The sequence below is a fragment of the Falco cherrug genome, chromosome 7, assembly GCF_023634085.1.
Source record: "Falco cherrug isolate bFalChe1 chromosome 7, bFalChe1.pri, whole genome shotgun sequence".
NCBI classification, from domain to species: domain Eukaryota; kingdom Metazoa; phylum Chordata; class Aves; order Falconiformes; family Falconidae; genus Falco; species Falco cherrug.
Genome location: NC_073703.1, coordinates 73581712 through 73653800, shown reverse-complemented (window position 1 = coordinate 73653800; position 72089 = coordinate 73581712).

The window sequence follows — 72089 nt, the reverse complement described above, 5'->3', positions numbered from 1 at the left end:
AAAGTTGTTCTACCTGCTTTCTGGGCTGAGATGGGGAACCGCTGAATTTTGGAGTCGGCCGGTGACAAAATGTTCCGAACACACCCCATGCACAACTCCACTAGCGAAGGTGCCAGGGACGAGATCTGTTGGTAGTTTATACATTGCTCCGGTAGGCATCAAAAGGACACCACAAAAGTTGTTCTACCTGCTTTCTGGGCTGAGATGGGGAATCGCTGAATTTTGGACTCGGCCGGTGACAAAATGTTCCAAAGACACCCCATGCACAACTCCACCGGGGAAGGTGCCAGGCAGGAGTTCTCTTGGTAGTTTTTACACTACCTTGGTAGGCATTTGAAAGGCACCACAAAAGTTGTTCTACCTGCTTTCTGGGCTGAGATGGGGAATCGCTGAATTTTGGAGTCGGCTGGTGACAAAATGTTCCAAACACACCCCATGCACAACTCCACCGGGGAAGGTGCCAGACAGGAGTTCTCCTGGTAGTTTTTACATTGCTCCGGTAGGCATCTGAAAGACACCACAAAAGTTGTTCTACCTGCTTTCTGGGCTGAGATGGGGAACCGCTGAATTTTGGACTCGGCCAGTGACAAAATGTTCCAAAGACACCCCATGCACAACTCCACTAGCGAAGGTGCCAGACAGGAGTTCTCCTGGTAGTTTTTACACTACCTTGGTAGGCACCTGAAAGGCACCACAAAAGTTGTTCTACCTGCTTTCTGGGCTGAGATGGGGAACCGCTGAATTTTGGAGTCGGGCGGTGACAAAATGTTCCAAACACACCCCATGCACAACTCCACCGGGGAAGGTGCCAGACAGGAGTTCTCTTGGTAGTTTTTACACTACCTTGGTAGGCAGCTGAAAGGCACCACAAAAGTTGTTCTACCTGCTTTCTGGGCTGAGATGGGGAACCGCTGAATTTTGGAGTCGGCCGGTGACAAAATGTTCCAAACACACCCCATGCACAACTCCACCGGGGAAGGTGCCAGGCAGGAGTTCTCTTGGTAGTTTTTACACTACCTTGGTAGGCATCTGAAAGGCACCACAAAAGTTGTTCTACCTGCTTTCTGGGCTGAGATGGGGAATCGCTGAATTTTGGACTCGGCCGGTGACAAAATGTTCCAAACACACCCCCTGCACAACTCCACCGGGGAAGGTGCCAGACAGGAGTTCTCCTGGTAGTTTTTACATTGCTCCGGTAGGCATCTGAAAGACACCACAAAAGTTGTTCTACCTGCTTTCTGGGCTGAGATGGGGAACCGCTGAATTTTGGACTCGGCCGGTGACAAAATGTTCCAAACACACCCCATGCACAACTCCACCGGGGAAGGTGCCAGACAGGAGTTCTCCTGTAGTTTTTACATTGCTCCGGTAGGCAGCTGAAAGACACCACAAAAGTTGTTCTACCTGCTTTCTGGGCTGAGATGGGGAAACGCTGAATTTTGGACTCGGCTGGTGACAAAATGTTCCAAACACACACCCTGCACAACTCCACCGGGGAAGGTGCCAGACAGGAGTTCTCCTGGTAGATTTTACACTACCTTGGTAGGGAGCTGAAAGGCAGCACAAAAGTTGTTCTACCTGCTTTCTGGGCTGAGATGGGGAATCGCTGAATTTTGGACTCGGCCGGTGACAAAATGTTCCAAACACACCCCCTGCACAACTCCACCGGGGAAGGTGCCAGACAGGAGTTCTCCTGGTAGTTTTTACACTACCTTGGTAGGCACCTGAAAGGCACCACAAAAGTTGTTCTACCTGCTTTCTGGGCTGAGATGGGGAACCGCTGAATTTTGGAGTCGGCCGGTGACAAAATGTTCCGAACACACCCCATGCACAACTCCACTAGCGAAGGTGCCAGGGACGAGATCTGTTGGTAGTTTTTACATTGCTCCGGTAGGCATCAAAAGGACACCACAAAAGTTGTTCTACCTGCTTTCTGGGCTGAGATGGGGAATCGCTGAATTTTGGACTCGGCCGGTGACAAAATGTTCCAAAGACACCCCATGCACAACTCCACCGGGGAAGGTGCCAGGCAGGAGTTCTCTTGGTAGTTTTTACACTACCTTGGTAGGCATTTGAAAGGCACCACAAAAGTTGTTCTACCTGCTTTCTGGGCTGAGATGGGGAACCGCTGAATTTTGGAGTCGGCTGGTGACAAAATGTTCCAAACACACCCCATGCACAACTCCACCGGGGAAGGTGCCAGACAGGAGTTCTCCTGGTAGTTTTTACATTGCTCCGGTAGGCATCTGAAAGACACCACAAAAGTTGTTCTACCTGCTTTCTGGGCTGAGATGGGGAACCGCTGAATTTTGGACTCGGCCAGTGACAAAATGTTCCAAAGACACCCCATGCACAACTCCACTAGCGAAGGTGCCAGACAGGAGTTCTCCTGGTAGTTTTTACACTACCTTGGTAGGCACCTGAAAGGCACCACAAAAGTTGTTCTACCTGCTTTCTGGGCTGAGATGGGGAACCGCTGAATTTTGGAGTCGGGCGGTGACAAAATGTTCCAAACACACCCCATGCACAACTCCACCGGGGAAGGTGCCAGACAGGAGTTCTCTTGGTAGTTTTTACACTACCTTGGTAGGCAGCTGAAAGGCACCACAAAAGTTGTTCTACCTGCTTTCTGGGCTGAGATGGGGAACCGCTGAATTTTGGAGTCGGCCGGTGACAAAATGTTCCAAACACACCCCATGCACAACTCCACCGGGGAAGGTGCCAGGCAGGAGTTCTCTTGGTAGTTTTTACACTACCTTGGTAGGCATCTGAAAGGCACCACAAAAGTTGTTCTACCTGCTTTCTGGGCTGAGATGGGGAATCGCTGAATTTTGGACTCGGCCGGTGACAAAATGTTCCAAACACACCCCCTGCACAACTCCACCGGGGAAGGTGCCAGACAGGAGTTCTCCTGGTAGTTTTTACATTGCTCCGGTAGGCATCTGAAAGACACCACAAAAGTTGTTCTACCTGCTTTCTGGGCTGAGATGGGGAAACGCTGAATTTTGGACTCGGCCGGTGACAAAATGTTCCAAACACACCCCATGCACAACTCCACCGGGGAAGGTGCCAGACAGGAGTTCTCCTGTAGTTTTTACATTGCTCCGGTAGGCATCTGAAAGACACCACAAAAGTTGTTCTACCTGCTTTCTGGGCTGAGATGGGGAAACGCTGAATTTTGGACTCGGCTGGTGACAAAATGTTCCAAACACACCCCCTGCACAACTCCACCGGGGAAGGTGCCAGACAGGAGTTCTCCTGGTAGATTTTACACTACCTTGGTAGGGAGCTGAAAGGCAGCACAAAAGTTGTTCTACCTGCTTTCTGGGCTGAGATGGGGAATCGCTGAATTTTGGACTCGGCCGGTGACAAAATGTTCCAAACACACCCCCTGCACAACTCCACCGGGGAAGGTGCCAGACAGGAGTTCTCCTGGTAGTTTTTACACTACCTTGGTAGGCACCTGAAAGGCACCACAAAAGTTGTTCTACCTGCTTTCTGGGCTGAGATGGGGAATCGCTGAATTTTGGACTCGGCCGGTGACAAAATGTTCCAAACACACCCCATGCACAACTCCACCGGGGAAGGTGCCAGACAGGAGTTCTCCTGGTAGTTTTTACATTGCTCCGGTAGGCATCTGAAAGACACCACAAAAGTTGTTCTACCTGCTTTCTGGGCTGAGATGGGGAACCGCTGAATTTTGGACTCGGCCGGTGACAAAATGTTCCAAACACACCCCATGCACAACTCCACCGGGGAAGGTGCCAGACAGGAGTTCTCTTAGTAGTTTTTACACTACCTTGGTAGGCAGCTGAAAGGCACCACAAAAGTTGTTCTACCTGCTTTCCGGGCTGAGATGGGGAACCGCTGAATTTTGGAGTCGGCCGGTGACAAAATGTTCCAAAGACACCCCATGCACAACTCCACCGGGGAAGGTGCCAGGCAGGAGTTCTCTTTGTAGTTTTTACACTACCTTGGTAGGCATTTGAAAGGCACCACAAAAGTTGTTCTACCTGCTTTCTGGGCTGAGATGGGGAACCGCTGAATTTTGGAGTCGGCTGGTGACAAAATGTTCCAAACACACCCCCTGCACAACTCCACCGGGGAAGGTGCCAGACAGGAGTTCTCTTGGTAGTTTTTACATTGCTCCGGTAGGCAGCTGAAAGACACCACAAAAGTTGTTCTACCTGCTTTCTGGGCTGAGATGAGGAACCGCTGAATTTTGGAGTCGGCCGGTGACAAAATGTTCCAAACACACCCCCTGCACAACTCCACCGGGGAAGGTGCCAGACAGGAGTTCTCTTAGTAGTTTTTACACTACCTTGGTAGGCAGCTGAAAGGCACCACAAAAGTAGTTCTACCTGCTTTCTGGGCTGAGATGGGGAACCGCTGAATTTTGGAGTCGGCCGGTGACAAAATGTTCCAAACACACCCAATGCACAACTCCACTAGCGAAGGTGCCAGACAGGAGTTCTCCTGGTAGTTTTTACACTACCTTGGTAGGCACCTGAAAGGCACCACAAAAGTTGTTCTACCTGCTTTCTGGGCTGAGATGGGGAACCGCTGAATTTTGGAGTCGGCCGGTGACAAAATGTTCCAAACACACCCCATGCACAACTCCACCGGGGAAGGTGCCAGACAGGAGTTCTCTTGGTAGTTTTTACACTACCTTGGTAGGCATTTGAAAGACACCACAAAAGTTGTTCTACCTGCTTTCTGGGCTGAGATGGGGAACCGCTGAATTTTGGAGTCGGCTGGTGACAAAATATTCCGAACACACCCCATGCACAACTCCACCGGGGAAGGTGCCAGACAGGAGTTCTCCTGTAGTTTTTACATTGCTCCGGTAGGCATCTGAAAGACACCACAAAAGTTGTTCTACCTGCTTTCTGGGCTGAGATGGGGAACCGCTGAATTTTGGAGTCGGCCGGTGACAAAATGTTCCAAACACACCCCCTGCACAACTCCACCGGGGAAGGTGCCAGACAGGAGTTCTCTTGGTAGATTTTACACTACCTTGGTAGGCAGCTGAAAGGCACCACAAAAGTTGTTCTACCTGCTTTCTGGGCTGAGATGGGGAACCGCTGAATTTTGGAGTCGGCCGGTGACAAAATGTTCCGAACACACCCCATGCACAACTCCACTAGCGAAGGTGCCAGGGACGAGCTCTGTTGGTAGTTTTTACATTGCTCCGGTAGGCATCAAAAGGACACCACAAAAGTTGTTCTACCTGCTTTCTGGGCTGAGATGGGGAATCGCTGAATTTTGGAGTCGGCCGGTGACAAAATGTTCCAAAGACATCCCATGCACAACTCCACCGGGGAAGGTGCCAGGCAGGAGTTCTCTTGGTAGTTTTTACACTACCTTGGTAGGCAGCTGAAAGGCACCACAAAAGTTGTTCTACCTGCTTTCTGGGCTGAGATGGGGAATCGCTGAATTTTGGAGTCGGCTGGTGACAAAATGTTCCAAAGACACCCCATGCACAACTACACCGGGGAAGGTGCCAGACAGGAGTTCTCCTGGTAGTTTTTACATTGCTCCGGTAGGCATCTGAAAGACACCACAAAAGTTGTTCTACCTGCTTTCTGGGCTGAGATGGGGAACCGCTGAATTTTGGACTCGGCCAGTGACAAAATGTTCCAAAGACACCCCATGCACAACTCCACTAGCGAAGGTGCCAGACAGGAGTTCTCCTGGTAGTTTTTACACTACCTTGGTAGGCACCTGAAAGGCACCACAAAAGTTGTTCTACCTGCTTTCTGGGCTGAGATGGGGAACCGCTGAATTTTGGAGTCGGCCGGTGACAAAATGTTCCAAACACACCCCCTGCACAACTCCACCGGGGAAGGTGCCAGGCAGGAGTTCTCTTGGTAGTTTTTACACTACCTTGGTAGGCAGCTGAAAGGCACCACAAAAGTTGTTCTACCTGCTTTCTGGGCTGAGATGGGGAACCGCTGAATTTTGGAGTCGGCTGGTGACAAAATGTTCCGAACACACCCCATGCACAACTCCACCGGGGAAGGTGCCAGACAGGAGTTCTCCTGGTAGTTTTTACATTGCTCCGGTAGGCATCTGAAAGACACCACAAAAGTTGTTCTACCTGCTTTCTGGGCTGAGATGGGGAACCGCTGAATTTTGGAGTCGGCCGGTGACAAAATGTTCCAAACACACCCCCTGCACAACTCCACCGGGGAAGGTGCCAGACAGGAGTTCTCTTGGTAGTTTTTACACTACCTTGGTAGGCAGCTGAAAGGCACCACAAAAGTTGTTCTACCTGCTTTCTGGGCTGAGATGGGGAACCGCTGAATTTTGGAGTCGGCCGGTGACAAAATGTTCCAAACACACCCCATGCACAACTCCACCGGGGAAGGTGCCAGGCAGGAGTTCTCTTGGTAGTTTTTACACTACCTTGGTAGGCATCTGAAAGGCACCACAAAAGTTGTTCTACCTGCTTTCTGGGCTGAGATGGGGAATCGCTGAATTTTGGACTCGGCCGGTGACAAAATGTTCCAAAGACACCCCATGCACAACTCCACCGGGGAAGGTGCCAGACAGGAGTTCTCCTGGTAGTTTTTACATTGCTCCGGTAGGCATCTGAAAGACACCACAAAAGTTGTTCTACCTGCTTTCTGGGCTGAGATGGGGAAACGCTGAATTTTGGACTCGGCCGGTGACAAAATGTTCCAAACACACCCCATGCACAACTCCACCGGGGAAGGTGCCAGACAGGAGTTCTCCTGTAGTTTTTACATTGCTCCGGTAGGCATCTGAAAGACACCACAAAAGTTGTTCTACCTGCTTTCTGGGCTGAGATGGGGAACCGCTGAATTTTGGAGTCGGCCGGTGACAAAATGTTCCAAACACACCCCCTGCACAACTCCACCGGGGAAGGTGCCAGACAGGAGTTCTCCTGGTAGATTTTACACTACCTTGGTAGGGAGCTGCAAGGCAGCACAAAAGTTGTTCTACCTGCTTTCTGGGCTGAGATGGGGAATCGCTGAATTTTGGACTCGGCCGGTGACAAAATGTTCCAAAGACACCCCATGCACAACTCCACCGGGGAAGGTGCCAGACAGGAGTTCTCCTGGTAGTTTTTACACTACCTTGGTAGGCATTTGAAAGGCACCACAAAAGTTGTTCTACCTGCTTTCTGGGCTGAGATGGGGAATCGCTGAATTTTGGACTCGGCCGGTGACAAAATGTTCCAAACACACCCCATGCACAACTCCACCGGGGAAGGTGCCAGACAGGAGTTCTCCTGTAGTTTTTACATTGCTCCGGTAGGCATCTGAAAGACACCACAAAAGTTGTTCTACCTGCTTTCTGGGCTGAGATGGGGAACCGCTGAATTTTGGAGTCGGCCGGTGACAAAATGTTCCAAACACACCCCCTGCACAACTCCACCGGGGAAGGTGCCAGACAGGAGTTCTCTTGGTAGATTTTACACTACCTTGGTAGGGAGCTGCAAGGCAGCACAAAAGTTGTTCTACCTGCTTTCTGGGCTGAGATGGGGAATCGCTGAATTTTGGACTCGGCCGGTGACAAAATGTTCCAAAGACACCCCATGCACAACTCCACCGGGGAAGGTGCCAGACAGGAGTTCTCCTGGTAGTTTTTACACTACCTTGGTAGGCATTTGAAAGGCACCACAAAAGTTGTTCTACCTGCTTTCTGGGCTGAGATGGGGAATCGCTGAATTTTGGACTCGGCCGGTGACAAAATGTTCCAAACACACCCCATGCACAACTCCACCGGGGAAGGTGCCAGACAGGAGTTCTCCTGGTAGTTTTTACATTGCTCCGGTAGGCATCTGAAAGACACCACAAAAGTTGTTCTACCTGCTTTCTGGGCTGAGATGGGGAACCGCTGAATTTTGGACTCGGCCGGTGACAAAATGTTCCAAACACACCCCCTGCACAACTCCACCGGGGAAGGTGCCAGACAGGAGTTCTCTTGGTAGTTTTTACACTACCTTGGTAGGCAGCTGAAAGGCACCACAAAAGTTGTTCTACCTGCTTTCTGGGCTGAGATGGGGAACCGCTGAATTTTGGAGTCGGCCGGTGACAAAATGTTCCAAACACACCCCATGCACAACTCCACCGGGGAAGGTGCCAGGCAGGAGTTCTCTTGGTAGTTTTTACACTACCTTGGTAGGCATCTGAAAGGCAGCACAAAAGTTGTTCTACCTGCTTTCTGGGCTGAGATGGGGAATCGCTGAATTTTGGACTCGGCCGGTGACAAAATGTTCCAAACACACCCCCTGCACAACTCCACCGGGGAAGGTGCCAGACAGGAGTTCTCCTGGTAGTTTTTACATTGCTCCGGTAGGCAGCTGAAAGGCACCACAAAAGTTGTTCTACCTGCTTTCTGGGCTGAGATGGGGAACCGCTGAATTTTGGAGTCGGGCGGTGACAAAATGTTCCAAACACACCCCATGCACAACTCCACCGGGGAAGGTGCCAGACAGGAGTTCTCCTGGTAGATTTTACACTACCTTGGTAGGCAGCTGAAAGGCACCACAAAAGTTGTTCTACCTGCTTTCGGGGCTGAGATGGGGAATCGCTGAATTTTGGACTCGGCCGGTGACAAAATGTTCCAAAGACACCCCATGCACAACTCCACCGGGGAAGGTGCCAGACAGGAGTTCTCTTGGTAGTTTTTACATTGCTCCGGTAGGCATCTGAAAGACACCACAAAAGTTGTTCTACCTGCTTTCTGGGCTGAGATGGGGAACCGCTGAATATTTATGTCGGCTGGTGACAAAATGTTCCAAACACACCCCATGCACAACTCCACCGGGGAAGGTGCCAGACAGGAGTTCTCCTGGTAGTTTTTACATTGCTCCGGTAGGCAGCTGAAAGACACCACAAAAGTTGTTCTACCTGCTTTCTGGGCTGAGATGAGGAACCGCTGAATTTTGGACTCGGCTGGTGACAAAATGTTCCAAACACACCCCATGCACAACTCCACCGGGGAAGGTGCCAGACAGGAGTTCTCTTAGTAGTTTTTACACTACCTTGGTAGGCAGCTGAAAGGCACCACAAAAGTTGTTCTACCTGCTTTCTGGGCTGAGATGGGGAACCGCTGAATTTTGGAGTCGGCCGGTGACAAAATGTTCCAAACACACCCCATGCACAACTCCACTAGCGAAGGTGCCAGACAGGAGTTCTCCTGGTAGTTTTTACACTACCTTGGTAGGCATTTGAAAGACACCACAAAAGTTGTTCTACCTGCTTTCTGGGCTGAGATGGGGAACCGCTGAATTTTTGGACTCGGCTGGTGACAAAATATTCCGAACACACCCCATGCACAACTCCACCGGGGAAGGTGCCAGACAGGAGTTCTCCTGGTAGTTTTTACACTACATTGGTAGGCACCTGAAAGGCACCACAAAAGTTGTTCTACCTGCTTTCTGGGCTGAGATGGGGAACCGCTGAATTTTGGACTCGGCCGGTGACAAAATGTTCCAAACACACCCCATGCACAACTCCACCGGGGAAGGTGCCAGGCAGGAGTTCTCTTGGTAGTTTTTACACTACCTTGGTAGGCAGCTGAAAGGCACCACAAAAGTTGTTCTACCTGCTTTCTGGGCTGAGATGGGGAACCGCTGAATTTTGGACTCGGCTGGTGACAAAATGTTCCGAACACACCCCATGCACAACTCCACCGGGGAAGGTGCCAGACAGGAGTTCTCCTGGTAGTTTTTACATTGCTCCGGTAGGCAGCTGAAAGACACCACAAAAGTTGTTCTACCTGCTTTCTGGGCTGAGATGGGGAACCGCTGAATTTTGGACTCGGCCGGTGACAAAATGTTCCAAAGACACCCCCTGCACAACTCCACCGGGGAATGTGCCAGACAAGCGTTCTCTTGATAGTTTTTACACTACCTTGGTAGGCATCTGAAAGACACCACAAAAGTTGTTCTACCTGCTTTCTGGGCTGAGATGGGGAACCGCTGAATTTTGGAGTCGGGCGGTGACAAAATGTTCCAAACACACCCCATGCACAACTCCACTAGCGAAGGTGCCAGGGACGAGCTCTGTTGGTAGTTTTTACATTGCTCCGGTAGGCATCAAAAGGACACCACAAAAGTTGTTCTACCTGCTTTCTGGGCTGAGATGGGGAATCGCTGAATTTTGGACTCGGCCGGTGACAAAATGTTCCAAAGACACCCCATGCACAACTCCACCGGGGAAGGTGCCAGGCAGGAGTTCTCTTGGTAGTTTTTACACTACCTTGGTAGGCATTTGAAAGGCACCACAAAAGTTGTTCTACCTGCTTTCTGGGCTGAGATGGGGAACCGCTGAATTTTGGACTCGGCTGGTGACAAAATGTTCCAAACACACCCCATGCACAACTCCACCGGGGAAGGTGCCAGACAGGAGTTCTCCTGGTAGTTTTTACATTGCTCCGGTAGGCATCTGAAAGACACCACAAAAGTTGTTCTACCTGCTTTCTGGGCTGAGATGGGGAACCGCTGAATTTTGGACTCGGCCAGTGACAAAATGTTCCAAAGACACCCCATGCACAACTCCACCGGGGAAGGTGCCAGACAGGAGTTCTCCTGGTAGATTTTACACTACCTTGGTAGGGAGCTGCAAGGCAGCACAAAAGTTGTTCTACCTGCTTTCTGGGCTGAGATGGGGAATCGCTGAATTTTGGACTCGGCCGGTGACAAAATGTTCCAAACACACCCCCTGCACAACTCCACCGGGGAAGGTGCCAGACAGGAGTTCTCCTGGTAGTTTTTACACTACCTTGGTAGGCACCTGAAAGGCACCACAAAAGTTGTTCTACCTGCTTTCTGGGCTGAGATGGGGAATCGCTGAATTTTGGACTCGGCCGGTGACAAAATGTTCCAAAGACACCCCATGCACAACTCCACCGGGGAAGGTGCCAGACAGGAGTTCTCTTGGTAGATTTTACACTACCTTGGTAGGCATCTGAAAGGCAGCACAAAAGTTTTTCTACCTGCTTTCTGGGCTGAGATGGGGAAACGCTGAATTTTGGACTCGGCCGGTGACAAAATGTTCCAAACACACCCCCTGCACAACTCCACCGGGGAAGGTGCCAGGCAGGAGTTCTCTTGGTAGTTTTTACACTACCTTGGTAGGCACCTGAAAGGCACCACAAAAGTTGTTCTACCTGCTTTCTGGGCTGAGATGGGGAATCGCTGAATTTTGGAGTCGGCTGGTGACAAAATGTTCCAAAGACACCCCATGCACAACTACACCGGGGAAGGTGCCAGACAGGAGTTCTCCTGGTAGTTTTTACATTGCTCCGGTAGGCATCTGAAAGACACCACAAAAGTTGTTCTACCTGCTTTCTGGGCTGAGATGGGGAACCGCTGAATTTTGGAGTCGGCCGGTGACAAAATGTTCCAAAGACACCCCATGCACAACTCCACCGGGGAAGGTGCCAGACAGGAGTTCTCTTGGTAGTTTTTACACTACCTTGGTAGGCAGCTGAAAGGCACCACAAAAGTTGTTCTACCTGCTTTCTGGGCTGAGATGGGGAACCGCTGAATTTTGGAGTCGGCCGGTGACAAAATGTTCCAAACACACCCCATGCACAACTCCACCGGGGAAGGTGCCAGGCAGGAGTTCTCTTGGTAGTTTTTACACTACCTTGGTAGGCATCTGAAAGGCACCACAAAAGTTGTTCTACCTGCTTTGTGGGCTGAGATGGGGAATCGCTGAATTTTGGACTCGGCCGGTGACAAAATGTTCCAAACACACCCCCTGCACAACTCCACCACGGAAGGTGCCAGACAGGAGTTCTCCTGGTAGTTTTTACATTGCTCCGGTAGGCATCTGAAAGACAGCACAAAAGTTGTTCTACCTGCTTTCTGGGCTGAGATGGGGAAACGCTGAATTTTGGACTCGGCCGGTGACAAAATGTTCCAAACACACCCCATGCACAACTCCACCGGGGAAGGTGCCAGACAGGAGTTCTCCTGTAGTTTTTACATTGCTCCGGTAGGCATCTGAAAGACACCACAAAAGTTGTTCTACCTGCTTTCTGGGCTGAGATGGGGAACCGCTGAATTTTGGAGTCGGCCGGTGACAAAATGTTCCAAACACACCCCCTGCACAACTCCACCGGGGAAGGTGCCAGACAGGAGTTCTCTTGGTAGATTTTACACTACCTTGGTAGGCAGCTGAAAGGCACCACAAAAGTTGTTCTACCTGCTTTCTGGGCTGAGATGGGGAATCGCTGAATTTTGGACTCGGCCGGTGACAAAATGTTCCAAACACACCCCCTGCACAACTCCACCGGGGAAGGTGCCAGACAGGAGTTCTCCTGGTAGTTTTTACACTACCTTGGTAGGCACCTGAAAGGCACCACAAAAGTTGTTCTACCTGCTTTCTGGGCTGAGATGGGGAACCGCTGAATTTTGGAGTCGCCCGGTGACAAAATGTTCCAAAGACACCCCATGCACAACTCCACCGGGGAAGGTGCCAGGCAGGAGTTCTCTTGGTAGTTTTTACATTGCTCCGGTAGGCATCAAAAGGACACCACAAAAGTTGTTCTACCTGCTTTCTGGGCTGAGATGGGGAATCGCTGAATTTTGGACTCGGCCGGTGACAAAATGTTCCAAAGACACCCCATGCACAACTCCACCGGGGAAGGTGCCAGGCAGGAGTTCTCTTGGTAGTTTTTACACTACCTTGGTAGGCATTTGAAAGGCACCACAAAAGTTGTTCTACCTGCTTTCTGGGCTGAGATGGGGAACCGCTGAATTTTGGAGTCGGCTGGTGACAAAATGTTCCAAACACACCCCATGCACAACTCCACCGGGGAAGGTGCCAGACAGGAGTTCTCCTGGTAGTTTTTACATTGCTCCGGTAGGCATCTGAAAGACACCACAAAAGTTGTTCTACCTGCTTTCTGGGCTGAGATGGGGAACCGCTGAATTTTGGACTCGGCCAGTGACAAAATGTTCCAAAGACACCCCATGCACAACTCCACTAGCGAAGGTGCCAGACAGGAGTTCTCCTGGTAGTTTTTACACTACCTTGGTAGGCACCTGAAAGGCACCACAAAAGTTGTTCTACCTGCTTTCTGGGCTGAGATGGGGAACCGCTGAATTTTGGACTCGGCTGGTGACAAAATGTTCCAAACACACCCCATGCACAACTCCACCGGGGAAGGTGCCAGACAGGAGTTCTCTTGGTAGTTTTTACACTACCTTGGTAGGCAGCTGAAAGGCACCACAAAAGTTGTTCTACCTGCTTTCTGGGCTGAGATGGGGAACCGCTGAATTTTGGAGTCGGCCGCTGACAAAATGTTCCAAACACACCCCATGCACAACTCCACCGGGGAAGGTGCCAGGCAGGAGTTCTCTTGGTAGTTTTTACACTACCTTGGTAGGCATCTGAAAGGCACCACAAAAGTTGTTCTACCTGCTTTCTGGGCTGAGATGGGGAAACGCTGAATTTTGGACTCGGCCGGTGACAAAATGTTCCAAACACACCCCCTGCACAACTCCACCGGGGAAGGTGCCAGACAGGAGTTCTCCTGGTAGTTTTTACATTGCTCCGGTAGGCATCTGAAAGACACCACAAAAGTTGTTCTACCTGCTTTCTGGGCTGAGATGGGGAAACGCTGAATTTTGGACTCGGCCGGTGACAAAATGTTCCAAACACACCCCATGCACAACTCCACCGGGGAAGGTGCCAGACAGGAGTTCTCCTGGTAGTTTTTACATTGCTCCGGTAGGCATCTGAAAGACACCACAAAAGTTGTTCTACCTGCTTTCTGGGCTGAGATGGGGAACCGCTGAATTTTGGACTCGGCCGGTGACAAAATGTTCCAAACACACCCCATGCACAACTCCACCGGGGAAGGTGCCAGACAGGAGTTCTCTTGGTAGTTTTTACACTACCTTGGTAGGCAGCTGAAAGGCACCACAAAAGTTGTTCTACCTGCTTTCTGGGCTGAGATGGGGAACCGCTGAATTTTGGAGTCGGCCGGTGACAAAATGTTCCAAAGACACCCCATGCACAACTCCACCGGGGAAGGTGCCAGGCAGGAGTTCTCTTGGTAGTTTTTACACTACCTTGGTAGGCAGCTGAAAGGCACCACAAAAGTTGTTCTACCTGCTTTCTGGGCTGAGATGGGGAACCGCTGAATTTTGGAGTCGGCTGGTGACAAAATGTTCCAAACACACCCCATGCACAACTCCACCGGGGAAGGTGCCAGACAGGAGTTCTCCTGGTAGTTTTTACATTGCTCCGGTAGGCAGCTGAAAGACACCACAAAAGTTGTTCTACCTGCTTTCTGGGCTGAGATGAGGAACCGCTGAATTTTGGACTCGGCCGGTGACAAAATGTTCCAAACACACCCCCTGCACAACTCCACTAGCGAAGGTGCCAGACAGGAGTTCTCCTGGTAGTTTTTACACTACCTTGGTAGGCACCTGAAAGGCACCACAAAAGTTGTTCTACCTGCTTTCTGGGCTGAGATGGGGAACCGCTGAATTTTGGAGTCGGCCGGTGACAAAATGTTCCAAAGACACCCCCTGCACAACTCCACCGGGGAAGGTGCCAGACAGGAGTTCTCTTGGTAGTTTTTACACTACCTTGGTAGGCATTTGAAAGGCACCACAAAAGTTGTTCTACCTGCTTTCTGGGCTGAGATGGGGAAACGCTGAATTTTTGGACTCGGCTGGTGACAAAATATTCCGAACACACCCCATGCACAACTCCACCGGGGAAGGTGCCAGACAGGAGTTCTCCTGTAGTTTTTACATTGCTCCGGTAGGCATCTGAAAGACACCACAAAAGTTGTTCTACCTGCTTTCTGGGCTGAGATGGGGAAACGCTGAATTTTGGACTCGGCCGGTGACAAAATGTTCCAAACACACCCCATGCACAACTCCACCGGGGAAGGTGCCAGGCAGGAGTTCTCTTGGTAGATTTTACACTACCTTGGTAGGCAGCTGAAAGGCACCACAAAAGTTGTTCTACCTGCTTTCTGGGCTGAGATGGGGAACCGCTGAATTTTGGAGTCGGCCGGTGACAAAATGTTCCGAACACACCCCATGCACAACTCCACTAGCGAAGGTGCCAGGGACGAGCTCTGTTGGTAGTTTTTATATTGCTCCGGTAGGCATCAAAAGGACACCACAAAAGTTGTTCTACCTGCTTTCTGGGCTGAGATGGGGAATCGCTGAATTTTGGAGTCGGCCGGTGACAAAATGTTCCAAAGACATCCCATGCACAACTCCACCGGGGAAGGTGCCAGGCAGGAGTTCTCTTGGTAGTTTTTACACTACCTTGGTAGGCATTTGAAAGGCACCACAAAAGTTGTTCTACCTGCTTTCTGGGCTGAGATGGGGAATCGCTGAATTTTGGAGTCGGCTGGTGACAAAATGTTCCAAAGACACCCCATGCACAACTACACCGGGGAAGGTGCCAGACAGGAGTTCTCCTGGTAGTTTTTACATTGCTCCGGTAGGCATCTGAAAGACACCACAAAAGTTGTTCTACCTGCTTTCTGGGCTGAGATGGGGAACCGCTGAATTTTGGACTCGGCCAGTGACAAAATGTTCCAAAGACACCCCATGCACAACTCCACTAGCGAAGGTGCCAGACAGGAGTTCTCCTGGTAGTTTTTACACTACCTTGGTAGGCACCTGAAAGGCACCACAAAAGTTGTTCTACCTGCTTTCTGGGCTGAGATGGGGAACCGCTGAATTTTGGACTCGGCCGGTGACAAAATGTTCCAAAGACACCCCATGCACAACTCCACCGGGGAAGGTGCCAGGCAGGAGTTCTCTTGGTAGTTTTTACACTACCTTGGTAGGCAGCTGAAAGGCACCACAAAAGTTGTTCTACCTGCTTTCTGGGCTGAGATGGGGAAACGCTGAATTTTGGACTCGGCTGGTGGCAAAATGTTCCGAACACACCCCATGCACAACTCCACCGGGGAAGGTGCCAGACAGGAGTTCTCCTGGTAGTTTTTACACTACCTTGGTAGGCACCTGAAAGGCACCACAAAAGTTGTTCTACCTGCTTTCTGGGCTGAGATGGGGAATCGCTGAATTTTGGACTCGGCCGGTGACAAAATGTTCCAAACACACCCCCTGCACAACTCCACCGGGGAAGGTGCCAGACAGGAGTTCTCCTGGTAGTTTTTACATTGCTCCGGTAGGCATCAAAAGGACACCACAAAAGTTGTTCTACCTGCTTTCTGGGCTGAGATGGGGAACCGCTGAATTTTGGAGTCGGCCGGTGACAAAATGTTCCAAACACACCCCATGCACAACTCCACTAGCGAAGGTGCCAGGGACGAGCTCTGTTGGTAGTTTTTACATTGCTCCGGTAGGCATCAAAAGGACACCACAAAAGTTGTTCTACCTGCTTTCTGGGCTGAGATGGGGAATCGCTGAATTTTGGACTCGGCCGGTGACAAAATGTTCCAAAGACACCCCATGCACAACTCCACCGGGGAAGGTGCCAGGCAGGAGTTCTCTTGGTAGTTTTTACACTACCTTGGTAGGCATTTGAAAGGCACCACAAAAGTTGTTCTACCTGCTTTCTGGGCTGAGATGGGGAATCGCTGAATTTTGGAGTCGGCTGGTGACAAAATGTTCCAAAGACACCCCATGCACAACTACACCGGGGAAGGTGCCAGACAGGAGTTCTCCTGGTAGTTTTTACATTGCTCCGGTAGGCATCTGAAAGACACCACAAAAGTTGTTCTACCTGCTTTCTGGGCTGAGATGGGGAACCGCTGAATTTTGGACTCGGCCAGTGACAAAATGTTCCAAACACACCCCATGCACAACTCCACCGGGGAAGGTGCCAGACAGGAGTTCTCTTGGTAGTTTTTACACTACCTTGGTAGGCAGCTGAAAGGCACCACAAAAGTTGTTCTACCTGCTTTCTGGGCTGAGATGGGGAACCGCTGAATTTTGGACTCGGCTGGTGACAAAATGTTCCGAACACACCCCATGCACAACTCCACCGGGGAAGGTGCCAGACAGGAGTTCTCCTGGTAGTTTTTACACTACCTTGGTAGGCACCTGAAAGGCACCACAAAAGTTGTTCTACCTGCTTTCTGGGCTGAGATGGGGAATCGCTGAATTTTGGACTCGGCCGGTGACAAAATGTTCCAAACACACCCCCTGCACAACTCCACCGGGGAAGGTGCCAGACAGGAGTTCTCCTGGTAGTTTTTACATTGCTCCGGTAGGCATCTGAAAGACACCACAAAAGTTGTTCTACCTGCTTTCTGGGCTGAGATGGGGAACCGCTGAATTTTGGAGTCGGGCGGTGACAAAATGTTCCAAACACACCCCATGCACAACTCCACTAGCGAAGGTGCCAGGGACGAGCTCTGTTGGTAGTTTTTACATTGCTCCGGTAGGCATCAAAAGGACACCACAAAAGTTGTTCTACCTGCTTTCTGGGCTGAGATGGGGAATCGCTGAATTTTGGACTCGGCCGGTGACAAAATGTTCCAAAGACACCCCATGCACAACTCCACCGGGGAAGGTGCCAGGCAGGAGTTCTCTTGGTAGTTTTTACACTACCTTGGTAGGCATTTGAAAGGCACCACAAAAGTTGTTCTACCTGCTTTCTGGGCTGAGATGGGGAACCGCTGAATTTTGGACTCGGCCGGTGACAAAATGTTCCAAACACACCCCCTGCACAACTCCACCGGGGAAGGTGCCAGGCAGGAGTTCTCTTGGTAGTTTTTACACTACCTTGGTAGGCAGCTGAAAGGCACCACAAAAGTTGTTCTACCTGCTTTCTGGGCTGAGATGGGGAACCGCTGAATTTTGGAGTCGCCCGGTGACAAAATGTTCCAAAGACACCCCATGCACAACTCCACCGGGGAAGGTGCCAGACAGGAGTTCTCTTGGTAGTTTTTACACTACCTTGGTAGGCAGCTGAAAGGCACCACAAAAGTTGTTCTACCTGCTTTCTGGGCTGAGATGGGGAACCGCTGAATTTTGGAGTCGGCTGGTGACAAAATGTTCCAAACACACCCCATGCACAACTCCACCGGGGAAGGTGCCAGACAGGAGTTCTCCTGGTAGTTTTTACATTGCTCCGGTAGGCATCTGAAAGACACCACAAAAGTTGTTCTACCTGCTTTCTGGTCTGAGATGAGGAACCGCTGAATTTTGGACTCGGCCGGTGACAAAATGTTCCAAACACACCCCCATGCACAACTCCACTAGCGAAGGTGCCAGACAGGAGTTCTCCTGGTAGTTTTTACACTACCTTGGTAGGCACCTGAAAGGCACCACAAAAGTTGTTCTACCTGCTTTCTGGGCTGAGATGGGCAACCGCTGAATTTTGGACTCGGCCGGTGACAAAATGTTCCAAACACAAAGGTGCCAGACAGGAGTTCTCTTGGTAGTTTTTACACTACCTTGGTAGGCATTTGAAAGACACCACAAAAGTTGTTCTACCTGCTTTCTGGGCTGAGATGGGGAACCGCTGAATTTTTGGACTCGGCTGGTGACAAAATATTCCGAACACACCCCATGCACAACTCCACCGGGGAAGGTGCCAGACAGGAGTTCTCCTGTAGTTTTTACATTGCTCCGGTAGGCAGCTGAAAGACACCACAAAAGTTGTTCTACCTGCTTTCTGGGCTGAGATGGGGAACCGCTGAATTTTGGAGTCGGCCGGTGACAAAATGTTCCAAAGACACCCCATGCACAACTCCACTGGGGAAGGTGCCAGACAGGAGTTCTCCTGGTAGATTTTACACTACCTTGGTAGGCAGCTGAAAGGCACCACAAAAGTTGTTCTACCTGCTTTCTGGGCTGAGATGGGGAACCGCTGAATTTTGGAGTCGGCCGGTGACAAAATGTTCCGAACACACCCCACGCACAACTCCACTAGCGAAGGTGCCAGGGACGAGCTCTGTTGGTAGTTTTTACATTGCTCCGGTAGGCATCAAAAGGACACCACAAAAGTTGTTCTACCTGCTTTCTGGGCTGAGATGGGGAATCGCTGAATTTTGGAGTCGGCCGGTGACAAAATGTTCCAAAGACATCCCATGCACAACTCCACCACGGAAGGTGCCAGGCAGGAGTTCTCTTGGTAGTTTTTACACTACCTTGGTAGGCATTTGAAAGGCACCACAAAAGTTGTTCTACCTGCTTTCTGGGCTGAGATGGGGAATCGCTGAATTTTGGAGTCGGCTGGTGACAAAATGTTCCAAAGACACCCCATGCACAACTACACCGGGGAAGGTGCCAGACAGGAGTTCTCCTGGTAGTTTTTACACTACCTTGGTAGGCATCTGAAAGACACGACAAAAGTTGTTCTACCTGCTTTCTGGGCTGAGATGGGGAACCGCTGAATTTTGGACTCGGCCAGTGACAAAATGTTCCAAAGACACCCCATGCACAACTCCACTAGCGAAGGTGCCAGACAGGAGTTCTCTTGGTAGTTTTTACACTACCTTGGTAGGCACCTGAAAGGCACCACAAAAGTTGTTCTACCTGCTTTCTGGGCTGAGATGGGGAACCGCTGAATTTTGGACTCGGCCGGTGACAAAATGTTCCAAACACACCCCATGCACAACTCCACCGGGGAAGGTGCCAGGCAGGAGTTCTCTTGGTAGTTTTTACACTACCTTGGTAGGCATCTGAAAGACACCACAAAAGTTGTTCTACCTGCTTTCTGGGCTGAGATGGGGAACCGCTGAATTTTGGACTCGGCCGGTGACAAAATGTTCCAAAGACACCCCATGCACAACTCCACCGGGGAATGTGCCAGACAAGCGTTCTCTTGATAGTTTTTACACTACCTTGGTAGGCATCTGAAAGACACCACAAAAGTTGTTCTACCTGCTTTCTGGGCTGAGATGGGGAACCGCTGAATTTTGGAGTCGGGCGGTGACAAAATGTTCCAAACACACCCCATGCACAACTCCACTAGCGAAGGTGCCAGGGACGAGCTCTGTTGGTAGTTTTTACATTGCTCCGGTAGGCATCAAAAGGACACCAAAAAAGTTGTTCTACCTGCTTTCTGGGCTGAGAAGGGGAATCGCTGAATTTTGGACTCGGCCGGTGACAAAATGTTCCAAAGACACCCCATGCACAACTCCACCGGGGAAGGTGCCAGGCAGGAGTTCTCTTGGTAGTTTTTACACTACCTTGGTAGGCATTTGAAAGGCACCACAAAAGTTGTTCTACCTGCTTTCTGGGCTGAGATGGGGAACCGCTGAATTTTGGACTCGGCCGGTGACAAAATGTTCCAAACACACCCCATGCACAACTCCACCGGGGAAGGTGCCAGACAGGAGTTCTCCTGGTAGTTTTTACATTGCTCCGGTAGGCATCTGAAAGACACCACAAAAGTTGTTCTACCTGCTTTCTGGGCTGAGATGGGGAACCGCTGAATTTTGGACTCGGCCAGTGACAAAATGTTCCAAAGACACCCCATGCACAACTCCACCGGGGAAGGTGCCAGACAGGAGTTCTCTTAGTAGTTTTTACACTACCTTGGTAGGCACCTGAAAGGCACCACAAAAGTTGTTCTACCTGCTTTCTGGGCTGAGATGGGGAACCGCTGAATTTTGGACTCGGCCGGTGACAAAATGTTCCAAACACACCCCATGCACAACTCCACCGGGGAAGGTGCCAGGCAGGAGTTCTCTTGGTAGTTTTTACACTACCTTGGTAGGCACCTGAAAGGCACCACAAAAGTTGTTCTACCTGCTTTCTGGGCTGAGATGGGGAACCGCTGAATTTTGGACTCGGCTGGTGACAAAATGTTCCGAACACACCCCATGCACAACTCCACCGGGGAAGGTGCCAGACAGGAGTTCTCCTGGTAGTTTTTACATTGCTCCGGTAGGCATCTGAAAGACACCACAAAAGTTGTTCTACCTGCTTTCTGGGCTGAGATGGGGAATCGCTGAATTTTGGACTCGGCCGGTGACAAAATGTTCCAAAGACACCCCATGCACAACTCCACCGGGGAATGTGCCAGACAAGCGTTCTCTTGATAGTTTTTACACTACCTTGGTAGGCATCTGAAAGACACCACAAAAGTTGTTCTACCTGCTTTCTGGGCTGAGATGGGGAACCGCTGAATTTTGGAGTCGGGCGGTGACAAAATGTTCCAAACACACCCCATGCACAACTCCACCGGGGAAGGTGCCAGACAGGAGTTCTCCTGGTAGTTTTTACATTGCTCCGGTAGGCATCTGAAAGACACCACAAAAGTTATTCTACCTGCTTTCTGGGCTGAGATGGGGAACCGCTGAATTTTGGACTCGGCCAGTGACAAAATGTTCCAAAGACACCCCAGTCACAACTCCACCGGGGAAGGTGCCAGACAGGAGTTCTCTTAGTAGTTTTTACACTACCTTGGTAGGCAGCTGAAAGGCACCACAAAAGTTGTTCTACCTGCTTTCTGGGCTGAGATGGGGAACCGCTGAATTTTGGACTCGGCCGGTGACAAAATGTTCCAAAGACACCCCAGTCACAACTCCACCGGGGAAGGTGCCAGACAGGAGTTCTCTTAGTAGTTTTTACACTACCTTGGTAGGCAGCTGAAAGGCACCACAAAAGTTGTTCTACCTGCTTTCTGGGCTGAGATGGGGAACCGCTGAATTTTGGACTCGGCCGGTGACAAAATGTTCCAAACACACCCCATGCACAACTCCACCGGGGAAGGTGCCAGGCAGGAGTTCTCTTGGTAGTTTTTACACTACCTTGGTAGGCAGCTGAAAGGCACCACAAAAGTTGTTCTACCTGCTTTCTGGGCTGAGATGGGGAACCGCTGAATTTTGGACTCGGCTGGTGACAAAATGTTCCAAACACACCCCCTGCACAACTCCACCGGGGAAGGTGCCAGACAGGAGTTCTCCTGGTAGTTTTTACATTGCTCTGGTAGGCATCTGAAAGACACCACAAAAGTTGTTCTACCTGCTTTCTGGGCTGAGATGGGGAACCGCTGAATTTTGGAGTCGGCCGGTGACAAAATGTTCCAAACACACCCCCTGCACAACTCCACCGGGGAAGGTGCCAGGCAGGAGTTCTCTTGGTAGATTTTACACTACCTTGGTAGGCATCTGAAAGGCACCACAAAAGTTGTTCTACCTGCTTTCTGGGCTGAGATGGGGAACCGCTGAATTTTGGAGTCGGCCGGTGACAAAATGTTCCGAACACACCCCATGCACAACTCCACTAGCGAAGGTGCCAGGGACGAGCTCTGTTGGTAGTTTTTACATTGCTCCGGTAGGCATCAAAAGGACACCACAAAAGTTGTTCTACCTGCTTTCTGGGCTGAGATGGGGAATCGCTGAATTTTGGAGTCGGCCGGTGACAAAATGTTCCAAAGACATCCCATGCACAACTCCACCGGGGAAGGTGCCAGGCAGGAGTTCTCTTGGTAGTTTTTACACTACCTTGGTAGGCATTTGAAAGGCACCACAAAAGTTGTTCTACCTGCTTTCTGGGCTGAGATGGGGAATCGCTGAATTTTGGAGTCGGCTGGTGACAAAATGTTCCAAAGACACCCCATGCACAACTACACCGGGGAAGGTGCCAGACAGGAGTTCTCCTGGTAGTTTTTACATTGCTCCGGTAGGCATCTGAAAGACACCACAAAAGTTGTTCTACCTGCTTTCTGGGCTGAGATGGGGAACCGCTGAATTTTGGACTCGGCCAGTGACAAAATGTTCCAAAGACACCCCATGCACAACTCCACCGGGGAAGGTGCCAGACAGGAGTTCTCCTGGTAGTTTTTACACTACCTTGGTAGGCACCTGAAAGGCACCACAAAAGTTGTTCTACCTGCTTTCTGGGCTGAGATGGGGAACCGCTGAATTTTGGACTCGGCCGGTGACAAAATGTTCCAAACACACCCCATGCACAACTCCACCGGGGAAGGTGCCAGGCAGGAGTTCTCTTGGTAGTTTTTACACTACCTTGGTAGGCAGCTGAAAGGCACCACAAAAGTTGTTCTACCTGCTTTCTGGGCTGAGATGGGGAACCGCTGAATTTTGGACTCGGCTGGTGACAAAATGTTCCGAACACACCCCATGCACAACTCCACCGGGGAAGGTGCCAGACAGGAGTTCTCCTGGTAGTTTTTACATTGCTCCGGTAGGCATCTGAAAGACACCACAAAAGTTGTTCTACCTGCTTTCTGGGCTGAGATGGGGAACCGCTGAATTTTGGACTCGGCCGGTGACAAAATGTTCCAAACACACCCCCTGCACAACTCCACCGGGGAAGGTGCCAGACAGGAGTTCTCTTAGTAGTTTTTACACTACCTTGGTAGGCATCTGAAAGGCACCACAAAAGTTGTTCTACCTGCTTTCTGGGCTGAGATGGGGAACCGCTGAATTTTGGAGTCGGCTGGTGACAAAATGTTCCAAACACACCCCCTGCACAACTCCACCGGGGAAGGTGCCAGACAGGAGTTCTCCTGGTAGTTTTTACATTGCTCTGGTAGGCATCTGAAAGACACCACAAAAGTTGTTCTACCTGCTTTCTGGGCTGAGATGGGGAACCGCTGAATTTTGGAGTCGGCTGGTGACAAAATGTTCCAAAGACACCCCCATGCACAACTCCACCGGGGAAGGTGCCAGACAAGAGTTCTCTTGAGAGTTTTTACACTACCTTGGTAGGCATCTGAAAGACACCACAAAAGTTGTTCTACCTGCTTTCTGGGCTGAGATGGGGAACCGCTGAATTTTGGACTCGGCCGGTGACAAAATGTTCCAAACACACCCCCTGCACAACTCCATCGGGGAAGGTGCCAGACAGGAGTTCTCTTAGTAGTTTTTACACTACCTTGGTAGGCAGCTGAAAGACACCACAAAAGTTGTTCTACCTGCTTTCTGGGCTGAGATGGGGAAACGCTGAATTTTGGACTCGGCTGGTGACAAAATGTTCCAAACACACCCCCTGCACAACTCCACCGGGGAAGGTGCCAGACAGGAGTTCTCTTGATAGTTTATACACTACCTTGGTAGGCATCTGAAAGACACCACAAAAGTTGTTCTACCTGCTTTCTGGGCTGAGATGGGGAAACGCTGAATTTTGGAGTCGGCTGGTGACAAAATGTTCCAAACACACCCCCTGCACAACTCCACCGGGGAAGGTGCCAGACGGAAGTTCTCCTGGTAGTTTTTACATTGCTCCGGTAGGCATCTGAAAGACACCACAAAAGTTGTTCTACCTGCTTTCTGGGCTGAGATGGGGAATCGCTGAATTTTGGACTCGGCCGGTGACAAAATGTTCCAAAGACACCCCATGCACAACTCCACCGGGGAATGTGCCAGACAAGTGTTCTCTTGATAGTTTTTACACTACCTTGGTAGGCATCTGAAAGACACCACAAAAGTTGTTCTACCTGCTTTCTGGGCTGAGATGGGGAACCGCTGAATTTTGGAGTCGGGCGGTGACAAAATGTTCCAAACACACCCCATGCACAACTCCACTAGCGAAGGTGCCAGGGACGAGCTCTGTTGGTAGTTTTTACATTGCTCCAGTAGGCATCAAAAGGACACCACAAAAGTTGTTCTACCTGCTTTCTGGGCTGAGATGGGGAATCGCTGAATTTTGGACTCGGCCGGTGACAAAATGTTCCAAAGACACCCCATGCACAACTCCACCGGGGAAGGTGCCAGGCAGGAGTTCTCTTGGTAGTTTTTACACTACCTTGGTAGGCATTTGAAAGGCACCACAAAAGTTGTTCTACCTGCTTTCTGGGCTGAGATGGGGAACAGCTGAATTTTGGACTCGGCTGGTGACAAAATGTTCCAAACACACCCCATGCACAACTCCACCGGGGAAGGTGCCAGACAGGAGTTCTCCTGGTAGTTTTTACATTGCTCCGGTAGGCATCTGAAAGACACCACAAAAGTTGTTCTACCTGCTTTCTGGGCTGAGATGGGGAACCGCTGAATTTTGGACTCGGCCGGTGACAAAATGTTCCAAACACACCCCCTGCACAACTCCATCGGGGAAGGTGCCAGACAGGAGTTCTCTTAGTAGTTTTTACACTACCTTGGTAGGCAGCTGAAAGACACCACAAAAGTTGTTCTACCTGCTTTCTGGGCTGAGATGGGGAAACGCTGAATTTTGGACTCGGCTGGTGACAAAATGTTCCAAACACACCCCCTGCACAACTCCACCGGGGAAGGTGCCAGACAGGAGTTCTCTTGATAGTTTATACACTACCTTGGTAGGCATCTGAAAGACACCACAAAAGTTGTTCTACCTGCTTTCTGGGCTGAGATGGGGAAACGCTGAATTTTGGAGTCGGCTGGTGACAAAATGTTCCAAACACACCCCCTGCACAACTCCACCGGGGAAGGTGCCAGACGGAAGTTCTCCTGGTAGTTTTTACATTGCTCCGGTAGGCATCTGAAAGACACCACAAAAGTTGTTCTACCTGCTTTCTGGGCTGAGATGGGGAATCGCTGAATTTTGGACTCGGCCGGTGACAAAATGTTCCAAAGACACCCCATGCACAACTCCACCGGGGAATGTGCCAGACAAGTGTTCTCTTGATAGTTTTTACACTACCTTGGTAGGCATCTGAAAGACACCACAAAAGTTGTTCTACCTGCTTTCTGGGCTGAGATGGGGAACCGCTGAATTTTGGAGTCGGGCGGTGACAAAATGTTCCAAACACACCCCATGCACAACTCCACTAGCGAAGGTGCCAGGGACGAGCTCTGTTGGTAGTTTTTACATTGCTCCAGTAGGCATCAAAAGGACACCACAAAAGTTGTTCTACCTGCTTTCTGGGCTGAGATGGGGAATCGCTGAATTTTGGACTCGGCCGGTGACAAAATGTTCCAAAGACACCCCATGCACAACTCCACCGGGGAAGGTGCCAGGCAGGAGTTCTCTTGGTAGTTTTTACACTACCTTGGTAGGCATTTGAAAGGCACCACAAAAGTTGTTCTACCTGCTTTCTGGGCTGAGATGGGGAACAGCTGAATTTTGGACTCGGCTGGTGACAAAATGTTCCAAACACACCCCATGCACAACTCCACCGGGGAAGGTGCCAGACAGGAGTTCTCCTGGTAGTTTTTACATTGCTCCGGTAGGCATCTGAAAGACACCACAAAAGTTGTTCTACCTGCTTTCTGGGCTGAGATGGGGAACCGCTGAATTTTGGACTCGGCCAGTGACAAAATGTTCCAAAGACACCCCATGCACAACTCCACCGGGGAAGGTGCCAGACAGGAGTTCTCTTAGTAGTTTTTACACTACCTTGGTAGGCACCTGAAAGGCACCACAAAAGTTGTTCTACCTGCTTTCTGGGCTGAGATGGGGAACCGCTGAATTTTGGACTCGGCCGGTGAAAAAATGTTCCAAACACACCCCATGCACAACTCCACCGGGGAAGGTGCCAGGCAGGAGTTCTCTTGGTAGTTTTTACACTACCTTGATAGGCAGCTGAAAGGCACCACAAAAGTTGTTCTACCTGCTTTCTGGGTTGAGATGGGGAACCGCTGAATTTTGGAGTCGGCTGGTGACAAAATGTTCCAAACACACCCCCTGCACAACTCCACCGGGGAAGGTGCCAGACAGGAGTTCTCCTGGTAGTTTTTACATTGCTCTGGTAGGCATCTGAAAGACACCACAAAAGTTGTTCTACCTGCTTTCTGGGCTGAGATGGGGAACCGCTGAATTTTGGAGTCGGCTGGTGACAAAATGTTCCAAAGACACCCCATGCACAACTCCACCGGGGAAGGTGCCAGACAAGAGTTCTCTTGGTAGTTTTTACACTACCTTGGTAGGCATCTGAAAGACACCACAAAAGTTGTTCTACCTGCTTTCTGGGCTGAGATGGGGAACCGCTGAATTTTGGACTCGGCCGGTGACAAAATGTTCCAAACACACCCCCTGCACAACTCCACCGGGGAAGGTGCCAGACAGGAGTTCTCTTGGTAGTTTTTACACTACCTTGGTAGGCATCTGAAAGACACCACAAAAGTTGTTCTACCTGCTTTCTGGGCTGAGATGGGGAACCGCTGAATTTTGGAGTCGGCTGGTGACAAAATGTTCCAAAGACACCCCATGCACAACTCCACCGGGGAAGGTGCCAGACAAGAGTTCTCTTGAGAGTTTTTACACTACCTTGGTAGGCATCTGAAAGACACCACAAAAGTTGTTCTACCTGCTTTCTGGGCTGAGATGGGGAACCGCTGAATTTTGGACTCGGCCGGTGACAAAATGTTCCAAACACACCCCCTGCACAACTCCACCGGGGAAGGTGCCAGACAGGAGTTCTCTTAGTAGTTTTTACACTACCTTGGTAGGCAGCTGAAAGACACCACAAAAGTTGTTCTACCTGCTTTCTGGGCTGAGATGGGGAAACGCTGAATTTTGGAGTCGGCTGGTGACAAAATGTTCCAAACACACCCCCTGCACAACTCCACCGGGGAAGGTGCCAGACAGGAGTTCTCTTGATAGTTTTTACACTACCTTGGTAGGCATCTGAAAGACACCACAAAAGTTGTTCTACCTGCTTTCTGGGCTGAGATGGGGAAACGCTGAATTTTGGAGTCGGCTGGTGACAAAATGTTCCAAACACACCCCCTGCACAACTCCACCGGGGAAGGTGCCAGACGGGAGTTCTCCTGGTAGTTTTTACATTGCTCCGGTAGGCATCTGAAAGACACCACAAAAGTTGTTCTGTCTGCTTTCTGGGCTGAGATGGGGAATCGCTGAATTTTGGACTCGGCCGGTGACAAAATGTTCCAAAGACACCCCATGCACAACTCCACCGGGGAAGGTGCCAGACAGGAGTTCTCTTAGTAGTTTTTACACTACCTTGGTAGGCACCTGAGAGACACCACAAAAGTTGTTCTACCTGCTTTCTGGGCTGAGATGGGGAATCGCTGAATTTTGGACTCGGCTGGTGACAAAATGTTCCAAACACACCCCCTGCACAACTCCACCGGGGAAGGTGCCAGACAGGAGTTCTCCTGGTAGATTTTACACTACCTTGGTAGGGAGCTGAAAGGCAGCACAAAAGTTGTTCTACCTGCTTTCTGGGCTGAGATGGGGAATCGCTGAATTTTGGACTCGGCCGGTGACAAAATATTCCGAACACACCCCATGCACAACTCCACCGGGGAAGGTGCCAGACAGGAGTTCTCCTGGTAGTTTTTACACTACCTTGGTAGGCATCTAAAAGACACCACAAAAGTTGTTCTACCTGCTTTCTGGGCTGAGATGGGGAACAGCTGAATTTTGGAGTCGGCCGGTGACAAAATGTTCCAAACACACCCCATGCACAACTCCACCGGGGAAGGTGCCAGACAGGAGTTCTCCTGGTAGTTTTTACATTGCTCCGGTAGGCATCTAAAAGACACCACAAAAGATGTTCTACCTGCTTTCTGGGCTGAGATGGGGAACCGCTGAATTTTGGAGTCGGCCGGTGACAAAATGTTCCAAAGACACCCCATGCACAACTCCACCGGGGAAGGTGCCAGGCAGGAGTTCTCCTGGTAGTTTTTACATTGCTCTGGTAGGCATCTGAAAGACACCACAAAAGTTGTTCTACCTGCTTTCTGGGCTGAGATGGGGAATCGCTGAATTTTGGACTCGGCTGGTGACAAAATGTTCCAAACACACCCCCTGCACAACTCCACCGGGGAAGGTGCCAGACAGGAGTTCTCCTGGTAGATTTTACACTACCTTGGTAGGGAGCTGAAAGGCAGCACAAAAGTTGTTCTACCTGCTTTCTGGGCTGAGATGGGGAACCGCTGAATTTTGGAGTCGGCCGGTGACAAAATGTTCCAAACACACCCCCTGCACAACTCCACCGGGGAAGGTGCCAGACAGGAGTTCTCCTGGTAGTTTTTACACTACCTTGGTAGGCATCTAAAAGACACCACAAAAGTTGTTCTACCTGCTTTCTGGGCTGAGATGGGGAACAGCTGAATTTTGGACTCGGCTTGTGACAAAATGTTCCAAACACACCCCATGCACAACTATACCGGGGAAGGTGCCAGACAGGAGTTCTCCTGGTAGTTTTTACATTGCTCCGGTAGGCATCTAAAAGACACCACAAAAGATGTTCTACCTGCTTTCTGGGCTGAGATGGGGAACCGCTGAATTTTGGAGTCGGCCGGTGACAAAATGTTCCAAACACAGCCCCTGCACAACTCCACCGGGGAAGGTGCCAGACAGGAGTTCTCCTGGTAGATTTTACACTACCTTGGTAGGGAGCTGAAAGGCAGCACAAAAGTTGTTCTACCTGCTTTCTGGGCTGAGATGGGGAATCGCTGAATTTTGGACTCGGCCGGTGACAAAATGTTCCAAACACACCCCCTGCACAACTCCACCGGGGAAGGTGCCAGACAGGAGTTCTCCTGGTAGTTTTTACATTGCTCCGGTAGGGAGCTGAAAGACACCACAAAAGTTGTTCTACCTGCTTTCTGGGCTGAGATGGGGAACCGCTGAATTTTGGACTCGGCCGGTGACAAAATGTTCCAAAGACACCCCATGCACAACTCCACCGGGGAAGGTGCCAGACAGGAGTTCTCTTAGTAGTTTTTACACTACCTTGGTAGGCACCTGAAAGGCACCACAAAAGTTGTTCTACCTGCTTTCTGGGCTGAGATGGGGAACCGCTGAATTTTGGACTCGGCCGGTGACAAAATGTTCCAAACACACCCCATGCACAACTCCACCGGGGAAGGTGCCAGGCAGGAGTTCTCTTAGTAGTTTTTACACTACCTTGGTAGGCACCTGAAAGGCACCACAAAAGTTGTTCTACCTGCTTTCTGGGCTGAGATGGGGAACCGCTGAATTTTGGAGTCGGCCGGTGACAAAATGTTCCAAACACACCCCATGCACAACTCCACCGGGGAAGGTGCCAGGCAGGAGTTCTCTTGGTAGTTTTTACACTACCTTGGTAGGCAGCTGAAAGGCACCACAAAAGTTGTTCTACCTGCTTTCTAGGCTGAGATGGGGAACCGCTGAATTTTTGGACTCGGCTGGTGACAAAATGTTCCGAACACACCCCATGCACAACTCCACCGGGGAAGGTGCCAGACAGGAGTTCTCCTGGTAGTTTTTACATTGCTCCGGTAGGCAGCTGAAAGACACCACAAAAGTTGTTCTACCTGCTTTCTGGGCTGAGATGGGGAACCGCTGAATTTTGGACTCGGCCAGTGACAAAATGTTCCAAACACACCCCCTGCACAACTCCACCGGGGAAGGTGCCAGACAGGAGTTCTCTTAGTAGTTTTTACACTACCTTGGTAGGCATCTGAAAGACACCACAAAAGTTGTTCTACCTGCTTTCTGGGCTGAGATGGGGAAACGCTGAATTTTGGACTCGGCTGGTGACAAAATGTTCCAAACACACCCCCTGCACAACTCCACCGGGGAAGGTGCCAGACAGGAGTTCTCTTAGTAGTTTTTGCACTACCTTGGTAGGCATCTGAAAGACACCACAAAAGTTGTTCTACCTGCTTTCTGGGCTGAGATGGGGAAACGCTGAATTTTGGACTCGGCTGGTGACAAAATGTTCCAAACACACCCCCTGCACAACTCCACCGGGGAAGGTGCCAGACAGGAGTTCTCTTGATAGTTTTTACACTACCTTGGTAGGCATCTGAAAGACACCACAAAAGTTGTTCTACCTGCTTTCTGGGCTGAGATGGGGAAAAGCTGAATTTTGGAGTCAGCTGGTGACGATATGTTCCAAAGACACCCCCTGCACAACTCCACCGGGGAAGGTGCCAGACAGGAGTTCTCCTGGTAGTTTTTACATTGCTCCGGTAGGCATCTGAAAGACACCACAAAAGTTGTTCTATCTGCTTTCTGGGCTGAGATGGGGAACCGCTGAATTTTGGAGTCGGCCGGTGACAAAATGTTCCAAACACACCCCCTGCACAACTCCACCGGGGAAGGTTCCAGACAGGAGTTCTCTTAGTAGTTTTTACACTACCTTGGTAGGCAGCTGAAAGGCACCACAAAAGTTGTTCTACCTGCTTTCTGGGCTGAGATGGGGAACCGCTGAATTTTGGAGTCGGCCGTTGACAAAATGTTCCAAACACACCCCCTGCACAACTCCACCGGGGAAGGTTCCAGACAGGAGTTCTCTTAGTAGTTTTTACACTACCTTGGTAGGCAGCTGAAAGGCACCACAAAAGTTGTTCTACCTGCTTTCTGGGCTGAGATGGGGAACCGCTGAATTTTGGAGTCGGCCGTTGACAAAATGTTCCAAACACACCCCATGCACAACTCCACCGGGGAAGGTGCCAGACAGGAGTTCTCTTGGTAGTTTTTACACTACCTTGGTAGGCAGCTGAAAGGCACCACAAAAGTTGTTCTACCTGCTTTCTGGGCTGAGATGGGGAACCGCTGAATTTTGGACTCTGCTGGTGACAAAATGTTCCAAACACACCCCATGCACAACTCCACTAGCGAAGGTGCCAGGGACGAGCTCTGTTGGTAGTTTTTACATTGCTCTGGTAGGCATCAAAAGGACACCACAAAAGTTGTTCTACCTGCTTTCTGGGCTGAGATGGGGAACCGCTGAATTTTGGAGTCGGCTGGTGACAAAATGTTCCAAACACACCCCATGCACAACTCCACTAGCGAAGGTGCCAGGGACGAGCTCTGCTGGTAGTTTTTACATTGCTCCGGAAGGCAGCTGAAAGACACCACAAAAGTTGTTCTACCTGCTTTCTGGGCTGAGATGGGGAACCGCTGAATTTTGGACTCGGCCGGTGACAAAATGTTCCAAACACACCCCCTGCACAACTCCACCGGGGAAGGTGCCAGACAGGAGTTCTCTTGGTAGTTTTTACACTACCTTGGTAGGCATTTGAAAGGCACCACAAAAGTTGTTCTACCTGCTTTCTGGGCTGAGATGGGGAACCGCTGAATTTTGGACTCGGCCAGTGACAAAATGTTCCAAAGACACCCCCTGCACAACTCCACCGGGGAAGGTGCCAGACAGGAGTTCTCTTAGTAGTTTTTACACTACCTTGGTAGGCACCTGAAAGGCACCACAAAAGTTGTTCTACCTGCTTTCTGGGCTGAGATGGGGAACCGCTGAATTTTGGACTCGGCCGGTGACAAAATGTTCCAAACACACCCCATGCACAACTCCACCGGGGAAGGTGCCAGGCAGGAGTTCTCTTGGTAGTTTTTACACTACCTTGGTAGGCAGCTGAAAGGCACCACAAAAGTTGTTCTACCTGCTTTCTGGGCTGAGATGGGGAACCGCTGAATTTTGGACTCGGCTGGTGACAAAATGTTCCGAACACACCCCATGCACAACTCCACCGGGGAAGGTGCCAGACAGGAGTTCTCCTGGTAGTTTTTACATTGCTCCGGTAGGCAGCTGAAAGACACCACAAAAGTTGTTCTACCTGCTTTCTGGGCTGAGATGGGGAATCGCTGAATTTTGGACTCGGCCGGTGACAAAATGTTCCAAAGACACCCCATGCACAACTCCACCGGGGAATGTGCCAGACAAGCGTTCTCTTGATAGTTTTTACACTACCTTGGTAGGCATCTGAAAGGCAGCACAAAAGTTGTTCTACCTGCTTTCTGGGCTGAGATGGGGAACCGCTGAATTTTGGAGTCGGGCGGTGACAAAATGTTCCAAACACACCCCATGCACAACTCCACTAGCGAAGGTGCCAGGGACGAGCTCTGTTGGTAGTTTTTACATTGCTCCGGTAGGCATCAAAAGGACACCACAAAAGTTGTTCTACCTGCTTTCTGGGCTGAGATGGGGAATCGCTGAATTTTGGACTCGGCCGGTGACAAAATGTTCCAAAGACACCCCATGCACAACTCCACCGGGGAAGGTGCCAGACAGGAGTTCTCCTGGTAGTTTTTACATTGCTCCGGTAGGCAGCTGAAAGACACCACAAAAGTTGTTCTACCTGCTTTCTGGGCTGAGATGGGGAAACGCTGAATTTTGGACTCGGCTGGTGACAAAATGTTCCAAACACACCCCCTGCACAACTCCACCGGGGAAGGTGCCAGACAGGAGTTCTCTTGATAGTTTTTACACTACCTTGGTAGGCATCTGAAAGACACCACAAAAGTTGTTCTACCTGCTTTCTGGGCTGAGATGGGGAAAAGCTGAATTTTGGAGTCAGCTGGTGACGATATGTTCCAAAGACACCCCCTGCACAACTCCACCGGGGAAGGTGCCAGACAGGAGTTCTCCTGGTAGTTTTTACATTGCTCCGGTAGGCATCTGAAAGACACCACAAAAGTTGTTCTATCTGCTTTCTGGGCTGAGATGGGGAACCGCTGAATTTTGGAGTCGGCCGGTGACAAAATGTTCCAAACACACCCCCTGCACAACTCCACCGGGGAAGGTTCCAGACAGGAGTTCTCTTAGTAGTTTTTACACTACCTTGGTAGGCAGCTGCAAGGCACCACAAAAGTTGTTCTACCTGCTTTCTGGGCTGAGATGGGGAACCGCTGAATTTTGGAGTCGGCCGTTGACAAAATGTTCCAAACACACCCCATGCACAACTCCACCGGGGAAGGTGCCAGACAGGAGTTCTCTTGGTAGTTTTTACACTACCTTGGTAGGCAGCTGAAAGGCACCACAAAAGTTGTTCTACCTGCTTTCTGGGCTGAGATGGGGAACCGCTGAATTTTGGACTCTGCTGGTGACAAAATGTTCCAAACACACCCCATGCACAACTCCACTAGCGAAGGTGCCAGGGACGAGCTCTGTTGGTAGTTTTTACATTGCTCTGGTAGGCATCAAAAGGACACCACAAAAGTTGTTCTACCTGCTTTCTGGCCTGAGATGGGGAATCGCTGAATTTTGGACTCGGCCGGTGACAAAATGTTCCAAAGACACCCCATGCACAACTCCACCGGGGAAGGTGCCAGGCAGGAGTTCTCTTGGTAGTTTTTACACTACCTTGGTAGGCATTTGAAAGGCACCACAAAAGTTGTTCTACCTGCTTTCTGGGCTGAGATGGGGAACCGCTGAATTTTGGAGTCGGCTGGTGACAAAATGTTCCAAACACACCCCATGCACAACTCCACCGGGGAAGGTGCCAGACAGGAGTTCTCCTGGTAGTTTTTACATTGCTCCGGTAGGCATCTGAAAGACACCACAAAAGTTGTTCTACCTGCTTTCTGGGCTGAGATGGGGAACCGCTGAATTTTGGACTCGGCCAGTGACAAAATGTTCCAAAGACACCCCCTGCACAACTCCACCGGGGAAGGTGCCAGACAGGAGTTCTCTTAGTAGTTTTTACACTACCTTGGTAGGCACCTGAAAGGCACCACAAAAGTTGTTCTACCTGCTTTCTGGGCTGAGATGGGGAACCGCTGAATTTTGGACTCGGCTGGTGACAAAATGTTCCAAACACACCCCATGCACAACTCCACCGGGGAAGGTGCCAGGCAGGAGTTCTCTTGGTAGTTTTTACACTACCTTGGTAGGCAGCTGAAAGGCACCACAAAAGTTGTTCTACCTGCTTTCTGGGCTGAGATGGGGAACCGCTGAATTTTGGACTCGGCTGGTGACAAAATGTTCCGAACACACCCCATGCACAATTCCACCGGGGAAGGTGCCAGACAGGAGTTCTCCTGGTAGTTTTTACATTGCTCCGGTAGGCATCTGAAAGACACCACAAAAGTTGTTCTACCTGCTTTCTGGGCTGAGATGGGGAATCGCTGAATTTTGGACTCGGCCGGTGACAAAATGTTCCAAAGACACCCCATGCACAACTCCACCGGGGAATGTGCCAGACAAGCGTTCTCTTGATAGTTTTTACACTACCTTGGTAGGCATCTGAAAGACACCACAAAAGTTGTTCTACCTGCTTTCTGGGCTGAGATGGGGAACCGCTGAATTTTGGAGTCGGCCGGTGACAAAATGTTCCAAACACACCCCATGCACAACTCCACTAGCGAAGGTGCCAGGGACGAGCTCTGTTGGTAGTTTTTACATTGCTCCGGTAGGCATCAAAAGGACACCACAAAAGTTGTTCTACCTGCTTTCTGGGCTGAGATGGGGAATCGCTGAATTTTGGACTCGGCCGGTGACAAAATGTTCCAAAGACACCCCATGCACAACTCCACCGGGGAAGGTGCCAGGCAGGAGTTCTCTTGGTAGTTTTTACACTACCTTGGTAGGCATTTGAAAGGCACCACAAAAGTTGTTCTACCTGCTTTCTGGGCTGAGATGGGGAACCGCTGAATTTTGGACTCGGCTGGTGACAAAATGTTCCAAACACACCCCATGCACAACTCCACCGGGGAAGGTGCCAGACAGGAGTTCTCCTGGTAGTTTTTACATTGCTCCGGTAGGCATCTGAAAGACACCACAAAAGTTGTTCTACCTGCTTTCTGGGCTGAGATGGGGAACCGCTGAATTTTGGACTCGGCCAGTGACAAAATGTTCCAAAGACACCCCATGCACAACTCCACCGGGGAAGGTGCCAGACAGGAGTTCTCTTAGTAGTTTTTACACTACCTTGGTAGGCACCTGAAAGGCACCACAAAAGTTGTTCTACCTGCTTTCTGGGCTGAGATGGGGAACCGCTGAATTTTGGACTCGGCCGGTGACAAAATGTTCCAAACACACCCCATGCACAACTCCACCGGGGAAGGTGCCAGGCAGGAGTTCTCCTGGTAGTTTTTACACTACCTTGGTAGGCAGCTGAAAGGCACCACAAAAGTTGTTCTACCTGCTTTCTGGGCTGAGATGGGGAACCGCTGAATTTTGGACTCGGCTGGTGACAAAATGTTCCGAACACACCCCCTGCACAACTCCACCGGGGAAGGTGCCAGGCAGGAGTTCTCCTGGTAGTTTTTACATTGCTCTGGTAGGCAGCTGAAAGACACCACAAAAGTTGTTCTACCTGCTTTCTGGGCTGAGATGGGGAACCGCTGAATTTTGGACTCGGCTGGTGACAAAATGTTCCAAACACACCCCATGCACAACTCCACCGGGGAATGTGCCAGACACGCGTTCTCTTGATAGTTTTTACACTACCTTGGTAGGCATCTGAAAGACACCACAAAAGTTGTTCTACCTGCTTTCTGGGCTGAGATGGGGAAACGCTGAATTTTGGACTCGGCCGGTGACAAAATGTTCCAAACACACCCCCTGCACAACTCCACCGGGGAAGGTGCCAGACAGGAGTTCTCCTGGTAGATTTTACATTGCTCCGGTAGGCATCTGAAAGACACCACAAAAGTTGTTCTACCTGCTTTCTGGGCTGAGATGGGGAACAGCTGAATTTTGGACTCGGCTGGTGACAAAATGTTCCAAACACACCCCCTGCACAACTCCACCGGGGAAGGTGCCAGACAGGAGTTCTCCTGGTAGTTTTTACATTGCTCTGGTAGGCATCTGAAAGACACCACAAAAGTTGTTCTACCTGCTTTCTGGGCTGAGATGGGGAACCGCTGAATTTTGGAGTCGGCTGGTGACAAAATGTTCCAAAGACACCCCATGCACAACTCCACCGGGGAAGGTGCCAGACAAGAGTTCTCTTGAGAGTTTTTACACTACCTTGGTAGGCATCTGAAAGACACCACAAAAGTTGTTCTACCTGCTTTCTGGGCTGAGATGGGGAACCGCTGAATTTTGGACTCGGCCGGTGACAAAATGTTCCAAACACACCCCCTGCACAACTCCACCGGGGAAGGTGCCAGACAGGAGTTCTCTTAGTAGTTTTTACACTACCTTGGTAGGCATCTGAAAGACACCACAAAAGTTGTTCTACCTGCTTTCTGGGCTGAGATGGGGAACCGCTGAATTTTGGAGTCGGCCGGTGACAAAATGTTCCAAACACACCCCATGCACAACTCCACCGGGGAAGGTGCCAGACAGGAGTTCTCCTGGTAGTTTTTACATTGCTCTGGTAGGCATCTGAAAGACACCACAAAAGTTGTTCTACCTGCTTTCTGGGCTGAGATGGGGAACCGCTGAATTTTGGAGTCGGCTGGTGACAAAATGTTCCAAAGACACCCCATGCACAACTCCACCGGGGAAGGTGCCAGACAAGAGTTCTCTTGAGAGTTTTTACACTACCTTGGTAGGCATCTGAAAGACACCACAAAAGTTGTTCTACCTGCTTTCTGGGCTGAGATGGGGAACCGCTGAATTTTGGACTCGGCCGGTGACAAAATGTTCCAAACACACCCCCTGCACAACTCCACCGGGGAAGGTGCCAGACAGGAGTTCTCTTAGTAGTTTTTACACTACCTTGGTAGGCAGCTGAAAGACACCACAAAAGTTGTTCTACCTGCTTTCTGGGCTGAGATGGGGAAACGCTGAATTTTGGACTCGGCTGGTGACAAAATGTTCCAAACACACCCCCTGCACAACTCCACCGGGGAAGGTGCCAGACAGGAGTTCTCCTGGTAGTTTTTACATTGCTCCGGTAGGCAGCTGAAAGACACCACAAAAGTTGTTCTACCTGCTTTCTGGGCTGAGATGGGGAATCGCTGAATTTTGGACTCGGCCGGTGACAAAATGTTCCAAAGACACCCCCTGCACAACTCCACCGGGGAAGGTGCCAGACAGGAGTTCTCTTAGTAGTTTTTACACTACCTTGGTAGGCATCTGAAAGACACCACAAAAGTTGTTCTACCTGCTTTCTGGGCTGAGATGGGGAACCGCTGAATTTTGGAGTCGGCCGGTGACAAAATGTTCCAAACACACCCCCTGCACAACTCCACCGGGGAAGGTGCCAGACAGGAGTTCTCCTGGTAGTTTTTACATTGCTCTGGTAGGCATCTGAAAGACACCACAAAAGTTGTTCTACCTGCTTTCTGGGCTGAGATGGGGAACCGCTGAATTTTGGAGTCGGCTGGTGACAAAATGTTCCAAAGACACCCCATGCACAACTCCACCGGGGAAGGTGCCAGACAAGAGTTCTCTTGAGAGTTTTTACACTACCTTGGTAGGCATCTGAAAGACACCACAAAAGTTGTTCTACCTGCTTTCTGGGCTGAGATGGGGAACCGCTGAATTTTGGAGTCGGCTGGTGACAAAATGTTCCAAACACACCCCCTGCACAACTCCACCGGGGAAGGTGCCAGACAGGAGTTCTCTTAGTAGTTTTTACACTACCTTGGTAGGCAGCTGAAAGACACCACAAAAGTTGTTCTACCTGCTTTCTGGGCTGAGATGGGGAAACGCTGAATTTTGGACTCGGCTGGTGACAAAATGTTCCAAACACACCCCCTGCACAACTCCACCGGGGAAGGTGCCAGACAGGAGTTCTCCTGGTAGTTTTTACATTGCTCCGGTAGGCAGCTGAAAGACACCACAAAAGTTGTTCTACCTGCTTTCTGGGCTGAGATGGGGAATCGCTGAATTTTGGACTCGGCCGGTGACAAAATGTTCCAAAGACACCCCATGCACAACTCCACCGGGGAAGGTGCCAGGCAGGAGTTCTCTTGGTAGTTTTTACACTACCTTGGTAGGCATTTGAAAGGCACCACAAAAGTTGTTCTACCTGCTTTCTGGGCTGAGATGGGGAACAGCTGAATTTTGGAGTCGGCTGGTGACAAAATGTTCCAAACACACCCCATGCACAACTCCACCGGGGAAGGTGCCAGACAGGAGTTCTCCTGGTAGTTTTTACATTGCTCCGGTAGGCATCTGAAAGACACCACAAAAGTTGTTCTACCTGCTTTCTGGGCTGAGATGGGGAACCGCTGAATTTTGGACTCGGCCAGTGACAAAATGTTCCAAAGACACCCCAGTCACAACTCCACCGGGGAAGGTGCCAGACAGGAGTTCTCTTAGTAGTTTTTACACTACCTTGGTAGGCAGCTGAAAGGCACCACAAAAGTTGTTCTACCTGCTTTCTGGGCTGAGATGGGGAACCGCTGAATTTTGGAGTCGGCCGGTGACAAAATGTTCCAAACACACCCCATGCACAACTCCACCGGGGAAGGTGCCAGACAGGAGTTCTCCTGGTAGTTTTTACACTACCTTGGTAGGCATTTGAAAGGCACCACAAAAGTTGTTCTACCTGCTTTCTGGGCTGAGATGGGGAACCGCTGAATTTTGGAGTCGGCCGGTGACAAAATGTTCCAAACACACCCCATGCACAACTCCACTAGCGAAGGTGCCAGGGACGAGCTCTGTTGGTAGTTTTTACATTGCTCCAGTAGGCATCAAAAGGACACCACAAAAGTTGTTCTACCTGCTTTCTGGGCTGAGATGGGGAACCGCTGAATTTTGGACTCGGCCGGTGACAAAATGTTCCAAAGACACCCCATGCACAACTCCACCGGGGAAGGTGCCAGGCAGGAGTTCTCTTGGTAGTTTTTACACTACCTTGGTAGGCAGCTGAAAGGCACCACAAAAGTTGTTCTACCTGCTTTCTGGGCTGAGATGGGGAACCGCTGAATTTTGGAGTCGGGCGGTGACAAAATGTTCCAAACACACCCCCTGCACAACTCCACTAGCGAAGGTGCCAGGGACGAGCTCTGTTGGTAGTTTTTACATTGCTCCGGTAGGCATCAAAAGGACACCACAAAAGTTGTTCTACCTGCTTTCTGGGCTGAGATGGGGAATCGCTGAATTTTGGACTCGGCCGGTGACAAAATGTTCCAAAGACACCCCATGCACAACTCCACCGGGGAAGGTGCCAGGCAGGAGTTCTCTTGAGAGTTTTTACACTACCTTGGTAGGCATTTGAAAGGCACCACAAAAGTTGTTCTACCTGCTTTCTGGGCTGAGATGGGGAACCGCTGAATTTTGGACTCGGCTGGTGACAAAATGTTCCAAACACACCCCATGCACAACTCCACCGGGGAAGGTGCCAGACAGGAGTTCTCCTGGTAGTTTTTACATTGCTCCGGTAGGCATCTGAAAGACACCACAAAAGTTGTTCTACCTGCTTTCTGGGCTGAGATGGGGAACCGCTGAATTTTGGACTCGGCCAGTGACAAAATGTTCCAAAGACACCCCATGCACAACTCCACCGGGGAAGGTGCCAGACAGGAGTTCTCTTAGTAGTTTTTACACTACCTTGGTAGGCACCTGAAAGGCACCACAAAAGTTGTTCTACCTGCTTTCTGGGCTGAGATGGGGAACCGCTGAATTTTGGACTCGGCCGGTGACAAAATGTTCCAAACACACCCCATGCACAACTCCACCGGGGAAGGTGCCAGGCAGGAGTTCTCTTGGTAGTTTTTACACTACCTTGGTAGGCAGCTGAAAGGCACCACAAAAGTTGTTCTACCTGCTTTCTGGGCTGAGATGGGGAACCGCTGAATTTTGGACTCGGCTGGTGACAAAATGTTCCGAACACACCCCATGCACAACTCCACCGGGGAAGGTGCCAGACAGGAGTTCTCCTGGTAGTTTTTACATTGCTCTGGTAGGCAGCTGAAAGACACCACAAAAGTTGTTCTACCTGCTTTCTGGGCTGAGATGGGGAACCGCTGAATTTTGGAGTCGGGCGGTGACAAAATGTTCCAAACACACCCCATGCACAACTCCCCGGGGAAGGTGCCAGGCAGGAGTTCTCTTGGTAGTTTTTACACTACCTTGGTAGGCATTTGAAAGGCACCACAAAAGTTGTTCTACCTGCTTTCTGGGCTGAGATGGGGAACCGCTGAATTTTGGAGTCGGCTGGTGACAAAATGTTCCAAACACACCCCATGCACAACTCCACCGGGGAAGGTGCCAGACAGGAGTTCTCCTGTAGTTTTTACATTGCTCCGGTAGGCAGCTGAAAGACACCACAAAAGTTGTTCTACCTGCTTTCTGGGCTGATATGGGGAACCGCTGAATTTTGGAGTCGGCTGGTGACAAAATGTTCCAAACACACCCCATGCACAACTCCACCGGGGAAGGTGCCAGACAGGAGTTCTCTTAATAGTTTTTACACTACCTTGGTAGGCAGCTGAAAGGCACCACAAAAGTTGTTCTACCTGCTTTCTGGGCTGAGATGGGGAACAGCTGAATTTTGGAGTCGGCCGGTGACAAAATGTTCCAAACACACCCCATGCACAACTCCACTAGCGAAGGTGCCAGGGACGAGCTCTTTTGGTAGTTTTTACATTGCTCCGGTAGGCATCAAAAGGACACCACAAAAGTTGTTCTTCCTGCTTTCTGGGCTGAGATGGGGAACCGCTGAATTTTGGACTCGGCCAGTGACAAAATGTTCCAAAGACACCCCCTGCACAACTCCACCGGGGAAGGTGCCAGACAGGAGTTCTCTTAGTAGTTTTTACACTACCTTGGTAGGCACCTGAAAGGCACCACAAAAGTTGTTCTACCTGCTTTCTGGGCTGAGATGGGGAACCGCTGAATTTTGGACTCGGCCGGTGACAAAATGTTCCAAACACACCCCATGCACAACTCCACCGGGGAAGGTGCCAGGCAGGAGTTCTCTTGGTAGTTTTTACACTACCTTGGTAGGCAGCTGAAAGGCACCACAAAAGTTGTTCTACCTGCTTTGTGGGCTGAGATGGGGAACCGCTGAATTTTGGACTCGGCCGGTGACAAAATGTTCCAAACACACCCCATGCACAACTCCACCGGGGAAGGTGCCAGACAGGAGTTCTCCTGGTAGTTTTTACATTGCTCTGGTAGGCATCTGAAAGACACCACAAAAGTTGTTCTACCTGCTTTCTGGGCTGAGATGGGGAACCGCTGAATTTTGGAGTCGGCTGGTGACAAAATGTTCCAAAGACACCCCATGCACAACTCCACCGGGGAAGGTGCCAGACAAGAGTTCTCTTGAGAGTTTTTACACTACCTTGGTAGGCATCTGAAAGACACCACAAAAGTTGTTCTACCTGCTTTCTGGGCTGAGATGGGGAACCGCTGAATTTTGGACTCGGCCGGTGACAAAATGTTCCAAACACACCCCCTGCACAACTCCACCGGGGAAGGTGCCAGACAGGAGTTCTCTTAGTAGTTTTTACACTACCTTGGTAGGCATCTGAAAGACACCACAAAAGTTGTTCTACCTGCTTTCTGGGCTGAGATGGGGAACCGCTGAATTTTGGAGTCGGCTGGTGACAAAATGTTCCAAACACACCCCCTGCACAACTCCACCGGGGAAGGTGCCAGACAGGAGTTCTCCTGGTAGTTTTTACACTACCTTGGTAGGCATCTGAAAGACACCACAAAAGTTGTTCTACCTGCTTTCTGGGCTGAGATGGGGAACCGCTGAATTTTGGAGTCGGCTGGTGACAAAATGTTCCAAAGACACCCCATGCACAACTCCACCGGGGAAGGTGCCAGACAAGAGTTCTCTTGAGAGTTTTTACACTACCTTGGTAGGCATCTTAAAGACACCACAAAAGTTGTTCTACCTGCTTTCTGGGCTGAGATGGGGAACCGCTGAATTTTGGACTCGGCCGGTGACAAAAAGTTCCAAACACACCCCCTGCACAACTCCACCGGGGAAGGTGCCAGACAGGAGTTCTCTTAGTAGTTTTTACACTACCTTGGTAGGCAGCTGAAAGACACCACAAAAGTTGTTCTACCTGCTTTCTGGGCTGAGATGGGGAAACGCTGAATTTTGGACTCGGCTGGTGACAAAATGTTCCAAACACACCCCCTGCACAACTCCACCGGGGAAGGTGCCAGACAGGAGTTCTCTTGATAGTTTTTACACTACCTTGGTAGGCATCTGAAAGACACCACAAAAGTTGTTCTACCTGCTTTCTGGGCTGAGATGGGGAAACGCTGAATTTTGGACTCGGCTGGTGACAAAATGTTCCAAACACACCCCATGCACAACTCCACCGGGGAAGGTGCCAGACGGGATTTGTCCTGGTAGTTTTTACATTGCTCCGGTAGGCATCTGAAAGACACCACAAAAGTTGTTCTATCTGCTTTCTGGGCTGAGATGGGGAATCGCTGAATTTTGGACTCGGCCGGTGACAAAATGTTCCAAAGACACCCCATGCACAACTCCACCGGGGAAGGTGCCAGACAGGAGTTCTCCTGGTAGTTTTTACACTACCTTGGTAGGCATCTGAAAGACACCACAAAAGTTGTTCTACCTGCTTTCTGGGCTGAGATGGGGAATCGCTGAATTTTGGACTCGGCTGGTGACAAAATGTTCCAAACACACCCCCTGCACAACTCCACCGGGGAAGGTGCCAGACAGGAGTTCTCTTAGTAGTTTTTGCACTACCTTGGTAGGCATCTGAAAGACACCACAAAAGTTGTTCTACCTGCTTTCTGGGCTGAGATGGGGAATCGCTGAATTTTGGACTCGGCCGGTGACAAAATGTTCCAAACACACCCCCTGCACAACTCCACCGGGGAAAGTGCCAGACAGGAGTTCTCCTGGTAGTTTTTACACTACCTTGGTAGGCATCTAAAAGACACCACAAAAGTTGTTCTACCTGCTTTCTGGGCTGAGATGGGGAACAGCTGAATTTTGGACTCGGCTTGTGACAAAATGTTCCAAAGACACCCCCTGCACAACTATACCGGGGAAGGTGCCAGACAGGAGTTCTCCTGGTAGTTTTTACATTGCTCCGGTAGGGAGATGAAAGACACCACAAAAGTTGTTCTACCTGCTTTCTGGGCTGAGATGGGGAACCGCTGAATTTTGGAGTCGGCCGGTGACAAAATGTTCCAAACACACCCCATGCACAACTCCACCGGGGAAGGTGCCAGACAGGAGTTCTCTTAGTAGTTTTTACACTACCTTGGTAGGCACCTGAAAGGCACCACAAAAGTTGTTCTACCTGCTTTCTGGGCTGAGATGGGGAACCGCTGAATTTTGGACTCGGCCGGTGACAAAATGTTCCAAACACACCCCATGCACAACTCCACCGGGGAAGGTGCCAGGCAGGAGTTCCCTTGGTAGTTTTTACACTACCTTGGTAGGCAGCTGAAAGGCACCACAAAAGTTGTTCTACCTGCTTTCTAGGCTGAGATGGGGAACCGCTGAATTTTTGGACTCGGCTGGTGACAAAATGTTCCGAACACACCCCATGCACAACTCCACCGGGGAAGGTGCCAGGCAGGAGTTCTCCTGGTAGTTTTTACATTGCTCCGGTAGGCAGCTGAAAGACACCACAAAAGTTGTTCTACCTGCTTTCTGGGCTGAGATGGGGAACCGCTGAATTTTGGACTCGGCCGGTGACAAAATGTTCCAAAGACACCCCATGCACAACTCCACCGGGGAAGGTGCCAGACAGGAGTTCTCTTAGTAGTTTTTACACTACCTTGGTAGGCATCTGAAAGACACCACAAAAGTTGTTCTACCTGCTTTCTGGGCTGAGATGGGGAAACGCTGAATTTTGGACTCGGCTGGTGACAAAATGTTCCAAACACACCTCCTGCACAACTCCACCGGGGAAGGTGCCAGACGGGAGTTCTCCTGGTAGTTTTTACATTGCTCCGGTAGGCATCTGAAAGACACCACAAAAGTTGTTCTATCTGCTTTCTGGGCTGAGATGGGGAATCGCTGAATTTTGGACTCGGCCGGTGACAAAATGTTCCAAACACACCCCATGCACAACTCCACCGGGGAAGGTGCCAGACAGGAGTTCTCTTAGTAGTTTTTACACTACCTTGGTAGGCATCTAAAAGACACCACAAAAGTTGTTCTACCTGCTTTCTGGGCTGAGATGGGGAAACGCTGAATTTTGGACTCGGCTGGTGACAAAATGTTCCAAACACACCCCCTGCACAACTCCACCGGGGAAGGTGCCAGACAGGAGTTCTCTTAGTAGTTTTTGCACTACCTTGGTAGGCATCTGAAAGACACCACAAAAGTTGTTCTACCTGCTTTCTGGGCTGAGATGGGGAAACGCTGAATTTTGGAGTCGGCCGGTGACAAAATGTTCCAAACACACCCCCTGCACAACTCCACCGGGGAAGGTGCCAGACAGGAGTTCTCCTGGTAGTTTTTACACTACCTTGGTAGGCACCTGAAAGACACCACAAAAGTTGTTCTACCTGCTTTCTGGGCTGAGATGGGGAACAGCTGAATTTTGGAGTCGGCTGGTGACAAAATGTTCCAAACACACCCCATGCACAACTCCACCGGGGAAGGTGCCAGACAGGAGTTCTCCTGGTAGTTTTTACATTGCTCTGGTAGGCATCTGAAAGACACCACAAAAGTTGTTCTACCTGCTTTCTGGGCTGAGATGGGGAACCGCTGAATTTTGGAGTCGGCTGGTGACAAAATGTTCCAAAGACACCCCATGCACAACTCCACCGGGGAAGGTGCCAGACAAGAGTTCTCTTGAGAGTTTTTACACTACCTTGGTAGGCATCTGAAAGACACCACAAAAGTTGTTCTACCTGCTTTCTGGGCTGAGATGGGGAACCGCTGAATTTTGGACTCGGCCGGTGACAAAAAGTTCCAAACACACCCCCTGCACAACTCCACCGGGGAAGGTGCCAGACAGGAGTTCTCTTAGTAGTTTTTACACTACCTTGGTAGGCAGCTGAAAGACACCACAAAAGTTGTTCTACCTGCTTTCTGGGCTGAGATGGGGAAACGCTGAATTTTGGAGTCGGCTGGTGACAAAATGTTCCAAACACACCCCCTGCACAACTCCACCGGGGAAGGTGCCAGACAGGAGTTCTCTTGATAGTTTTTACACTACCTTGGTAGGCATCTGAAAGACACCACAAAAGTTGTTCTACCTGCTTTCTGGGCTGAGATGGGGAAACGCTGAATTTTGGAGTCGGCTGGTGACAAAATGTTCCAAACACACCCCCTGCACAACTCCACCGGGGAAGGTGCCAGACGGGATTTGTCCTGGTAGTTTTTACATTGCTCCGGTAGGCATCTGAAAGACACCACAAAAGTTGTTCTATCTGCTTTCTGGGCTGAGATGGGGAATCGCTGAATTTTGGACTCGGCCGGTGACAAAATGTTCCAAAGACACCCCATGCACAACTCCACCGGGGAAGGTGCCAGACAGGAGTTCTCCTGGTAGTTTTTACACTACCTTGGTAGGCAGCTGAAAGACACCACAAAAGTTGTTCTACCTGCTTTCTGGGCTGAGATGGGGAATCGCTGAATTTTGGACTCGGCTGGTGACAAAATGTTCCAAACACACCCCCTGCACAACTCCACCGGGGAAGGTGCCAGACAGGAGTTCTCCTGGTAGATTTTACACTACCTTGGTAGGGAGCTGAAAGGCAGCACAAAAGTTGTTCTACCTGCTTTCTGGGCTGAGATGGGGAATCGCTGAATTTTGGACTCGGCCGGTGACAAAATGTTCCAAACACACCCCCTGCACAACTCCACCGGGGAAGGTGCCAGACAGGAGTTCTCCTGGTAGTTTTTACACTACCTTGGTAGGCATCTAAAAGACACCACAAAAGTTGTTCTACCTGCTTTCTGGGCTGAGATGGGGAACAGCTGAATTTTGGACTCGGCTTGTGACAAAATGTTCCAAAGACACCCCATGCACAACTATACCGGGGAAGGTGCCAGACAGGAGTTCTCCTGGTAGTTTTTACATTGCTCCGGTAGGGAGATGAAAGACACCACAAAAGTTGTTCTACCTGCTTTCTGGGCTGAGATGGGGAACCGCTGAATTTTGGACTCGGCCGGTGACAAAATGTTCCAAAGACACCCCATGCACAACTCCACCGGGGAAGGTGCCAGACAGGAGTTCTCTTAGTAGTTTTTACACTACCTTGGTAGGCACCTGAAAGGCACCACAAAAGTTGTTCTACCTGCTTTCTGGGCTGAGATGGGGAACCGCTGAATTTTGGACTCGGCCGGTGACAAAATGTTCCAAACACACCCCATGCACAACTCCACCGGGGAAGGTGCCAGGCAGGAGTTCCCTTGGTAGTTTTTACACTACCTTGGTAGGCAGCTGAAAGGCACCACAAAAGTTGTTCTACCTGCTTTCTAGGCTGAGATGGGGAACCGCTGAATTTTTGGACTCGGCTGGTGACAAAATGTTCCGAACACACCCCATGCACAACTCCACCGGGGAAGGTGCCAGACAGGAGTTCTCCTGGTAGTTTTTACATTGCTCCGGTAGGCAGCTGAAAGACACCACAAAAGTTGTTCTACCTGCTTTCTGGGCTGAGATGGGGAACCGCTGAATTTTGGACTCGGCCGGTGACAAAATGTTCCAAAGACACCCCATGCACAACTCCACCGGGGAAGGTGCCAGACAGGAGTTCTCCTAGTAGTTTTTACACTACCTTGGTAGGCATCTGAAAGACACCACAAAAGTTGTTCTACCTGCTTTCTGGGCTGAGATGGGGAAACGCTGAATTTTGGAGTCGGCTGGTGACAAAATGTTCCAAACACACCCCCTGCACAACTCCACCGGGGAAGGTGCCAGACGGGAGTTCTCCTGGTAGTTTTTACATTGCTCCGGTAGGCATCTGAAAGACACCACAAAAGTTGTTCTATCTGCTTTCTGGGCTGAGATGGGGAATCGCTGAATTTTGGACTCGGCCGGTGACAAAATGTTCCAAACACACCCCATGCACAACTCCACCGGGGAAGGTGCCAGACAGGAGTTCTCTTAGTAGTTTTTACACTACCTTGGTAGGCATCTAAAAGATACCACAAAAGTTGTTCTACCTGCTTTCTGGGCTGAGATGGGGAAACGCTGAATTTTGGACTCGGCTGGTGACAAAATGTTCCAAACACACCCCCTGCACAACTCCACCGGGGAAGGTGCCAGACAGGAGTTCTCTTAGTAGTTTTTGCACTACCTTGGTAGGCATCTGAAAGACACCACAAAAGTTGTTCTACCTGCTTTCTGGGCTGAGATGGGGAAACGCTGAATTTTGGAGTCGGCTGGTGACAAAATGTTCCAAACACACCCCCTGCACAACTCCACCGGGGAAGGTGCCAGACAGGAGTTCTCTTGATAGTTTTTACACTACCTTGGTAGGCATCTGAAAGACACCACAAAAGTTGTTCTACCTGCTTTCTGGGCTGAGATGGGGAACCGCTGAATTTTGGAGTCGGCTGGTGACAAAATGTTCCAAACACACCCCCTGCACAACTCCACCGGGGAAGGTGCCAGACGGGAGTTCTCCTGGTAGTTTTTACATTGCTCCGGTAGGCATCTGAAAGACACCACAAAAGTTGTTCTATCTGCTTTCTGGGCTGAGATGGGGAATCGCTGAATTTTGGACTCGGCCGGTGACAAAATGTTCCAAAGACACCCCATGCACAACTCCACCGGGGAAGGTGCCAGACAGGAGTTCTCTTAGTAGTTTTTACACTACCTTGGTAGGCATCTGAAAGACACCACAAAAGTTGTTCTACCTGCTTTCTGGGCTGAGATGGGGAACCGCTGAATTTTGGACTCGGCTGGTGACAAAATGTTCCAAACACACCCCCTGCACAACTCCACCGGGGAAGGTGCCAGACAGGAGTTCTCCTGGTAGATTTTACACTACCTTGGTAGGCATCTGAAAGGCACCACAAAAGTTGTTCTACCTGCTTTCTGGGCTGAGATGGGGAATCGCTGAATTTTGGAGTCGGCCGGTGACAAAATGTTCCAAACACACCCCCTGCACAACTCCACCGGGGAAGGTGCCAGACAGGAGTTCTCCTGGTAGTTTTTACACTACCTTGGTAGGCAGCTGAAAGGCACCACAAAAGTTGTTCTACCTGCTTTCTGGGCTGAGATGGGGAATCGCTGAATTTTGGACTCGGCCGGTGACAAAATGTTCCAAACACACCCCCTGCACAACTCCACCGGAAAAGGTGCCAGACAAGCGTTCTCTTAGTAGTTTTTATACTACCTTGGTAGGCATCTAAAAGACACCACAAAAGTTGTTCTACCTGCTTTCTGGGCTGAGATGGGGAACAGCTGAATTTTGGACTCGGCTGGTGACAAAATGTTCCAAAGACACCCCCTGCACAACTATACCGGGGAAGGTGCCAGACAGGAGTTCTCCTGGTAGTTTTTACATTGCTCTGGTAGGCATCTAAAAGACACCACAAAAGTTGTTCTACCTGCTTTCTGGGCTGAGATGGGGAACCGCTGAATTTTGGAGTCGGCCGGTGACAAAATGTTCCAAACACACCCCCTGCAGAACTCCACCGGGGAAGGTGCCAGACAGGAGTTCTCCTGGTAGTTTTTACATTGCTCCGGTAGGCATCTGAAAGACACCACAAAAGTTGTTCTACCTGCTTTCTGGGCTGAGATGGGGAACCGCTGAATTTTGGACTCGGCCGGTGACAAAATGTTCCAAACACACCCCCTGCACAACTCCACCGGGGAAGGTGCCAGACAGGAGTTCTCTTAGTAGTTTTTACACTACCTTGGTAGGCATCTGAAAGGCACCACAAAAGCTGTTCTACCTGCTTTCTGGGCTGAGATGGGGAACCGCTGAATTTTGGAGTCGGCCGGTGACAAAATGTTCCAAACACAACCCATGCACAACTCCCCGGGGAAGGTGCCAGGCAGGAGTTCTCCTGGTAGTTTTTACACTACCTTGGTAGGCATTTGAAAGGCACCACAAAAGTTGTTCTACCTGCTTTCTGGGCTGAGATGGGGAACCGCTGAATTTTTGGACTCGGCTGGTGACAAAATATTCCGAACACAGCCCATGCACAACTCCACCGGGGAAGGTGCCAGACAGGAGTTCTCCTGTAGTTTTTACATTGCTCCGGTAGGCAGCTGAAAGACACCACAAAAGTTGTTCTACCTGCTTTCTGGGTTGAGATGGGGAAACGCTGAATTTTGGACTCGGCCGGTGACAAAATGTTCCAAACACACCCCATGCACAACTCCACCGGGGAAGGTGCCAGACAGGAGTTCTCTTAATAGTTTTTACACTACCTTGGTAGGCAGCTGAAAGGCACCACAAAAGTTGTTCTACCTGCTTTCTGGGCTGAGATGGGGAACAGCTGAATTTTGGAGTCGGCCGGTGACAAAATGTTCCAAACACACCCCATGCACAACTCCACTAGCGAAGGTGCCAGGGACGAGCTCTTTTGGTAGTTTTTACATTGCTCCGGTAGGCATCAAAAGGACACCACAAAAGTTGTTCTTCCTGCTTTCTGGGCTGAGATGGGGAATCGCTGAATTTTGGACTCGGCTGGTGAAAAAATGTTCCAAAGACACCCCATGCACAACTCCACCGGGGAAGGTGCCAGACAGGAGTTCTCCTGGTAGTTTTTACACTACCTTGGTAGGCACCTGAAAGGCACCACAAAAGTTGTTCTACCTGCTTTCTGGGCTGAGATGGGGAACCGCTGAATTTTGAAGTCGGCTGGTGACAAAATGTTCCAAACACACCCCATGCACAACTCCACCGGGGAAGGTGCCAGACAGGAGTTCTCCTGGTAGTTTTTACATTGCTCTGGTAGGCAGCTGAAAGGCACCACAAAAGTTGTTCTACCTGCTTTCTGGGCTGAGATGGGGAACAGCTGAATTTTGGAGTCGGCCGGTGACAAAATGTTCCAAACACACCCCATGCACAACTCCACCGGGGAAGGTGCCAGGGACGAGCTCTTTTGGTAGTTTTTACATTGCTCTGGTAGGCATCTAAAAGACACCACAAAAGATGTTCTACCTGCTTTCTGGGCTGAGATGGGGAACCGCTGAATTTTGGAGTCGGCCGGTGACAAAATGTTCCAAACACACCCCCTGCACAACTCCACCGGGGAAGGTGCCAGACAAGCGTTCTCTTAGTAGTTTTTACATTGCTCCGGTAGGCATCTGAAAGACACCACAAAAGTTGTTCTACCTGCTTTCTGGGCTGAGATGGGGAACCGCTGAATTTTGGACTCGGCCGGTGACAAAATGTTCCAAACACACCCCCTGCACAACTCCACCGGGGAAGGTGCCAGACAGGAGTTCTCTTAGTAGTTTTTACACTACCTTGGTAGGCAGCTGAAAGGCACCACAAAAGTTGTTCTACCTGCTTTCTGGGCTGAGATGGGGAACCGCTGAATTTTGGAGTCGGCCGGTGACAAAATGTTCCAAACACAACCCATGCACAACTCCCCGGGGAAGGTGCCAGGCAGGAGTTCTCTTGGTAGTTTTTACACTACCTTGGTAGGCATTTGAAAGGCACCACAAAAGTTGTTCTACCTGCTTTCTGGGCTGAGATGGGGAACCGCTGAATTTTTGGACTCGGCTGGTGACAAAATATTCCGAACACACCCCATGCACAACTCCACCGGGGAAGGTGCCAGACAGGAGTTCTCCTGTAGTTTTTACATTGCTCCGGTAGGCATCTGAAAGACACCACAAAAGTTGTTCTACCTGCTTTCTGGGCTGAGATGGGGAACCGCTGAATTTTGGACTCGGCCGGTGACAAAATGTTCCAAACACACCCCATGCACAACTCCACCGGGGAAGGTGCCAGGCAGGAGTTCTCTTGGTAGTTTTTACACTACCTTGGTAGGCAGCTGAAAGGCACCACAAAAGTTGTTCTACCTGCTTTCTGGGCTGAGATGGGGAACCGCTGAATTTTGGAGTCGGCCGGTGACAAAATGTTCCAAACACAACCCATGCACAACTCCCCGGGGAAGGTGCCAGGCAGGAGTTCTCTTGGTAGTTTTTACACTACCTTGGTAGGCATTTGAAAGGCACCACAAAAGTTGTTCTACCTGCTTTCTGGGCTGAGATGGGGAACCGCTGAATTTTTGGACTCGGCTGGTGACAAAATATTCCGAACACACCCCATGCACAACTCCACCGGGGAAGGTGCCAGACAGGAGTTCTCCTGGTAGTTTTTACATTGCTCCGGTAGGCAGCTGAAAGACACCACAAAAGTTGTTCTACCTGCTTTCTGGGCTGAGATGGGGAAACGCTGAATTTTGGACTCGGCCGGTGACAAAATGTTCCAAACACATCCCATGCACAACTCCACCGGGGAAGGTGCCAGACAGGAGTTCTCTTAATAGTTTTTACACTACCTTGGTAGGCAGCTGAAAGGCACCACAAAAGTTGTTCTACCTGCTTTCTGGGCTGAGATGGGGAACAGCTGAATTTTGGAGTCGGCCGGTGACAAAATGTTCCAAACACACCCCATGCACAACTCCACTAGCGAAGGTGCCAGGGACGAGCTCTTTTGGTAGTTTTTACATTGCTCCGGTAGGCATCAAAAGGACACCACAAAAGTTGTTCTTCCTGCTTTCTGGGCTGAGATGGGGAACCGCTGAATTTTGGACTCGGCCAGTGACAAAATGTTCCAAAGACACCCCCTGCACAACTCCACCGGGGAAGGTGCCAGACAGGAGTTCTCTTGGTAGTTTTTACACTACCTTGGTAGGCACCTGAAAGGCACCACAAAAGTTGTTCTACCTGCTTTCTGGGCTGAGATGGGGAACCGCTGAATTTTGGAGTCGGCTGGTGACAAAATGTTCCAAACACACCCCATGCACAACTCCACCGGGGAAGGTGCCAGACAGGAGTTCTCCTGGTAGTTTTTACATTGCTCTGGTAGGCAGCTGAAAGGCACCACAAAAGTTGTTCTACCTGCTTTCTGGGCTGAGATGGGGAACAGCTGAATTTTGGAGTCGGCCGGTGACAAAATGTTCCAAACACACCCCCTGCACAACTCCACCGGGGAAGGTGCCAGGGACGAGCTCTTTTGGTAGTTTTTACATTGCTCCGGTAGGCATCAAAAGGACACCACAAAAGTTGTTCTACCTGCTTTCTGGGCTGAGATGGGGAATCGCTGAATTTTGGACTCGGCCGGTGACAAAATGTTCCAAACACACCCCCTGCACAACTCCACCGGGGAAGGTGCCAGACAGGAGTTCTCTTAGTAGTTTTTACACTACCTTGGTAGGCATCTAAAAGACACCACAAAAGTTGTTCTACCTGCTTTCTGGGCTGAGATGGGGAACAGCTGAATTTTGGACTCGGCTGGTGACAAAATGTTCCAAAGACACCCCCTGCACAACTATACCGGGGAAGGTGCCAGACAGGAGTTCTCCTGGTAGTTTTTACATTGCTCTGGTAGGCATCTAAAAGACACCACAAAAGATGTTCTACCTGCTTTCTGGGCTGAGATGGGGAACCGCTGAATTTTGGAGTCGGCCGGTGACAAAATGTTCCAAACACACCCCCTGCACAACTCCACCGGGGAAGGTGCCAGACAGGAGTTCTCCTGGTAGTTTTTACATTGCTCCGGTAGGCATCTGAAAGACACCACAAAAGTTGTTCTACCTGCTTTCTGGGCTGAGATGGGGAACCGCTGAATTTTGGACTCGGCCGGTGACAAAATGTTCCAAACACACCCCCTGCACAACTCCACCGGGGAAGGTGCCAGACAGGAGTTCTCTTAGTAGTTTTTACACTACCTTGGTAGGCAGCTGAAAGGCACCACAAAAGTTGTTCTACCTGCTTTCTGGGCTGAGATGGGGAACCGCTGAATTTTGGAGTCGGCCGGTGACAAAATGTTCCAAACACAACCCATGCACAACTCCCCGGGGAAGGTGCCAGGCAGGAGTTCTCCTGGTAGTTTTTACACTACCTTGGTAGGCATTTGAAAGGCACCACAAAAGTTGTTCTACCTGCTTTCTGGGCTGAGATGGGGAACCGCTGAATTTTTGGACTCGGCTGGTGACAAAATATTCCGAACACACCCCATGCACAACTCCACCGGGGAAGGTGCCAGACAGGAGTTCTCCTGTAGTTTTTACATTGCTCCGGTAGGCAGCTGAAAGACACCACAAAAGTTGTTCTACCTGCTTTCTGGGCTGAGATGGGGAAACGCTGAATTTTGGACTCGGCCGGTGACAAAATGTTCCAAACACACCCCATGCACAACTCCACCGGGGAAGGTGCCAGACAGGAGTTCTCTTAATAGTTTTTACACTACCTTGGTAGGCAGCTGAAAGGCACCACAAAAGTTGTTCTACCTGCTTTCTGGGCTGAGATGGGGAACAGCTGAATTTTGGAGTCGGCCGGTGACAAAATGTTCCAAACACACCCCATGCACAACTCCACTAGCGAAGGTGCCAGGGACGAGCTCTTTTGGTAGTTTTTACATTGCTCCGGTAGGCATCAAAAGGACACCACAAAAGTTGTTCTTCCTGCTTTCTGGGCTGAGATGGGGAATCGCTGAATTTTGGACTCGGCTGGTGAAAAAATGTTCCAAACACACCCCATGCACAACTCCACCGGGGAAGGTGCCAGACAGGAGTTCTCCTGGTAGTTTTTACATTGCTCTGGTAGGCAGCTGAAAGGCACCACAAAAGTTGTTCTACCTGCTTTCTGGGCTGAGATGGGGAACAGCTGAATTTTGGAGTCGGCCGGTGACAAAATGTTCCAAACACACCCCATGCACAACTCCACCGGGGAAGGTGCCAGGGACGAGCTCTTTTGGTAGTTTTTACATTGCTCCGGTAGGCATCTAAAAGACACCACAAAAGATGTTCTACCTGCTTTCTGGGCTGAGATGGGGAACCGCTGAATTTTGGAGTCGGCCGGTGACAAAATGTTCCAAACACACCCCCTGCACAACTCCACCGGGGAAGGTGCCAGACAGGAGTTCTCTTAGTAGTTTTTACACTACCTTGGTAGGCAGCTGAAAGGCACCACAAAAGTTGTTCTACCTGCTTTCTGGGCTGAGATGGGGAACCGCTGAATTTTGGAGTCGGCCGGTGACAAAATGTTCCAAACACACCCCCTGCACAACTCCACCGGGGAAGGTGCCAGACAGGAGTTCTCCTGGTAGTTTTTACATTGCTCCGGTAGGCATCTGAAAGACACCACAAAAGTTGTTCTACCTGCTTTCTGGGCTGAGATGGGGAACCGCTGAATTTTGGACTCGGCCGGTGACAAAATGTTCCAAACACACCCCCTGCACAACTCCACCGGGGAAGGTGCCAGACAGGAGTTCTCTTAGTAGTTTTTACACTACCTTGGTAGGCAGCTGAAAGGCACCACAAAAGTTGTTCTACCTGCTTTCTGGGCTGAGATGGGGAACCGCTGAATTTTGGAGTCGGCCGGTGACAAAATGTTCCAAACACAACCCATGCACAACTCCCCGGGGAAGGTGCCAGGCAGGAGTTCTCCTGGTAGTTTTTACACTACCTTGGTAGGCATTTGAAAGGCACCACAAAAGTTGTTCTACCTGCTTTCTGGGCTGAGATGGGGAACCGCTGAATTTTTGGACTCGGCTGGTGACAAAATATTCCGAACACACCCCATGCACAACTCCACCGGGGAAGGTGCCAGACAGGAGTTCTCCTGTAGTTTTTACATTGCTCCGGTAGGCAGCTGAAAGACACCACAAAAGTTGTTCTACCTGCTTTCTGGGTTGAGATGGGGAAACGCTGAATTTTGGACTCGGCCGGTGACAAAATGTTCCAAACACACCCCATGCACAACTCCACCGGGGAAGGTGCCAGACAGGAGTTCTCTTAATAGTTTTTACACTACCTTGGTAGGCAGCTGAAAGGCACCACAAAAGTTGTTCTACCTGCTTTCTGGGCTGAGATGGGGAACAGCTGAATTTTGGAGTCGGCCGGTGACAAAATGTTCCAAACACACCCCATGCACAACTCCACTAGCGAAGGTGCCAGGGACGAGCTCTTTTGGTAGTTTTTACATTGCTCCGGTAGGCATCAAAAGGACACCACAAAAGTTGTTCTTCCTGCTTTCTGGGCTGAGATGGGGAATCGCTGAATTTTGGACTCGGCTGGTGAAAAAATGTTCCAAACACACCCCATGCACAACTCCACCGGGGAAGGTGCCAGACAGGAGTTCTCTTGGTAGTTTTTACACTACCTTGGTAGGCACCTGAAAGGCACCACAAAAGTTGTTCTACCTGCTTTCTGGGCTGAGATGGGGAACCGCTGAATTTTGGAGTCGGCTGGTGACAAAATGTTCCAAACACACCCCATGCACAACTCCACCGGGGAAGGTGCCAGACAGGAGTTCTCCTGGTAGTTTTTACATTGCTCTGGTAGGCAGCTGAAAGGCACCACAAAAGTTGTTCTACCTGCTTTCTGGGCTGAGATGGGGAACAGCTGAATTTTGGAGTCGGCCGGTGACAAAATGTTCCAAACACACCCCATGCACAACTCCACCGGGGAAGGTGCCAGGGACGAGCTCTTTTGGTAGTTTTTACATTGCTCTGGTAGGCATCTAAAAGACACCACAAAAGATGTTCTACCTGCTTTCTGGGCTGAGATGGGGAACCGCTGAATTTTGGAGTCGGCCGGTGACAAAATGTTCCAAACACACCCCCTGCACAACTCCACCGGGGAAGGTGCCAGACAAGCGTTCTCTTAGTAGTTTTTACATTGCTCCGGTAGGCATCTGAAAGACACCACAAAAGTTGTTCTACCTGCTTTCTGGGCTGAGATGGGGAACCGCTGAATTTTGGACTCGGCCGGTGACAAAATGTTCCAAACACACCCCCTGCACAACTCCACCGGGGAAGGTGCCAGACAGGAGTTCTCTTAGTAGTTTTTACACTACCTTGGTAGGCAGCTGAAAGGCACCACAAAAGTTGTTCTACCTGCTTTCTGGGCTGAGATGGGGAACCGCTGAATTTTGGAGTCGGCCGGTGACAAAATGTTCCAAACACAACCCATGCACAACTCCCCGGGGAAGGTGCCAGGCAGGAGTTCTCTTGGTAGTTTTTACACTACCTTGGTAGGCATTTGAAAGGCACCACAAAAGTTGTTCTACCTGCTTTCTGGGCTGAGATGGGGAACCGCTGAATTTTTGGACTCGGCTGGTGACAAAATATTCCGAACACACCCCATGCACAACTCCACCGGGGAAGGTGCCAGACAGGAGTTCTCCTGTAGTTTTTACATTGCTCCGGTAGGCATCTGAAAGACACCACAAAAGTTGTTCTACCTGCTTTCTGGGCTGAGATGGGGAACCGCTGAATTTTGGACTCGGCCGGTGACAAAATGTTCCAAACACACCCCATGCACAACTCCACCGGGGAAGGTGCCAGGCAGGAGTTCTCTTGGTAGTTTTTACACTACCTTGGTAGGCAGCTGAAAGGCACCACAAAAGTTGTTCTACCTGCTTTCTGGGCTGAGATGGGGAACCGCTGAATTTTGGAGTCGGCCGGTGACAAAATGTTCCAAACACAACCCATGCACAACTCCCCGGGGAAGGTGCCAGGCAGGAGTTCTCTTGGTAGTTTTTACACTACCTTGGTAGGCATTTGAAAGGCACCACAAAAGTTGTTCTACCTGCTTTCTGGGCTGAGATGGGGAACCGCTGAATTTTTGGACTCGGCTGGTGACAAAATATTCCGAACACACCCCATGCACAACTCCACCGGGGAAGGTGCCAGACAGGAGTTCTCCTGTAGTTTTTACATTGCTCCGGTAGGCAGCTGAAAGACACCACAAAAGTTGTTCTACCTGCTTTCTGGGCTGAGATGGGGAAACGCTGAATTTTGGACTCGGCCGGTGACAAAATGTTCCAAACACATCCCATGCACAACTCCACCGGGGAAGGTGCCAGACAGGAGTTCTCTTAGAAGTTTTTACACTACCTTGGTAGGCATCTGAAAGACACCACAAAAGTTGTTCTACCTGCTTTCTGGGCTGAGATGGGGAACAGCTGAATTTTGGAGTCGGCCGGTGACAAAATGTTCCAAACACACCCCATGCACAACTCCACTAGCGAAGGTGCCAGGGACGAGCTCTTTTGGTAGTTTTTACATTGCTCCGGTAGGCATCAAAAGGACACCACAAAAGTTGTTCTTCCTGCTTTCTGGGCTGAGATGGGGAACCGCTGAATTTTGGACTCGGCCAGTGACAAAATGTTCCAAAGACACCCCCTGCACAACTCCACCGGGGAAGGTGCCAGACAGGAGTTCTCTTGGTAGTTTTTACACTACCTTGGTAGGCACCTGAAAGGCACCACAAAAGTTGTTCTACCTGCTTTCTGGGCTGAGATGGGGAACCGCTGAATTTTGGAGTCGGCTGGTGACAAAATGTTCCAAACACACCCCATGCACAACTCCACCGGGGAAGGTGCCAGACAGGAGTTCTCCTGGTAGTTTTTACATTGCTCTGGTAGGCAGCTGAAAGGCACCACAAAAGTTGTTCTACCTGCTTTCTGGGCTGAGATGGGGAACAGCTGAATTTTGGAGTCGGCCGGTGACAAAATGTTCCAAACACACCCCCTGCACAACTCCACCGGGGAAGGTGCCAGGGACGAGCTCTTTTGGTAGTTTTTACATTGCTCCGGTAGGCATCAAAAGGACACCACAAAAGTTGTTCTACCTGCTTTCTGGGCTGAGATGGGGAATCGCTGAATTTTGGACTCGGCCGGTGACAAAATGTTCCAAACACACCCCCTGCACAACTCCACCGGGGAAGGTGCCAGACAGGAGTTCTCTTAGTAGTTTTTACACTACCTTGGTAGGCATCTAAAAGACACCACAAAAGTTGTTCTACCTGCTTTCTGGGCTGAGATGGGGAACAGCTGAATTTTGGACTCGGCTGGTGACAAAATGTTCCAAAGACACCCCCTGCACAACTATACCGGGGAAGGTGCCAGACAGGAGTTCTCCTGGTAGTTTTTACATTGCTCTGGTAGGCATCTAAAAGACACCACAAAAGATGTTCTACCTGCTTTCTGGGCTGAGATGGGGAACCGCTGAATTTTGGAGTCGGCCGGTGACAAAATGTTCCAAACACACCCCCTGCACAACTCCACCGGGGAAGGTGCCAGACAGGAGTTCTCCTGGTAGTTTTTACATTGCTCCGGTAGGCATCTGAAAGACACCACAAAAGTTGTTCTACCTGCTTTCTGGGCTGAGATGGGGAACCGCTGAATTTTGGACTCGGCCGGTGACAAAATGTTCCAAACACACCCCCTGCACAACTCCACCGGGGAAGGTGCCAGACAGGAGTTCTCTTAGTAGTTTTTACACTGCCTTGGTAGGCAGCTGAAAGGCACCACAAAAGTTGTTCTACCTGCTTTCTGGGCTGAGATGGGGAACCGCTGAATTTTGGAGTCGGCCGGTGACAAAATGTTCCAAACACAACCCATGCACAACTCCCCGGGGAAGGTGCCAGGCAGGAGTTCTCTTGGTAGTTTTTACACTACCTTGGTAGGCATTTGAAAGGCACCACAAAAGTTGTTCTACCTGCTTTCTGGGCTGAGATGGGGAACCGCTGAATTTTTGGACTCGGCTGGTGACAAAATATTCCGAACACACCCCATGCACAACTCCACCGGGGAAGGTGCCAGACAGGAGTTCTCCTGTAGTTTTTACATTGCTCCGGTAGGCAGCTGAAAGACACCACAAAAGTTGTTCTACCTGCTTTCTGGGCTGAGATGGGGAAACGCTGAATTTTGGACTCGGCCGGTGACAAAATGTTCCAAACACACCCCATGCACAACTCCACCGGGGAAGGTGCCAGACAGGAGTTCTCCTGGTAGTTTTTACACTACCTTGGTAGGCAGCTGAAAGGCACCACAAAAGTTGTTCTACCTGCTTTCTGGGCTGAGATGGGGAACAGCTGAATTTTGGAGTCGGCCGGTGACAAAATGTTCCAAACACACCCCATGCACAACTCCACTAGCGAAGGTGCCAGGGACGAGCTCTTTTGGTAGTTTTTACATTGCTCCGGTAGGCATCAAAAGGACACCACAAAAGTTGTTCTTCCTGCTTTCTGGGCTGAGATGGGGAATCGCTGAATTTTGGACTCGGCCGGTGACAAAATGTTCCAAACACACCCCATGCACAACTCCACCGGGGAAGGTGCCAGACAGGAGTTCTCTTGGTAGTTTTTACACTACCTTGGTAGGCACCTGAAAGGCACCACAAAAGTTGTTCTACCTGCTTTCTGGGCTGAGATGGGGAACAGCTGAATTTTGGAGTCGGCCGGTGACAAAATGTTCCAAACACACCCCATGCACAACTCCACCGGGGAAGGTGCCAGGGACGAGCTCTTTTGGTAGTTTTTACATTGCTCCGGTAGGCATCAAAAGGACACCACAAAAGTTGTTCTACCTGCTTTCTGGGCTGAGATGGGGAATCGCTGAATTTTGGACTCGGCCGGTGACAAAATGTTCCAAACACACCCCATGCACAACTCCACCGGGGAAGGTGCCAGGCAGGAGTTCTCTTGGTAGTTTTTACACTACCTTGGTAGGCACCTGAAAGGCACCACAAAAGTTGTTCTACCTGCTTTCTGGGCTGAGATGGGGAACCGCTGAATTTTGGAGTCGGCTGGTGACAAAATGTTCCAAACACACCCCATGCACAACTCCACTAGCGAAGGTGCCAGGGACGAGCTCTGTTGGTAGTTTTTACATTGCTCCGGTAGGCATCAAAAGGACACCACAAAAGTTGTTCTACCTGCTTTCTGGGCTGAGATGGGGAACCGCTGAATTTTGGACTCGGCCGGTGACAAAATGTTCCAAACACACCCCCTGCACAACTCCACCGGGGAAGGTTCCAGACAGGAGTTCTCTTAGTAGTTTTTACACTACCTTGGTAGGCAGCTGAAAGGCACCACAAAAGTTGTTCTACCTGCTTTCTGGGCTGAGATGGGGAACCGCTGAATTTTGGAGTCGGCCGGTGACAAAATGTTCCAAACACACCCCATGCACAACTCCACCGGGGAAGGTGCCAGACAGGAGTTCCCTGGTAGTTTTTACACTACCTTGGTAGGCAGCTGAAAGGCACCACAAAAGTTGTTCTACCTGCTTTCTGGGCTGAGATGGGGAACCGCTGAATTTTGGACTCTGCTGGTGACAAAATGTTCCAAACACACCCCATGCACAACTCCACTAGCGAAGGTGCCAGGGACGAGCTCTGTTGGTAGTTTTTACATTGCTCCGGTAGGCATCAAAAGGACACCACAAAAGTTGTTCTACCTGCTTTCTGGCCTGAGATGGGGAATCGCTGAATTTTGGACTCGGCCGGTGACAAAATGTTCCAAAGACACCCCATGCACAACTCCACCGGGGAAGGTGCCAGGCAGGAGTTCTCTTGGTAGTTTTTACACTACCTTGGTAGGCATTTGAAAGGCACCACAAAAGTTGTTCTACCTGCTTTCTGGGCTGAGATGGGGAACCGCTGAATTTTGGACTCGGCCAGTGACAAAATGTTCCAAACACACCCCATGCACAACTCCACCGGGGAAGGTGCCAGGCAGGAGTTCTCTTGGTAGTTTTTACACTACCTTGGTAGGCAGCTGAAAGACACCACAAAAGTTGTTCTACCTGCTTTCTGGGCTGAGATGGGGAACCGCTGAATTTTTGGACTCGGCTGGTGACAAAATGTTCCAAACACACCCCATGCACAACTCCACCGGGGAAGGTGCCAGACAGGAGTTCTCCTGGTAGTTTTTACATTGCTCCGGTAGGCATCTGAAAGACACCACAAAAGTTGTTCTACCTGCTTTCTGGGCTGAGATGGGGAACCGCTGAATTTTGGACTCGGCCAGTGGCAAAATGTTCCAAAGACACCCCATGCACAACTCCACCGGGGAAGGTGCCAGGCAGGAGTTCTCTTGGTAGTTTTTACACTACCTTGGTAGGCATTTGAAAGGCACCACAAAAGTTGTTCTACCTGCTTTCTGGGCTGAGATGGGGAACCGCTGAATTTTGGACTCGGCCGGTGACAAAATGTTCCAAACACACCCCATGCACAACTCCACCGGGGAAGGTGCCAGGCAGGAGTTCTCTTGGTAGTTTTTACACTACCTTGGTAGGCAGCTGAAAGACACCACAAAAGTTGTTCTACCTGCTTTCTGGGCTGAGATGGGGAACCGCTGAATTTTTGGACTCGGCTGGTGACAAAATGTTCCGAACACACCCCATGCACAACTCCACCGGGGAAGGTGCCAGACAGGAGTTCTCCTGGTAGTTTTTACATTGCTCCGGTAGGCATCTGAAAGACACCACAAAAGTTGTTCTACCTGCTTTCTGGGCTGAGATGGGGAACCGCTGAATTTTGGACTCAGCCGGTGACAAAATGTTCCAAACACACCCCATGCACAACTCCACCGGGGAAGGTGCCAGACAGGAGTTCTCTTAATAGTTTTTACACTACCTTGGTAGGCAGCTGAAAGGCACCACAAAAGTTGTTCTACCTGCTTTCTGGGCTGAGATGGGGAATCGCTGAATTTTTGGACTCGGCTGGTGACAAAATGTTCCAAACACACCCCATGCACAACTCCACCGGGGAAGGTGCCAGACAGGAGTTCTCTTAATAGTTTTTACACTACCTTGGTAGGCAGCTGAAAGGCACCACAAAAGTTGTTCTACCTGCTTTCTGGGCTGAGATGGGGAACCGCTGAATTTTGGACTCGGCTGGTGACAAAATGTTCGGAACACACCCCCTGCACAACTCCACCGGGGAAGGTGCCAGACAGGAGTTCTCCTGGTAGTTTTTAAATTGCTCCGGTAGGCACCTGAAAGGCACCACAAAAGTTGTTCTACCTGCTTTCTGGGCTGAGATGGGGAACAGCTGAATTTTGGAGTCGGCCGGTGACAAAATGTTCCAAACACACCCCATGCACAACTCCACCGGGGAAGGTTCCAGACAGGAGTTCTCTTAGTAGTTTTTACACTACCTTGGTAGGCAGCTGAAAGGCACCACAAAAGTTGTTCTACCTGCTTTCTGGGCTGAGATGGGGAACCGCTGAATTTTGGACTCTGCTGGTGACAAAATGTTCCAAACACACCCCATGCACAACTCCACTAGCGAAGGTGCCAGGGACGAGCTCTGTTGGTAGTTTTTACATTGCTCCGGTAGGCATCAAAAGGACACCACAGAAGTTGTTCTACCTGCTTTCTGGCCTGAGATGGGGAATCGCTGAATTTTGGACTCGGCCGGTGACAAAATGTTCCAAAGACACCCCATGCACAACTCCACCGGGGAAGGTGCCAGGCAGGAGTTCTCTTGGTAGTTTTTACACTACCTTGGTAGGCATTTGAAAGACACCACAAAAGTTGTTCTACCTGCTTTCTGGGCTGAGATGGGGAACCGCTGAATTTTGGACTCGGCCAGTGACAAAATGTTCCAAACACACCCCATGCACAACTCCACCGGGGAAGGTGCCAGGCAGGAGTTCTCTTGGTAGTTTTTACACTACCTTGGTAGGCAGCTGAAAGACACCACAAAAGTTGTTCTACCTGCTTTCTGGGCTGAGATGGGGAACCGCTGAATTTTTGGACTCGGCTGGTGACAAAATATTCCGAACACACCCCATGCACAACTCCACCGGGGAAGGTGCCAGACAGGAGTTCTCCTGGTAGTTTTTACATTGCTCCGGTAGGCATCTGAAAGACACCACAAAAGTTGTTCTACCTGCTTTCTGGGCTGAGATGGGGAACCGCTGAATTTTGGACTCGGCCAGTGACAAAATGTTCCAAAGACACCCCATGCACAACTCCACCGGGGAAGGTGCCAGACAGGAGTTCTCTTAGTAGTTTTTACACTACATTGGTAGGCACCTGAAAGGCACCACAAAAGTTGTTCTACCTGCTTTCTGGGCTGAGATGGGGAACCGCTGAATTTTGGACTCGGCCGGTGACAAAATGTTCCAAACACACCCCATGCACAACTCCACCGGGGAAGGTGCCAGGCAGGAGTTCTCTTGGTAGTTTTTACACTACCTTGGTAGGCAGCTGAAAGGCACAAGAAAAGTTGTTGTACCTGCTTTCTGGGCTGAGATGGGGAACCGCTGAATTTTTGGACTCGGCTGGTGACAAAATGTTCCGAACACACCCCATGCACAACTCCACCGGGGAAGGTGCCAGACAGGAGTTCTCCTGGTAGTTTTTACATTGCTCCGGTAGGCATCTGAAAGACACCACAAAAGTTGTTCTACCTGCTTTCTGGGCTGAGATGGGGAACCGCTGAATTTTGGAGTCGGCTGGTGACAAAATGTTCCAAACACACCCCCTGCACAACTCCACCGGGGAAGGTGCCAGACAGGAGTTCTCCTGGTAGATTTTACACTACCTTGGTAGGGAGCTGAAAGGCAGCACAAAAGTTGTTCTACCTGCTTTCTGGGCTGAGATGGGGAACCGCTGAATTTTGGACTCGGCCGGTGACAAAATGTTCCAAACACACCCCATGCACAACTCCACCGGGGAAGGTGCCAGACAGGAGTTCTCCTGGTAGTTTTTACACTACCTTGGTAGGCACCTGAAAGACACCACAAAAGTTGTTCTACCTGCTTTCTGGGCTGAGATGGGGAACCGCTGAATTTTTGGACTCGGCCGGTGACAAAATGTTCCAAACACACCCCATGCACAACTCCACCGGGGAAGGTGCCAGACAGGAGTTCTCTTAATAGTTTTTACACTACCTTGGTAGGCACCTAAAGGCACCACAAAAGTTGTTCTACCTGCTTTCTGGGCTGAGATGGGGAACCGCTGAATTTTGGACTCGGCTGGTGACAAAATGTTCCAAACACACCCCATGCACAACTCCACCACGGAAGGTGCCAGACAGGAGTTCTCCTGGTAGTTTTTACACTACCTTGGTAGGCATCTGAAAGACACCACAAAAGTTGTTCTACCTGCTTTCTGGGCTGAGATGGGGAACCGCTGAATTTTGGAGTCGGCTGGTGACAAAATGTTCCAAACACACCCCATGCACAACTCCACCGGGGAAGGTGCCAGACAGGAGTTCTCCTGGTAGTTTTTACATTGCTCCGGTAGGCATCTGAAAGACACCACAAAAGTTGTTCTACCTGCTTTCTGGGCTGAGATGGGGAACCGCTGAATTTTGGACTCGGCTGGTGACAAAATATTCCAAACACACCCCCTGCACAACTCCACCGGGGAAGGTGCCAGACAGGAGTTCTCCTGGTAGTTTTTAAATTGCTCCGGTAGGCATCTGAAAGACACCACAAAAGTTGTTCTACCTGCTTTCTGGGCTGAGATGGGGAATCGCTGAATTTTGGAGTCGGCCGGTGACAAAATGTTCCAAACACACCCCCTGCACAACTCCACCGGGGAAGGTTCCAGACAGGAGTTCTCTTAGTAGTTTTTACACTACCTTGGTAGGCAGCTGAAAGGCACCACAAAAGTTGTTCTACCTGCTTTCTGGGCTGAGATGGGGAACCGCTGAATTTTGGACTCTGCTGGTGACAAAATGTTCCAAACACACCCCATGCACAACTCCACTAGCGAAGGTGCCAGGGACGAGCTCTGTTGGTAGTTTTTACATTGCTCCGGTAGGCATCAAAAGGACACCACAGAAGTTGTTCTACCTGCTTTCTGGCCTGAGATGGGGAATCGCTGAATTTTGGACTCGGCCGGTGACAAAATGTTCCAAAGACACCCCCTGCACAACTCCACCGGGGAAGGTGCCAGACAGGAGTTCTCTTGGTAGTTTTTACACTACCTTGGTAGGCATTTGAAAGGCACCACAAAAGTTGTTCTACCTGCTTTCTGGGCTGAGATGGGGAACCGCTGAATTTTGGACTCGGCCAGTGACAAAATGTTCCAAACACACCCCATGCACAACTCCACCGGGGAAGGTGCCAGGCAGGATTTCTCTTGGTAGTTTTTACACTACCTTGGTAGGCAGCTGAAAGACACCACAAAAGTTGTTCTACCTGCTTTCTGGGCTGAGATGGGGAACCGCTGAATTTTTGGACTCGGCTGGTGACAAAATATTCCGAACACACCCCATGCACAACTCCACCGGGGAAGGTGCCAGACAGGAGTTCTCCTGGTAGTTTTTACATTGCTCCGGTAGGCATCTGAAAGACACCACAAAAGTTGTTCTACCTGCTTTCTGGGCTGAGATGGGGAACCGCTGAATTTTGGACTCGGCCAGTGACAAAATGTTCCAAAGACACCCCATGCACAACTCCACCGGGGAAGGTGCCAGACAGGAGTTCTCTTAGTAGTTTTTACACTACATTGGTAGGCACCTGAAAGGCACCACAAAAGTTGTTCTACCTGCTTTCTGGGCTGAGATGGGGAAACGCTGAATTTTGGACTCGGCCGGTGACAAAATGTTCCAAACACACCCCATGCACAACTCCACCGGGGAAGGTGCCAGGCAGGAGTTCTCTTGGTAGTTTTTACACTACCTTGGTAGGCAGCTGAAAGACACCACAAAAGTTGTTCTACCTGCTTTCTGGGCTGAGATGGGGAACCGCTGAATTTTTGGACTCGGCTGGTGACAAAATGTTCCGAACACACCCCATGCACAACTCCACCGGGGAAGGTGCCAGACAGGAGTTCTCCTGGTAGTTTTTACATTGCTCCGGTAGGCATCTGAAAGACACCACAAAAGTTGTTCTACCTGCTTTCTGGGCTGAGATGGGGAACCGCTGAATTTTGGACTCGGCCGGTGACAAAATGTTCCAAACACACCCCATGCACAACTCCACCGGGGAAGGTGCCAGACAGGAGTTCTCTTAATAGTTTTTACACTACCTTGGTAGGCAGCTGAAAGGCACCACAAAAGTTGTTCTACCTGCTTTCTGGGCTGAGATGGGGAAACGCTGAATTTTGGAGTCGGCTGGTGACAAAATGTTCCAAACACACCCCATGCACAACTCCACCGGGGAAGGTGCCAGACAGGAGTTCTCCTGGTAGTTTTTACATTGCTCCGGTAGGCATCTGAAAGACACTACAAAAGTTGTTCTACCTGCTTTCTGGGCTGAGATGGGGAACCGCTGAATTTTGGACTCGGCTGGTGACAAAATGTTCCAAACACACCCCCTGCACAACTCCACCGGGGAAGGTGCCAGACAGGAGTTCTCCTGGTAGTTTTTAAATTGCTCCGGTAGGCATCTGAAAGACACCACAAAAGTTGTTCTACCTGCTTTCTGGGCTGAGATGGGGAATCGCTGAATTTTGGACTCGGCCGGTGACAAAATGTTCCAAACACACCCCATGCACAACTCCACTAGCGAAGGTGCCAGGGACGAGCTCTGTTGGTAGTTTTTACATTGCTCCGGTAGGCAGCTGAAAGACACCACAAAAGTTGTTCTACCTGCTTTCTGGGCTGAGATGGGGAACCGCTGAATTTTGGACTCGGCCGGTGACAAAATGTTCCAAAGACACCCCATGCACAACTCCACCGGGGAAGGTGCCAGACAGGAGTTCTCTTAGTAGTTTTTACACTACATTGGTAGGCACCTGAAAGGCACCACAAAAGTTGTTCTACCTGCTTTCTGGGCTGAGATGGGGAACCGCTGAATTTTGGACTCGGCCGGTGACAAAATGTTCCAAAGACACCCCATGCACAACTCCACCGGGGAAGGTGCCAGGCAGGAGTTCTCTTGGTAGTTTTTACACTACCTTGGTAGGCAGCTGAAAGACACCACAAAAGTTGTTCTACCTGCTTTCTGGGCTGAGATGGGGAACCGCTGAATTTTTGGACTCGGCTGGTGACAAAATGTTCCGAACACACCCCATGCACAACTCCACCGGGGAAGGTGCCAGACAGGAGTTCTCCTGGTAGTTTTTACATTGCTCCGGTAGGCATCTGAAAGACACCACAAAAGTTGTTCTACCTGCTTTCTGGGCTGAGATGGGGAACCGCTGAATTTTGGACTCGGCCGGTGACAAAATGTTCCAAACACACCCCATGCACAACTCCACCGGGGAAGGTGCCAGACAGGAGTTCTCTTAATAGTTTTTACACTACCTTGGTAGGCAGCTGAAAGGCACCACAAAAGTTGTTCTACCTGCTTTCTGGGCTGAGATGGGGAATCGCTGAATTTTGGAGTCGGCTGGTGACAAAATGTTCCAAACACACCCCCTGCACAACTCCACCGGGGAAGGTGCCAGACAGGAGTTCTCCTGGTAGTTTTTACATTGCTCCGGTAGGCATCTGAAAGACACCACAAAAGTTGTTCTATCTGCTTTCTGGGCTGAGATGGGGAATCGCTGAATTTTGGACTCGGCCGGTGACAAAATGTTCCAAACACACCCCATGCACAACTCCACCGGGGAATGTGCCAGACAAGCGTTCTCTTGATAGTTTTTACACTACCTTGGTAGGCATCTGAAAGACACCACAAAAGTTGTTCTACCTGCTTTCTGGGCTGAGATGGGGAAACGCTGAATTTTGGAGTCGGCTGGTGACAAAATGTTCCAAACACACCCCATGCACAACTCCACCGGGGAAGGTGCCAGACAGGAGTTCTCCTGGTAGTTTTTACATTGCTCCGGTAGGCATCTGAAAGACACTACAAAAGTTGTTCTACCTGCTTTCTGGGCTGAGATGGGGAACCGCTGAATTTTGGACTCGGCTGGTGACAAAATGTTCCAAACACACCCCCTGCACAACTCCACCGGGGAAGGTGCCAGACAGGAGTTCTCCTGGTAGTTTTTAAATTGCTCCGGTAGGCATCTGAAAGACACCACAAAAGTTGTTCTACCTGCTTTCTGGGCTGAGATGGGGAACCGCTGAATTTTGGAGTCGGCTGGTGACAAAATGTTCCAAACACACCCCATGCACAACTCCACTAGCGAAGGTGCCAGGGACGAGCTCTGCTGGTAGTTTTTACATTGCTCCGGTAGGCATCTGAAAGACACCACAAAAGTTGTTCTACCTGCTTTCTGGGCTGAGATGGGGAACCGCTGAATTTTGGACTCGGCCGGTGACAAAATGTTCCAAACACACCCCCTGCACAACTCCACCGGGGAAGGTGCCAGACAGGAGTTCTCTTGGTAGTTTTTACACTACCTTGGTAGGCATTTGAAAGGCACCACAAAAGTTGTTCTACCTGCTTTCTGGGCTGAGATGGGGAACCGCTGAATTTTGGAGTCGGCTGGTGACAAAATGTTCCAAACACACCCCATGCACAACTCCACCGGGGAAGGTGCCAGACAGGAGTTCTCCTGGTAGTTTTTACATTGCTCCGGTAGGCATCTGAAAGACACCACAAAAGTTGTTCTACCTGCTTTCTGGGCTGAGATGGGGAACCGCTGAATTTTGGACTGGGCCAGTGACAAAATGTTCCAAAGACACCCCATGCACAACTCCACCGGGGAAGGTGCCAGACAGGAGTTCTCTTAGTAGTTTTTACACTACATTGGTAGGCACCTGAAAGGCACCACAAAAGTTGTTCTACCTGCTTTCTGGGCTGAGATGGGGAACCGCTGAATTTTGGACTCGGCCGGTGACAAAATGTTCCAAAGACACCCCATGCACAACTCCACCGGGGAAGGTGCCAGGCAGGAGTTCTCTTGGTAGTTTTTACACTACCTTGGTAGGCAGCTGAAAGACACCACAAAAGTTGTTCTACCTGCTTTCTGGGCTGAGATGGGGAACCGCTGAATTTTTGGACTCGGCTGGTGGCAAAATGTTCCGAACACACCCCATGCACAACTCCACCGGGGAAGGTGCCAGACAGGAGTTCTCCTGGTAGTTTTTACATTGCTCCGGTAGGGAGCTGAAAGACACCACAAAAGTTGTTCTACCTGCTTTCTGGGCTGAGATGGGGAACCGCTGAATTTTGGACTCGGCCGGTGACAAAATGTTCCAAACACACCCCATGCACAACTCCACCGGGGAAGGTGCCAGACAGGAGTTCTCTTAATAGTTTTTACACTACCTTGGTAGGCAGCTGAAAGGCACCACAAAAGTTGTTCTACCTGCTTTCTGGGCTGAGATGGGGAATCGCTGAATTTTGGAGTCGGCTGGTGACAAAATGTTCCAAACACACCCCCTGCACAACTCCACCGGGGAAGGTGCCAGACAGGAGTTCTCCTGGTAGTTTTTACATTGCTCCGGTAGGCATCTGAAAGACACCACAAAAGTTGTTCTATCTGCTTTCTGGGCTGAGATGGGGAATCGCTGAATTTTGGACTCGGCCGGTGACAAAATGTTCCAAAGACACCCCATGCACAACTCCACCGGGGAATGTGCCAGACAAGCGTTCTCTTGATAGTTTTTACACTACCTTGGTAGGCATCTGAAAGACACCACAAAAGTTGTTCTACCTGCTTTCTGGGCTGAGATGGGGAAACGCTGAATTTTGGAGTCGGCTGGTGACAAAATGTTCCAAACACACCCCATGCACAACTCCACCGGGGAAGGTGCCAGACAGGAGTTCTCCTGGTAGTTTTTACATTGCTCCGGTAGGCATCTGAAAGACACTACAAAAGTTGTTCTACCTGCTTTCTGGGCTGAGATGGGGAACCGCTGAATTTTGGACTCGGCTGGTGACAAAATGTTCCAAACACACCCCCTGCACAACTCCACCGGGGAAGGTGCCAGACAGGAGTTCTCCTGGTAGTTTTTAAATTGCTCCGGTAGGCATCTGAAAGACACCACAAAAGTTGTTCTACCTGCTTTCTGGGCTGAGATGGGGAACCGCTGAATTTTGGAGTCGGCCGGTGACAAAATGTTCCAAACACACCCCCTGCACAACTCCACTAGCGAAGGTGCCAGGGACGAGCTCTGCTGGTAGTTTTTACATTGCTCCGGTAGGCAGCTGAAAGACACCACAAAAGTTGTTCTACCTGCTTTCTGGGCTGAGATGGGGAACCGCTGAATTTTGGACTGGGCCAGTGACAAAATGTTCCAAAGACACCCCATGCACAACTCCACCGGGGAAGGTGCCAGACAGGAGTTCTCTTAATAGTTTTTACACTACCTTGGTAGGCACCTGAAAGGCACCGCAAAAGTTGTTCTACCTGCTTTCTGGGCTGAGATGGGGAAACGCTGAATTTTGGAGTCGCCCGGTGACAAAATGTTCCAAACACACCCCCTGCACAACTCCACCGGGGAAGGTGCCAGGCAGGAGTTCTCTTGGTAGTTTTTACACTACCTTGGTAGGCATCTGAAAGACACCACAAAAGTTGTTCTACCTGCTTTCTGGGCTGAGATGGGGAAACGCTGAATTTTGGAGTCGGCTGGTGACAAAATGTTCCAAACACACCCCCTGCACAACTCCACCGGGGAAGGTGCCAGACAGGAGTTCTCCTGGTAGTTTTTACACTACCTTGGTAGGCAGCTGAAAGGCACCACAAAAGTTGTTCTACCTGCTTTCTGGGCTGAGATGGGGAAACGCTGAATTTTGGACTCTGCTGGTGACAAAATGTTCCAAACACACCCCATGCACAACTCCTCTAGCGAAGGTGCCAGGGACGAGCTCTGTTGGTAGTTTTTACATTGCTCCGGTAGGCATCAAAAGGACACCACAAAAGTTGTTCTACCTGCTTTCTGGCCTGAGATGGGGAATCGCTGAATTTTGGACTCGGCCGGTGACAAAATGTTCCAAAGACACCCCATGCACAACTCCACCGGGGAAGGTGCCAGGCAGGAGTTCTCTTGGTAGTTTTTACACTAACTTGGTAGGCATTTGAAAGACACCACAAAAGTTGTTCTACCTGCTTTCTGGGCTGAGATGGGGAACCGCTGAATTTTGGACTCGGCCAGTGACAAAATGTTCCAAACACACCCCATGCACAACTCCACCGGGGAAGGTGCCAGGCAGGATTTCTCTTGGTAGTTTTTACACTACCTTGGTAGGCAGCTGAAAGACACCACAAAAGTTGTTCTACCTGCTTTCTGGGCTGAGATGGGGAACCGCTGAATTTTTGGACTCGGCTGGTGACAAAATGTTCCGAACACACCCCATGCACAACTCCACCGGGGAAGGTGCCAGACAGGAGTTCTCCTGGTAGTTTTTACATTGCTCCGGTAGGCATCTGAAAGACACCACAAAAGTTGTTCTACCTGCTTTCTGGGCTGAGATGGGGAACCGCTGAATTTTGGACTCGGCCAGTGACAAAATGTTCCAAAGACACCCCATGCACAACTCCACCGGGGAAGGTGCCAGACAGGAGTTCTCTTAGTAGTTTTTACACTACATTGGTAGGCACCTGAAAGGCACCACAAAAGTTGTTCTACCTGCTTTCTGGGCTGAGATGGGGAACCGCTGAATTTTGGACTCGGCCGGTGACAAAATGTTCCAAACACACCCCATGCACAACTCCACCGGGGAAGGTGCCAGGCAGGAGTTCTCTTGGTAGTTTTTACACTACCTTGGTAGGCAGCTGAAAGACACCACAAAAGTTGTTCTACCTGCTTTCTGGGCTGAGATGGGGAACCGCTGAATTTTGGACTCGGCTGGTGACAAAATGTTCCAAACACACCCCCTGCACAACTCCACCGGGGAAGGTGCCAGACAGGAGTTCTCCTGGTAGATTTTACACTACCTTGGTAGGGAGCTGAAAGGCAGCACAAAAGTTGTTCTACCTGCTTTCTGGGCTGAGATGGGGAATCGCTGAATTTTGGACTCGGCCGGTGACAAAATGTTCC